The sequence below is a fragment of the Schistosoma haematobium genome, chromosome 2, assembly GCF_000699445.3.
Source record: "Schistosoma haematobium chromosome 2, whole genome shotgun sequence".
NCBI classification, from domain to species: Eukaryota; Metazoa; Platyhelminthes; class Trematoda; order Strigeidida; family Schistosomatidae; genus Schistosoma; species Schistosoma haematobium.
This window is the reverse complement of record NC_067197.1, coordinates 46,320,441-46,392,529: the sequence shown is the minus strand read 5'-3', so window position 1 is coordinate 46,392,529 and position 72,089 is coordinate 46,320,441. Positions and strand designations below refer to the sequence as shown.

Sequence of the window (72,089 nt, the reverse complement as noted above, 5' to 3'; positions counted from 1 at the left end):
GCTCTATGGACACGCAAATTGGTGTGGAGCAAACTCAAGTGAGTTCGAAAGCAGGTGACTCACACCGGCCAAAGGAGGAAAAACAGTCTTCAAAGAGGTATTTCTTAACCAAAAACTCAAGAAAAAGAGTCTCTTCTGTCCCCTGTCTTCTAAATGGTATCCAGCAGGAAACGCCTGGAGGCTGCAATCGCAAGGCTCGACCGGTCTCTAGCGGGGAACATAACCTGATCTCCCAAATCGTCGACAACCCTCCGGAATCCCAGAGTAACTTTGACGCAACTGTGGTTGTTTCTCATAACAACGTTGACGAATGGGTACAAGTTGTAAGGAAGAAACAGCATAACGATATAAAAGGGAATCCTGCCCCCATCATAGTAGTCGAGAAATCAAAGGCTGATCACAGTGACAGATCAGTTATTTTTCATAGCTCTGAACCAAAAGCCCGTTTTGAGCATGACATTGTGCCGATAGAACAGCTACTTAATCAACTCATTCCTCAAAATATCCTCGGGGTCACCTTGCTTAAGGTGTACAGACTAGGTAGTCCAGCGAACTTGGAGCCTAATCAATCCAGACTGCTTAAATTAGTATCCAGGTCTTCGAATAAACGCGACTTAACTTGACAGAATGGACATAAATTAAGGGGTTCAGAAGTTTTTATCCGTAAGGACTTGCCGTTGGCAGACCGCGTAAAAAGACGGGAAGCCGAAAAAGACTTACAACTTGGGTTAGACGCTGGCAGAAAGGACATAAAAATTGTAAATTTTTGGGTTCTAAGGCTTCGATAGAGAATAATGCCGAAGCCACTTAAATAGGCTTTGGATCTGTTACACTAATGACTGAATCTTATTCGATAAGCGACCGGAACTAGGTGTACAGGCTGACTCTACAAAGCCAGACATGATCGCAGTCACAGAAACTTGGCTGACACAGTCTATAGATAGCATGCTTTACCTTCTATTCAAAAAGATTTAGGAGGAGGAACAAGTGCCGATGGACTGGAAAGAACGACACCTCGTCAAGATTCCAAAGAAAGGAGATCTGAGCAAATGTGAAAACTACAGAGGTATTACACTACTGTCAATACCAGGGAAAGTCTTCAACAGAGTGTTGCTGAACCGGATGAAGGATGCAGTAGACGCCCAACTTCAAGATCAACAAGCTGGATTCCGTAGGGATCGGTCGTGCACAGACCAAATTGCAACACTACGGATCATCGTCGAACAATCAGTTGAGTGGAACTCATCACTATACATCAACTTCATTGATTATGAAGAGGCATTTGACAGTGTGGATAGGAAAACATTATGGAAACTTCTTCGACACTACAGAGTTCCTGAGAAGATTGTCAATATTATCCGGAACTCATACGACGGACTACAGTGCAAAGTAGTGCATGGAGGACAGCTGACAGATGCATTTCAAGTAAGGACCGGAGTCAGACAAGGCTGTTTACACTCTCCCTTCCTCTTTCTTCTGCTGGTCGACTGGATTATGAAGACCTCGACATCTGAAGGAAACCACGGAATACAATGGACAGCTCAGAATCAATTAGACGATTTGGACTTCGCAGATGACCTAGCCCTCCTATCACGTACACACGAACAGATGCAGATGAAGACAGCTAGTAATAATAATAATAATAATAGTAATAATTTGTTCTCAAATAACAGTTTGTTACATGAGGCATGCCAGTTTACAGGCAAGATCAAATTGATACAAATGATACAATATTCGCTGTAGTAAATTACATAGCTGGGTTGATAATTTATGAGATATGAATGTAGGTGGTTTTAAGCAGTTCTACAGTTAGCGCGCTTCATGAAAGTTGCGTTGCGAATGTGCGACTGATGGTCAAGGATAGGTCCATTGAAGGTATGAGCTTCTAGAAATCGCAACCTTATGTCCCTTTGGAATATCCAAGGCTTTAACGATGGTGCAGGATGAAGTCACCTGTTCCTTATCTCAAGAGGGCTGAAAGAGGGAGCAAGTAAAAGAAAACACGAGAGGCAGAGTAGCCAATATTCTTGAAGGAATGCTTAAGGTATGATTACTCAGTCTAATTTTCTTTTATTAAGGTATTTGTTAAGAAAGAGCATTTTGGTAGGTCAAAGAAAATAAGTGTTAACAAGGTGTGAGTGGACATACAACTGACAAATGGAGGCGATTCGGAAAGGAGCTGAGAGTATGGGTTTGTGTGATTATAAAATAAAATATAGTGCTAGAAACAGTATTGTGATATACAATTGGCTATCTTTCTTTTATTATCGAAGCTATTAGAGCCCCTTTCGTTTTTTTGTATTATTATTTTTTTTCAGGTATTATAGGGTCTTGAGTAGGCTTCGTATATTAACGAATTGTCTAGTGTAGCTAGTGTAGCAGCAGTCTCTGCATCAGTAGGCCTCAACGTGCGCAACGGGAGAACCATGGTCCTCAAATACAACACGGAGAACAACAATACAATCACACTTGATGGCAAAACTCTGAAAGATCCTTCAAATAACTGGGAAGCATCATCGATGAACAAGGAGGTTCAGATGCAGACGTAAAGGCGAGGATCGGCAAAGCAAGGGTCGCATTCCTACAATTGAAGAACATGTGGAACTCAAAACAACTTTCAACCAATATCAAAGTGAGAATCTTCAATACGAACGTCAAGGCAGTTCTACTGTATGGAGCTGAAACTTGGAGAACTACAACAACCACAATCAAGAAAGTACAAGTATTTATAAATAGCTGTCTACGCAAGATACTCAACATCCATTGGCCGGATACCATCAGCAATAGCCTTCTGTGGGAGAGAACAAACCAACTTCCAGCTGAAGAAGAAATTAGGAAAAGACGTTGGAAATGGATAGGACATACATTACGCAAATCGTCAAACTGCATCACGAGACAAGCCCTAACTTGGAATCCTGAAGGGAAGCGAAAAAGAGGAAGGCCAATGAACACATTGCGTCGGATAATAGAAGCAGATATGAAAACGATGAATTACAACTGGACGGAGCTAGAAAGGATTGCCCAGGACAGGGTTAGATGGAGAATGCTGGTGAGCGGCCTATGCTCCTTCACGAGGAGTAACAGGTGTGAGTGAGCAAGTAACGTTAGTAAGGGCTAACGAAACACAATCATCCTCTCCAACTTGAAACTGCTTTACTGGGACATAATTGTATGCCAGCACTCCACAATAATTTTGTGCTCGAGTCATCTCTACGTTTCTCATAATGCAGCGAGGTTGAATAAACTGTTGCCATATTACTGGGTACATAACTGGTGATTTATCATCAAAGAACCTAGTAAATAAGAATAAAGGGGATCGGGGTGAAAATATAAGTTCAAGATAAATGAGCTCATATATGAATCAATAAGTAAATAAATGAATGTATATAAACAACAAATAGACGAAGATGATAAAAGATGAAGTGTTCATAATGCTAGAAATGATAATAATAACCCTATAACATGATGAGTGCAGAGGTATCTTCTCCTGTTAAAACATGTACTCAAAGATGAAAGATGATAATCTACGATTGTGTATGTGGTCATGTAGCCTCCCCTTCAAAGTTCCTTATGAGAGGATCTGAGGCCATTAAATCTGGAGACGCATTCTTGTCAGAGCAGACTTGTAACGAAAAGCTTGACCTTTATGACTGTTCAAACTTTAATGATAATTCATCGTGTGCTACCCCGAAGACTACAGTAGTGAGACTTTGATAGAATTGTTTTTCAGATGTTATGAAATCCCAAGTTTCCGATAATGCATCGAGACCTGGATTAAGAAGAATGAAGTAATGTCCCTCAGTTAGATGTCAAATTCCGAATAGCAACTTGAAAAGCTGCACAAAACAATGTATATGAGTCCTACTAAATGGAGAAGTGTAGTCAACTAAATAAGCTTTATATATTTTTAGAAGATATGTTTCCTGTAATAACAACAAACTTGTAAAATTAATGACGAAACAGTAAGCCAGTAATACAGAGAGTATGTAATACTTATCGGGCGACCAGCAAAAAAATTCCTAACAACCCTGGGACAGTATGTTCAAAAAACAAAATCGCCATCAATGAAATGGATCTGAATCGGCAATCAACCGTTCAGAATAATAAACTTTGCTGATAACTAGAAAATCAAATATGTAAGGAGGCTTTCAGGACTTTAAAACCTATGAGTAGAACAGGAGTGAAACAGTTGTCGAAGCCATAATAGCATCCAAGAGTTAAAAATAGTTTTAAAACCGTAGATAACACGTCAGTAACCATTGCAAAAAAATCAAAAGGGAAGTAAAATATTCGTAGACACAGTCAACAACAAAAGAAATGAAATGTTTGAAAATGGGACAGGGGATTGGTCAACTGGAAATACATGTGCAGATAAATTTTCCTATGTGTTTTTATGGCACATGCAATCAGACATTGCGGGTGTGATCGAATGCTATCGATCATGTTGCAATGTGGCCACCAGTCTAAGTGACTCGACACTGCGGGCACTATGTATTGATATTTAGATTGCAGTTGGAGGTAGTCAACAGGAAACCCTGGACCCAGGTTTCGTGCTACTTGGCACTCGTCAGCAACGTGTACCTGTAATCTTGAGGGAACTGGTGCTCTCTGGCGGTTTCGATCTCGTGTCACCCAGCTTCACAGTCAGAGACGTTACCACTGAGCTATCCGAGCCGTGACCAACCTCCTGTAGGACTGAGATGTAATCACAATTGATTGATCACATTGTCACGTTGCAACATGATAGATAGCATTCGATCTGCACTGATAAGGACTAGACAAGCATGACATTGATCACCACCCAGTGATCAATCAATTGTGATTACATCTCAGTCCTACAGGAGGTTAGTCACGGCTCGGATAGCTCAGTGGTAACGTCTCTGACTGTGAAGCTGGGTGACACGAGATCGAATCCGCCAGGGAGCACCAGTTCCCTCAAGATTACAGGTACACGTTGCTGACGAGTGCCAAGTAGTACGAAACCCGGGCCCAGGGTTTCCTGTTGACTACCTCCGACCACCATCTAAGCATCAGACTCTTCTTGTCCCTCGACGATGCCGTCCAGTTATCTGAACATTATCACGTCATCCAGGGTATCTCTATCAAATGTGATTGGGCTGGTGTTCTCCGTGCTGTATTTGAGGATCTTGCTTTTGCCCTTTTATATGTTGACGTCTACTTCTTCAGAGGCTGCTACAACGTTGACTGTTTTGATACACATTTGTGGCTGTGTAAGGGACGAAAGAGCCAGGTCATCTGCAAAATCCAAACTGTTTGGTTGCACTCATGCTGTCTACTGAATTCCATGCTTTTCTCCAGACTTGACGGTCTTCATAATCCAGTCAACAGTCGGAATAGAAAAAGGAAATTTAGGTAGCCTTTTCTGACATTGGTTTCGCGTGGAGTGCACCTTTGAGTTGCCCTCCATGAATGGTTTTATAGTGTAGTCTGTTGTAAGAATCCTGTTCGATAAGATAGATCTTTCCAGGTACGTCTTTACGTCGAAGATGGTCCCATAATATTAGTATTATTGTTAGTTCCAACCATATGAGCCTCGAATGTGTACATGAAAAGAATGAGAGAAATCATATTCAACATTTAAGACGGAGAGAAAGTCAGCAAGAGTGATTGCATTGACAATGAATCGAAATGGCATGGTTCGGTCATGCTCGTGTGGTCACCCTTCATAACTTCCTGGTTTTTCCATCACATATATTGCTCTCTTCCAAGCTCATATGTTTTTTTTCGGAAATTATAGACGTCGTACTGCTGACGATCACGACCAGACGAGTCAGTTTAGACAATGATGGGATGTCCACATAAGATCTTATAGATTAAAAATCACATCATAACAAATCTACAATTTCCGAATTATGTCTTTTATTATAGTAGTACTAATATCAAACTAGACCATGATTCTACAATTTCTTATACGTATTTTAGCTTGCTAGCTCTAATGCACTTCTCCACTATCTTGTCTACATCTGTGACTACCCGTGTACCTTAGCTTTCTGTGCTCTTCTTCAACTAATGTTAATCGCTGTCTTGAATATTACATAGGACATTAATAGAGCTCTATTCTTTGCGCTGGTGCTTCTTGGGGCCTGACGCGCCTTGAAACATCGAAGTCATTGCTTATTTGATCTCTTCCTAGTTGTCCTTCATAATAATTTTTTCTTCCCATGTTTATTCACAAACAGCTCACTGTTAAACAGGTGTCTTAAAGAAATCATTTCAGGTTCCGTCTTCTCGTAGATGTTTCGTGCCTTAAAGTAACCCTCATGTTATTGATAGAAGAAACCAGACAAGTATTGAATAGGTCTTTATTTCGATCTTAGCGCGGTCACAGTGGAGCGTGGGATTATCTGTTCAGACAAACAAAGGCTCTCAACATTCAATATAAGATAATAGGGAATATAACGCTTATACAAAACAAGGAAGTGAATGAATACTTGAACAATACTGTTTTGGCATATACTTGGTTGTTTGGGGTCAACTCTTAACCAACCAACCTAAGCTGTTACATTAGCTTCCCCCTAGAATCGACTTCCGTAGGAACGTCAGTTCGATTAACCTAACTATTGAAAACACCTTAGTTCTATTTCTCATCCCAAGGGAAAATTATCAACTCCCTCACTGTTTGACTTACAATCAGTGACGACTGACGCTGTCAACGAGAGTCTATGGATGTCTCTTCTTTACTAGCTTGTCATCTTATTTTGTAGCATGTGATTTCTTCTACAACTATCGACGACGGTTTGCTGCGTGCTTTCAAGAGAAAGTGTGAGAATGTGGAACAAGAATATCTGAGGAAGTGCCGCGAGCGGGCTACCCAACACCATGTTGGTGAGGTACGATTTTTCCGTGCTCAGACCGGCTATCAGGTGTTTACTCACCTGCCTCTTGAGTCGCCCTCAAGTAAAAAGTAAAGAAGAATCTACTTCAAAGGTTATGGTGAAAATCAAGCAAACCTGAAGAACTGCTCCACTGCCTGCATAAAATAATAAGATACAAAATGGAAATACATAAATGTAATTGATAATTGTTCGGTTCCATGCAAGTGCTTGGTCTCCAGAACGGATTGGTATTCTGGAAGAGAATAGACATAGTGTAGATATCTTGTGCACGAAAAACCATGAAAACAAAAAAATACTCTTTTGTAATGCATATATGTAAAAGGGTGAGCTTACTAGAAGTTGGACTCTTTAACAAAATCGATCAAACGCGTGACCTTGAGCCTGTGATGACCACGTTTTACAACTAGGTGCGTAACCAAGGGTGCATCAGAATACTCCACGAAACGGAAAAGAATATACGGTTAAGAAGCAAAAAATTGTGTACAGTATGCGGATCAAGTACAGTTGTGTCAAATACCCTTTTCTTGTTTGATTTAGGTATGCATGATATATTGCAGCAATATATCGTCAATTCATCCAAGTAACGAATTGGTTTGCACTTCAGAAGTGTGTAAGTCCTATTACTCATTAGTATTATGAGTGATTAATTGGTGTAAGGAAATATTGAAGTCACTTCCTCCGTGGTCTGATGTGGCTTAACGGCTAAGCACGTGGTCTAGCATTCAGGAGGGCAGAGGTTCGAGTGCCTGTGGGGCCTGCGTTTTTGTTCACCAGACCCACCTTCAATAGGATGTTTGTTGCCCGTAAGTCACGCACATATGAGAGGAAAAATGACAAGAGGACAGATTGATATATCAAAGTGCCATATTGGAAAAGTATAAGTTCTTTGTTTACATGAATATTATCACTATAGAAAAAAAACTACAAGTTTAGTAAATTTCCATTTTACGTTATATTTAAACCAACGAATATATATATATATATATATATCAGTTATTGACATAAAATGTCTTTTTTATAACGCTAATGTTAAGTTCCAGGACTTTGTTTGGGCCACTAATAATAATTGGTTTAACGTTAGCATAGTCGTGATATTCATATTGTCAGTTCAATGTTATGATTACTAAACAGTTCCCTTATAAGTTGTGTTTAAAATTAGGTATGTGGAATGAATGCGGCTGACATAGTAACCTTACAGTAACGCACTGTACTATATCTTCACGGTTATTGATTCTTAAATGTCAGAAATTTAAAAAAATCTGAATATTGCCAATAAAGATGGGTTATATGATCACACTAAAAAGCATGCTGCAGGGAAACTGGTTAAGTCATTACGTAAGTTTCCTAAACATGAAAAAAAATGATGAGAACTTTAATAAGTACTTGACCACGGTTTAATCCAAAATGTTTTGTCTAGAAAACTACTTATTAATGGTAGTATTAATCGTATCAAGCTACTAAACATATCCTCAAACGAAAACTTTTAGAAGTAGTTCATATGGTATATATGTATAGCCAGTCTACGTGAAAAATGTATATAAATATATAAGAAGTACAGCCAACATAGTTAATCAACCAGAAAAAGAAATTATAAAACTCGCCTGGGTTGCTTTTTGAATTCGTTGTATTTGCCAGTGTTAGTTGTATGAGTGTGATTAAAATCCTCAGCGATCGTTTCGGAATACCTAGCTTATGTGTCCAGTATTTTAAAAAAATATTTAACATAACACGTATATATCAAAGGTAAAAGGTCTGGGGAGTTGTCGGTGAGACGGAATGAGGAAAAAAAATATTTTTAAGTAGATGCAGGGTGTGATTAGCTGCGTGGTTAGATTTTATCCTGCAGCCGAAACTGTCAACATCCTTGACTGACTAATTGGATGTGCCCAGCGAACCGTTTTAGTCATTTGTAAAGATTTATTATCTTTACATTTCGATTCCGTGATGGATTTGTCAGTTAAACGATCTAACAACACGTATGGTGGTTCATGATCTAGATAAGCCGGCTTTAGCCTATCAATACTTACTGTGTCGATGTTTCCATGTTTTTCTATCACGAAATATTTAGATTTTCTTGAGACGACTTTGAAAGGACCTTCAAATGGAGGACTGAGTGGTGCTTTTAATTTGTCACATCTTATCCAGACGTGCGTGCAATTGCTTAGGTCTTTAGGTATATATACGGCGCGCGATTGTTCACGAGTATTAATCGGCTTAATTTTAGATATGTGGTCCCGTAGTTGATCTACATAATTTTTTGAATTAAGATTTGACTGTTAGTATTAGGGTTAATAAATTCACCTGGTAGTCTCAGAGTTGTTCCGAAAACCAGTTCCGCAGCTGAACACTGTGCGTCAGTTTTGACAGATGTTCGTATTCCCAACATAACTAACGGTAGGAATTCTGTCCACTGATTGGGGTTTGAGTGAGATATAAGGGCGGTTTTTAGCTGACGGTGAAAACGTTCTACCATCCAATTAGCCTGCGGGTAATATGCAGTGCAGCGTATCCTATTGGAGCCTAGAAGTTTAGCCAAGTTATTAAATAGTTCGGATTTGAATTGCACTCCTCTATCCGTCGTTATTGTTATGGGTGTACCAAAAATGGTTACCCAGTTCTGCATGAAAACTTTGGCTACTGTTTCCGCTGTGATGTCCGCTATCGGAATGGCTATAGGGAATCTGGTAAATCGATCTATGCATGTAAAAAGATAATTGAAACCGTTTGAACGTGGTAAAGGACCTACCAAGTCGATATGCACACGGGCAAAACGTGCATCTGGTTGCGAGAAAACACCTATGGGTGAATTTGTGTGACGATTAATCTTTGATTGTTGACATGCTGAACACTCTAACCCATTTGTGTACATCCTTCTGTAAATTCGGCCATATATATCTGGCATTGATTAGTTTTGTTGAAGCTTTTGCGCCAAGATGAGACGAAGAATGAAAGTTATTATATATCAACTTTCGCATATTTTTGGGAACGAAAGGTCGCGGCATTGCCTTGGTCGTGTCACAATAAATTAGAATACCATCGATAGGTGATGGGAATTGTTTTAAATTAAGACTTAAATTGTTTGTTTTAAGTAGGTTTTGTAATTCTAGGTCCTGCTCTTGTTCGTGTCTCAACGTTTCGAAGTTTACTGTAGACTGCTGTAGCACGTTCATTTCTAGTCTGGATAAAGCATCTGCCGCCTGATTGTCCTGACCTTTGACATATCGGATATCGCTTGTGAACTGTGATATGTAGTCAAGGTGTCGGACTTCTCAAGGTGAGTATTTATCGGCCCTCGCTTTTAATGCATTCGTCAGAGGTTTGTGATCCGTAAAGACTATAAATTCCCTACCTTCTTACATGTGTCGGAAGTGTTTAATGGTCAGGTAGATTGCAAGAAGTTTTCGCCCGAAGGTAGAATACCTTGTTTCGGCTGGAGCGAGTCTTTTCGAGAAGAAAGCAATTGGTTTCCAGGCGTTTTTAACCAGTTGGTTAAGGGTACCGCCTACTGCTTTATCTGGAGCATCCACCATCAAAGCAAGTGGGGAAAGAGAATTCGGATATATCAACGTAGTTGCGTGAGCCAGTTTATCTTTAAGCTGTTTAATAGCTTCGATGGCGTCAGAAGACAGTTTGAATTCTTTTGGTTTTCCTTTAAGTGAATCTGTCAAAGGTTGCATTAATTGTGCACAACCTGGTATGAATCTGCGATAAAAGTTAATTAGACCTAGAAAACTTCTCAGTTGTGTTAGAGAACTAGGCACGGGGTATTGTTTGATGGTATCCATTTCTTTTTTGATAGGTTTAATCCCTTCTGGGCTTATTGTGTGACCGAGAAATTCTAAAGTTTGAACACCGAAAACACACTTACTTTGATGTATGTTTATTCCATGTTCATCCAGTCTTTTCAACACCGCTTGTACATGCTGTTCGTGTGATTGCAAATCGGGGCTGGCAATTAACAAGTCGTCTATATACCCCTGCGCAAATGGCATATCTCGAAGTAGGTTATCTATGAATCTTTGAAATGTCTGTGCCGCATTTCTCAGGCCGAATGGCATGCGTACAAACTCGAATAAGCCAAAGGGTGTAGTAATAGCTGTCTTGGGAATATCTTCATCAGCCACCGGGATATTGTGATATGCCCTGACTAAATCAATTTTAGTGAATATGTTCATACCCTGTAAACCGTTTGTGAAATCTTGGATATGAGGTATTGGGTACCTATCTGGTACGGTTTGACGGTTTAGGGCTCTGTAATCCCCGCACGGTCGCCAGTCACCTTCATTCTTCTTTGGGACCATATGCAAAGGGGATGCCCATTGACTATCAGAGGGACGGATAATACCCAATTGTAGCATATAATCAAACTCGGCCCTAACGATTTTGAGCTTATCTGGTGCTAGTCTCCTGGGTTTTGCAAACACCGGTGCACCTTCGGTTTTGATAGTGTGACTCACTTTTAGTTTGTCTTTAGAAGGCTGTGGGTTTGGTTTAGTTAAGTTTGAAAATTCCGCGAGTATATCTTGGAATTTCGCCGTTGTTACTGGGGGAGTTTGAATCAAGTTAAGAGAGTTGATGTGACTTTCTTTGCCTTTTGTGTAATACGAAGTTTCTTTTAGTGTTAATCGCCGTTTCTTGGTGTCAACTAGAAATTCGTATCTCTCTAGAAAGTCCATCCCCAGTATTGCCAGATCTAAGTCGGCTACCGTGAAAACCCAAGGGAATTGCCTCCTGAACCCCAAATCTAGGGTTAAAGTTTTCTGCCCAAATGTCGCGATTTTAGTTTTATTTGCAGCTTGAAGTGTAATTGATGATGTTTCTCGACTAATCTCAGTTTTATTTTGAGGGATAATGCTAAGAGCAGCGCCAGTATCCACCAAGAAATTCAAACCAGAGTTTCTGTCTCTAACATAAAACAAGCGACTGTTTGGGCGTCCCTCCTCAGTCGCGGCGACTTGGGGAGGGGTTCCTCGTTTCCCGCTGTCTTAGAATTATGCTTAGGCCAGGCGAATGGTTGCATGCACTTGGTTGAGTTGACACCAAACTTCCAGTGGTACCAGCAAAACTGCCCAGATTGTTTGGACATTTGTGACCTGTTTTGTGACTTGGCTCGTGGTCGTTGTGGTGACCTGCTCCTGTTTCTATGACCCATTTGCATTCTGATGACAGCCTCAGTGAGACTCTTAACACTCTCAATGAGTCCTTCTATTACGGGGTCTTTTGCTGATTCTACTTTTTGTGTGTGATTTATTGTGCCTGATTCAGTTGGAGGACCTCTTTCCATTATTCTGTCGGCTATACGCGCTAAATGAGATAATGAGGTTTCAGGATATTGTGCATCCAAACAGTGTTGGACGTAGCATGGGAGAGCTTGTATCCATCCTTGTTTTGGGACTGCTTCACCCACTGTGTTATCACCCACTAAGACTTGGAGGTGACGTAAAAACTGTGACGGCGACCGATCACCTAGTGTTTCACCTTGAAAAAGTCTTTGGATTCTTTGACTATCTGATAATGATAAACGGTTCATTATCTCTCGTCTTAAGATGGTGTATGGTTGTGGTGATGGTAGACTTAAAATCAAGTCACGGACTTCTTTGGTGACTGAAGGAGGAAGGATAGAACACAAGTCTCTATAGCGAATCCCTTCAGATTTGATATTGTGTCTCGTGAAATAATGCTCTAGTTGAGCAAACCACAACTCAGGATCACTACGATCAAATTCTGGAAGTCGGGATTTCGTAGTCATAACAGTGTCTATCTCCACTGGTGACAAATCCTCCAGATTATGGGTTTCAATTGAGTCTGACATGCGGTATGTGACAAATGTAGCAATAAAGTTGGCACAAAAAGTGGCTACTATAACACGAATAACTTAAGATAATATGGAATAAACTAGTTATATACCCAAATTAGTTTACGGATAATCAGGTCTACTTTTACGATTAAGTAAAAAAAAATGTTAATAACAGAAATGAGGTTAAATTTGTGTTCAAAAAGGGCTCACCAATTTCGTGCCTTAAAGTAACCCTCGTGTTATTGATAGAAGAAACCAGGCAAGTATTGAATAGGTCTTTATTTCGATCTTAGCGCGGTCACAGTGGAGCGTGGGATTATCTGTTCAGACAAACAAAGGCTCTCAACATTCAATATAAGATAATAGGGAATATAACGCTTATACAAAACAAGGAAGTGAATGAATACTTGAACAATACTGTTTTGGCATATACTTGGTTGTTTGGGGTCAACTCTTAACCAACCAACCTAAGCTGTTACAGATGTTGTGACTCATGGAACTCGTTTTTGAGAGTTTTGTGAATCGCGAGTTGGCTACTCTAAATACTAACGATTGACAAGCTTCAGATATCCGAGTTCGACTCCAATACTGTTCCCAATCTCCAATATATCAGAACACGAACCGTAGATGAAAAATCGTTTATGGGGTCAGGAGCAGCAGAATAATGATTCACAAACAAATGCATATTTATGCAGTTAGGGTTACTATAAATGTTGACCAACAGAAAGATGACACGTTAAATAATATTGACCAATAGGAAAATGACACGCGAAATAAATATTGATCCGTAGGGAAACGACCAATAGGGAAATGACACCATTTAACGTTCAAGGGTAGCGTTAGACTAAACCGGATAACTGTTTTTGGGATATTTTTCTGAGTATCCCAACAGAGAGCTATCTTGAATTCGTTGCGTTTGTCAGTATCTCGATGGAAGGTTGTATTGAATTTTTATAATGCTGTTTCCCCAGTTTTCCTATGTTTCCTTAGTTTCAGTTTCATCTTGGCAACCATAATATCTGAAGCTATGTCAGTTTCTCTCCTGGTTTTCAAGTCTTCCGCTGACCTTTTGAATTTATATTGATGCGGATATGGTAGGTCTGGTTCACTTTACTGTGATCCGGTGAGACCCATGTAGTTTTTGCCATCAATAACCATTTTATTGAATACTCATAAACCTGCGAATGTCTCACCATTATTGTCCCTTTCTCCTAGTCCATGTCTCATGGTATCTTCATACCCAAAGATGTCAATACGACCTGAGCGATTAGGTCTCCTATCACAATGGTCAGATCTTTTCCTACGCACTTCTCTACAGTCGACTGCAGCCTGTCATAACGCTGAGCTTTATTGTCCTCATTGTTTTCATTGGTGAGGGCATAACACTGGATAACATTGAGTGTAATCTCCCCTTCCATATTTTGAAGGATGCTTTGAAGATACTGGAAACGTGAGATCCTTATATATAAATATTTTTCGAGCTTATTTGGGCAGCATTAGCGTGGCTCCTTGCGTATGAGAAGCAGCTCATTATTTATGTTCACAGTACAACGATATCCCTCTCTAATCTAATCCCTTCTGTTCATCTTGAGTTAAATGGGTTCCACTTATTCCGTCAATTTTGATCGCTTTATTTCAACAGCTGTTTGATTAGTCCTCCCACTCTATCACATTTTCTGGACATTCTATGTACCTAAATTAATTCTTGCCCTTGGTTGTTAGAAGTGGCATCGGTATCGTAATTTCTGAAAAGCCTCGGGCTTACCACGAGGTGTCGCAACTCTCCTAAATAATGGTTCATCAACTTCCAGAGTAGAGTTTAAAAGGTTCAATTTCTTTTGTTAGCATTTTTTCTAGCAAGATCGCTCTCCACTCAATTCTACTCTTTAACCCGGGCGTGGTTAAGCAGTTTCCCCAGAACAACTACAGGTAGGACATGTTTCAACCAAACAGCCCAGTATATGAAGACAAGTTATCCTTCCTGAGGACACTATGGAGATCGAAACCGCAACCACATGATATCTCATCATAGACCTGGTACTCCCTCAAAATTTCACGTCCTTACATTCTAAACCTGTGTTTTTTGTAGTTCTTTCTCAGCCGGTGTAACTATATCCACTTCAAGGGATAACCTAATTACTGAGTGCTAATCCACGAATTACATTCAGCTAGGGACAATGGATAATTGCACAAGACGATGTGAAGTTCACTAGTTTCACTCTCGTCACAGTACCATAATGATTATCGATCCCACTTATCTATTTTTCTAGACCATTTTTTTCTCATTTCTGTCTCTCGTCGTTGCTGATCTAATTGCGTGGTGGTATCTACAATATTGGAGGCTTCAGTTGATAGCTTCAGGAGAAAATTCGGAGAAACAGTACTCAATTGTGAACTACCGTCTCCCGCTTGGATTAGATGTGACTGATGCATGTCTCAGAGTCTACCCACTGTTGTCAGTATCCCATACGACTAACTTATTCCAATACCGCTTACTATCATCTCGGTTCCTGCCTGATTCTTACACTTCCGTGTTTTCACACTGTATGCAATCGAGTGACCAGACATTATCGAATACACGGATCGGTGTCGAAACAATAAAAAATAAGATCAAAGAAATCAATCAGTTTGTGCTGTAGCGGTATATAAATCCCCAAAATAAATAGCTCTGTAAGTTTTCGACATTGGATGCTGACCACATCAGTTTTATTGGACTCATCTAGCTGAAGACGCTCGGTCATGCATCCGCACCAGATCACGAGTGGGAACGCCGTGCTCAACAACCCCTGCAATCGCTAGCCAGATTAGATCAGACGATCCTCGATATATTGATAGGCTATCAAATGTATCCCCTAACCTCCTCGTTTTTTTTCTTTTGATTTCACTTGCTGGGTACGCTTCATATTAGGTGTTACTGGTTAAAGCGTTGTCAAACTCCGAATACCTGTGGCATCTTAAACACAAACTCATGACAGTGTAGATAATTGGCATACGTTAACAACTGATCAATTCGTTTATTTAATTTTTGAGGCAATCGTCCTTTTTCGGCAGAAAGAAGGGTCAAAGAAATTAGTTGGTTTATCCAAACTCATAACAAAATTATTGGACGTTTGAAACCTTCCAGGTCGTTGGCCTTTATCGAATCTCGCGGTACGGTATGCCAAGAGACAAAGCAGTGTGCGATATTTTAGATGCTTCATTTTATAAATCACCGTACCGTGACAGAAGGAATGATGTAAGTGCTGGGATGCCAAATTTTTCTTCATACCAGCCGATTGTAACAAAGTATTTAGTATTGTTTCCGTACTTGCAATCTTTCGAAGGCACAAAATATCTGTTCTTTAAAAATATCTTCTTGCTGAAATCACGTTTATCAGTTGTAAAATTACTGTCACAGCTGTGGTCAGATGCAATACATCATATGTTACCAATTAGTTCCTAGGCATCGCGTCTCAAAAATCCGCAGTATTTTGAACACCATTGCTATGCCAGAACTATAAGCTCAGATTTTTTTGTTACACAACTGTTTATTACCCAAATCCCACATAAGAACTTAAAATAACGTTCTCTTGGTAAATTATATCGAAATAAGGGTAGTCACTCGTAAGTGGAAACAGTTTTTGTGGTTATTGTGTGTGACATTTAGGGAGAAATAAGCGGATTCACAATATAATTTACATACTCTGAAATAAGTCTTGAATAAAATAATAGCACTGAAGTACTCATAGATTCAAGAAACTCATTGGAAAATATTAACAGATCGTTCCTACATGGATATAGAACTAGTGTTGACCAGATTATTCATATAACTTACTCTATTTCCTTAAAGCCATGAAAACGTGTTTATTTAACGTGGTTAAACTTGGTTCGTCGGCTTAAATTTTGTTTTAATTTAAACTATTCAGTATACATACCACGAACTCTCCATTTTGATATATATATATATATATATATATATATATATATATATATTCATGTAGGTAGATTTTAGAGCTATCTCTATAAACGTCAGACGATCTGTAATAAAAGTTTTGTCGGTATATCACCTTCAAGTCAACAATTTCTGCGTTGATGTGTCTCAATGGACTGCACCACTACTCAGCTAAAATACGAGGTATTTAGGATCTAATCATCCCCACGACTAGATGAAACCATTTTGTTAGCATTGCAACGGTTAGCTGTAGGATGGCAGTGAAAGTCACTGAGAAGAATAAATAAAAGGCTAATAGCTAAAAAGCTAAGTCATGTGCTGCCGTGATTTTAACAATGTGATTCGTGCACCAATCATAGGTTTCTTAAAATTGCCTTTAAATTACTTTTTATGAGAGGTAATCACACTGCTCTCCAAACTGGAGCAGTTTGAATGAAATTCTAACCCATGCCTTAATAATCGATGGCATGATATTCTTATAATTTACTCACTATTATCTCATGGTTACATGTCTAAGCTGTCGTGCTGTTGTACTAAAAAGAATGACTATATTATAACCCTCACTACAATTTAATTTCAGTTTACTCCACGGGAATTATCTCAGTGTCTAAAAGAAACGACCACTTTATACATCGGGAATTTGTCTTTCTATACTCGTGAAGAACAAATCTGGGAACTATTTAGCCGAGCCGGCGAAATCAAGCGCGTTATTATGGGCTTACACAGATTTGATAAAACTCCATGTGGGTTTTGTTTTGTGGAATATTGTACACGGGACGGTGCAGAAATGGCCATGAGATACATTAACAAAACCCGATTAGATGATCGAATAATTCGCACAGACTGGGATGCGGGTTTTGAGGAAGGAAGACAGTATGGCCGGGGAAGAAGTGGTGGACAGGTAAAAGGCTTGATTTCTCGTTATTATACGTAATCGTACTAACTACATACTTTTAGGCCTTGTAAGCTAGTTAGGTACTACTAGACGTTAAAACCTTAGATCCTCAAGAAAATGTACATCTCCCATTTGCTAAATTTCACATTATGATAGGAAATGAAGAAATAATTACATCAATAACATCATAAGCAACTCAAGCCTCAAAAAGAGTAAAGCTCTCAAAAGTTCTGCACAAATTGAAGATCAGTTTATTTTGATGATCTTCATTTATGCTAACCATTTTATAAAGTTGACTTATGAACATATGTTTGACCTTTTCCTGTTGGTTTATATCTTAACTTTGTCAACATGACGGTTGACTTCAGATTGACACGGATGCCGTGCGTCTGTAGGTTGTCTAAGATTCTTATAGTTTCTTCAGCCTCAGATTTGTCTTCAGACGTTTATATTCATTTATCTAATGGATGATATATTGCAGTACGTAACTGTGCGAATTTCGTCATTGTCATGTAAAATTAAATGGTAAGTGTTTTACTCACAGTAATTTAGTGTAAATTTCTTCACACTTGTGTTCTTTTATCGTACCTTTCGCATGCATAATACTTGTGTTAGAATGTGAGGGACGCGAAGAAAGTTTGGAAATTCAAGGGACGAAATATTTTCGTGGATAGAAAGTTAACCTGTGTTCTAGTTCCTGAAAACGATTTAGTGATTTTAAATTGGCTGAAAAGAAATATCTTTCGAAAATATAGGAGATCCAATTTTTATTATTAGTTTATCTCAATTTACTTTTTCAGTGAAGTTTCAAAACTAACTGACCGATTAACCGGTCTTTTTTAATTTTTTTAATGTCTGGCTTTAAGATTTATGCATTTGATGTGCTTACTAATCAGTCTGATCCATAATTGGAGATAGACTTATCAATAGGATCCTATAATAAAAACACGAGCTAAACTTTCTTACTATAAATATCGTTTGTAGGCATCAATACCATAGTCGAACTTGATAGTTTCAAATAAATTTGGCATAGTTCGAAAGATTTCATGACTGAACTAATGCCTAATGGACATCTGCTAGATATTGTCATACCCAAGTAAGCCATTAATAAGGTCCAGACATTTATCAATTGGAATACTAGTGTATAATGATACAACCTCATAGCTTGCCATTGTTTCGTTCTCGTTGATAGATAATTTCGTGATCTTTGTTTTAAATAAAGATAAATCCTTTAAGACATTATATAGGTGGCTTCAGTATACTGCTCAGATATTTAGATAAAGCACATGTGGGGGTATTAGTGAAACCTACTATGGGTCTTAAGGGAATGTCAGGTTTGTGAATCTTCGGTATTCCATAAAATCATGATGTGATGTTGGATTTGTGATATGAAATAAGCCATAAGGAAACGCCAATAAAAGGCTTTATTTCTTTTAGATGTTCACTTTCCTCTGGCCTAACTTTATTTTTAAACATCTGAAGATTTTCTGAATCGACTTTTATAAATGATCCCATAGATAGATGTTTTAGGGCTTTTTCTTCATAGTCTGTTTTGTTCATGACCTTTGTTGTTAAGACTTTGGTTGGTGATGACAACCGTTCTATTATTTTGTAAGGAGCGGCAAACGTGAAGATAAAAAAAACCCAAAGAAATTACAGCAAATAAAAAGCCTATTTTTATTCAACTTCAATTCAAAAGTGACGATGTCACAGGATCAATCAATATCAGACTAAAAACTGCACTGACAAGAACTTATCTTGCAGCAAAATTGATTGTCCTGTCCAAAACATTATGTTCTTTGACACAATCAAAGGTCGACAGGTATCCCTTTCATGTTACCACCAACTGTGTATACAAATTTACATTGGTAGAACAGAAAGGTGAGCCTATGTCCGATTCAAAGAACATGTTCCGAAAAGTTTAAGATTAAATGGATTAAAAACATCCAGCAGTGCCATCGCAAGACATCTTGACACAGGACATGAAGTTGATATACTGAAGTCCTTCAAGGTCATTAACAAACAATCAAACTCCAACCTCTTGTAATTTGCCGAAGCAATAGCAATCAAACGTCTGAAACCAGATCTATGTATACAAAAAGAGACAGTAATAAATCTTTCTTTACCCTGGTAACAATAACCCCCCTTTTTTATTATTATATCAATAAAATTCTCCGAGTAATGTATCATGCTTCGGTTAGTTGAAAAGAATAGCTTTAATAGCGATCTGATATCAGTTGGAGTATGACTCTTGGACATCATGAGATTACCAAACTTTTTCGGTAGTTTGAAACTTATTGTTTAACCGTGTTCCTAAATAGTATTAAACTCCTTTAAAGTCGAAACTACTTTTTTTATGTAATTTTTGTGCCTAAAAGCAATCTGCTAGTGATTTTTCTTGATTACAATCAAATCTTAATGTTTAGTTCATGTGGGCGGTATTGTACATCAGTTTTATGTCGAAATTCATACCAATTGTCAGTCTTGATAAGAGAAAACGATGTATGCTAATGTGCTGTTTTTTACTAACTATAGGTACGGGATGAATTCCGCAAAGATTATGACGCCGAACGAGGTGGTTATGGGAAGTTGGCTCAACGAGAAGGAGAATAGTTATTATTTTCATATTTTGTATTTTAATATTATAAAAACAAATAATACTAATGTACATACAGTTTGGCTTTCTTTCGTAAGCTGATATATACATAGCTCCGATAAGCACCAGTATGAATTTAAAACTGTTAGTTGAGGACTTGCAATACTAATACCTTTTCTAACTTGAACTAAATAGTACGAGAAAGGCAAATGTTTGAATGGGTAGCGTATTTAACTGACGAGTTATCATGTAGTGTAAAAGTCGATGTTTTTGTGAGTTACGATAACATTTAATGGTCATATACAAAACTTGGCTCGATTCCGGACTGTTCTAGAACTAGTGATCATAACTATACTCGTGTTACAGAGTTTAGGAAATTGGAACATCAAACAACGTCAAATTCTAAACCACGCCCTCAAATATTCGCGTTAGATGTTACTAGGCACTAGTTTTTTTAAACGGTTCATATGTTATATCAGAATATCCAGTCTTTTAGGAATCCTACTAAATGGTCACTACCTTCCAGCTGTATCGTTAGAGGTAGAAAGGTGACGAAATCGCCTATCTGAATATCGGATTTTATGATCTTGTCCATGTGCTAAACCAATGACACATCAACCAGCACTAACAGCTTTGAATCAACTCTTTATTGGTCCTCGACATTGTAGTAGTTTCTGGCCTAGCCCTGTCCGTTGAGTCCAGAACATAATATTCGCCGCCACTATATGAATAACATATTTCTGACGTACCTACTTTATATACAAACAGACCAGACCGCATCACACCATAAAATGAAAAAAATTATTATACAAAAGAAAACTGAAAGTGGCTTTGAATATAGGTAACTGTAACTGATAGATTGATGATAAATCGAAAATGGCAAATTGTATAGTAGTGGCCAGTAAGTCAAATGAAAGTCTACGATGAAAGATATAGATATATGTAGTCTAGTTGCTTAATAATTATAAATAAGAATATATATATATGTAATAAGAGTCCGTAAATAACTTAAGAGTTACTAATAATTTAATCTGCTTTGGATACAACAAAAGCTTCTGAGAGCTTAAATTCTACAGCAATAACTATCGAACGTCTAAACTATTCCATGAAAATTTACCATCCATCCGCACGACTTTCTCTATTTCTTCATGATAGAGGGGTATACAGTAACCTGATATTAACCGTTAAAAAACTGTCTAGCATCCGATTGGTTCATCTGACAAGTACTTACTGTTGTAAAGCACCAATCTATCGTTATCCAGTTTATCTAAATGAGATGATAACAGTCAAACTAATCTACTGATCATATGATTGAACCACTGTTGTGGAGTGGTACATACCGAACTGTAAAGACCTACTGTTCCGCGAGTATTAACGAATAATCCGGACGTCGACGTTTATTTGTCGGATATTAATATACTAGTTCCTACATACTGCTGAGTTGTGTGACTTATTTCAAATGACGCAATCTTACTAGATTGTAACGCTTCCCACCAATAAACGTGCTTAAGAAGTTTTATATAATGATGGGGCAAGAAAAATGGAAAAATAACTCACATATAGTATGTGACAACAATCCGAATAAAGTTGGTACGACTATTAGTGAGTGACGTCAATATGATCATAAGGCCGACTGGGGTATATTATACTTATCGTCATGCTAGAGGCGTTTGATCTATTTATCATTTTTAGCTCTAGTTGGAGTAATTATTCGTAGAGGTTGGTACTTTACTATCTATTACCCTGTGTTCAGATTTTCTTTATCACGAGTCTGTACTTATTTTTGACGTGATTTGTTCGTACACTGAGTAGAACCCGTGTTCTCATATTCCATGAAGAAGTTTAAATAACTGCCTGTTCTGTTCCTGTCTACTCAGGGTATTCACTAATAAGTCGAGAGTTAGAATGAGTGGGACCTTACTTGGGGAGTCTTGCTTGGACACTGACCAAAGGAAGTTAGAAGGAACTCAGAGGTTGTTATTTTGCTTGAGAATCTACGTCTCGTTAAAGATCGTCTATATGGTGGTCAGGATGGGTGAAGCTCATTGTCGAAATCTAGGTGAAGCATCATCAACCTGTACAATTACAGAATATAATGGGAAGCTAATTCGTGCTGCATATCTAAACGTCAATTACTAGGGAGAGGGTATAATGGTACTATCTTAGATTACAAAGTGAGTCTTGCGCTCTCAATATCTGTGCCAGGATAGTCAGGGATCCATTTGTTAGAATGGATAAAGATATGTGTGTACTAACTAGGATCTTCATCCTTTATCCTCTCACTCAAGAAAGTATAAACCAAACTAATTGTACTGTTTTTCCGAAAGTATTAGGACTAATGCAGATTGATTTTGCCTAGTACCAGATCTTGGGGATATTGTACGTCTTACACTAATCAACGATAAGGTAGTAAGTAGCATTTTTAATAAACACTAGATGTTATAGTGATTTCAACAAGGTCCTAATTTATTCCCAAATCATTGTTAACGGATTTCGAGGTAGCGGATAATGCTTATGTGAAAACCACCCAGTATATAAATATTTATATCCAACAACTCCCTGACTAAATACATGGAAGACAATCAAGATTGGGGATATAAGTTGTGTACAAACTCCCAAACAGGCATGTTGGGAACTACATTAATCACCTCTACTGTGATAAATGCTTATAAAACATCGACATACTAAGAAGCAAAAGCCAGGTTGCATCAAGATTCCTAAGTTTAGTGATCTCATACATATCCTAAAAGCTTGAACTAATTATTAGGGTACTCACTTAGTCCATGACTGTTATCTGAAGTACCTAAGCAAACGTTACTTATTCGTTTCCCAACAGTGACTGTTCTCGTATGTGCCAGCTGGAGATCATGGGGTCGCACTGATATACTACTTGAAGTAGCAACAGTAGTCATACAGGACTTTTTAAGAACTTACATTGTAATATATGGGATCAATCATAAAAGCGTGGATAGTCTAAAAACAGACGAAATGGACCATAATTCGATATCGATGGACGCCGTTTAACATATTTATTTCTACAAGGTGAATATCGCAGCGCAACCCGTATTTGTGTACTATCATAGATAATAAACGTAATAACATTTCACGACATTTTTCTATCCAAATACAATAAAGCGAATAGAACAATTACACAGTAGTTATTGAAATTTATTTGAAAGAATGTATGAAAGTATTTTGGATGGGCATGGAGTTTATCAAATCTAATATGACGGAACAAAAGCAGAAGAACCGGAGAGTTTAAATGCTTTAAAGTGAAACAAGCATGCCTTTTGTTAGCGTTTGGGCTTTCGACTTGCCACATAGTAATTCAACTAGCTTCATTGCAAAAGCCAGCGCAGTTCCTGGACCTCGACTTGTAACAAGTTTATCATCAACAACAACTTTGTCTTCACAATATGTATAACTCGGAAGTTTATCCTCGAAGCCCGGATAAGATGTCAGCTTTTTTCCTATGGCGATTTTGTGAGATTCCAGGGCGATCGGTGCAGCACAAATTGCTGCAATGTATTTGCCGTGTTTTTCATGCTCTTTAAGTATTTGACCAACTAATTTCGATGACGCCATAGCATTGGAACCACCCATACCACCTGGCATTACTACCAAATCAAAAAGTTGTGATGAAACGCTGGAAAGTGAAACATTTGGCTTTATGCAAACACCATTGCTTCCCTTAACCACTCCATCGCCCTGGAGTCCACCGACAGTAACGTTTACTCCTGCTCTAGCCAGTACATCAGCAACAGTCACCGCCTCTATCTCTTCAGCTCCCTCAGACAGAATCAGCAAAGCTGTTGCACTCATTTCTGATCTTGATGATCAAAGTCAAGGTCGATATGGACTCAACGTCCAATATATTGTTTATGTTCTTGTGCAGTTTTCAGTTTTCAATTTTGTTGACCTATGTCAATTCTTCCAATATGTCTTCAAATAAATATACAGCTTCAACCGGTATGTATCATTTGACCTTTTTGTTTTTAAATGTTGTACTGACGAATGGTTCCTAGTGTTTTATAACACTAATAAAGGTATTTCAGCTCCTCAGTACCACCAATCTAGTAGAATTCAGCAATATTTGGAGTTCTGATCATTCGTTAGTATAAAAGAATGCGTTTTTATCATGGTAGTATGATTATTGGGCTTTCCAGATCCCGCGTTACTTGGTAATCACCTAACTAGTTCCCATAAAACCATGTTAAAGAAAAGTGAGAGAAGACATGGATTTAAGGTCATTAAATCAGCTGAACATATAATTTCATGTGTGAAGACGGAAAAAGAATAGACATATTAATGGCCAGTGTATGTGATTTGGAGTAGCATAAGTTAGTAATAATTATGGTAAGGATAGTTTTAACAACAATCGATAGATCATAGGATATGATGTGAATAGGACCTGTGGATGTCAGAACTTATTTCCTGCTCAGTGTATGTGATCAACCGTTATTCGATGTTTAATTCGACAATTCATGATTACCATCATGGTTACCTAGCTTGTTTCAGAAGCTTTCTAGTGTGAGAGCTAGAGCCACATTAGCTGGAACGGTGCTGCAAATATGAATAACTGGGTGCTGGGAAAAATCGATTTTCACCTGCGAGTTGTCAGTGTGTATTGGGCTGTGATTATTTCATGAGCGTGACTTCCACATCTCAACCTTTTGTCTGTTATTGACTTTCTGGAAATTGAGTTCCATGAAGCATTTTGGAATTATTATCTTATAGTCGTGTAATTTACTCAGTAAGATTTTGTCTCCGCTACATGGCGACATCACGTTGATGACCTTTTTTAAATTCTTTCACGTTTCTAGGGTGAATTTATCCCCAACGCAACCATGTGAACTTATTGTATCGCCCAGTGTAATAACGCTCATATGTGCGTTCAAGTAACCACAGATTTTGTCATTTCATAATGTATTTTTAATTAAATAACTAGAATATATTGTTAAATTTGCTCTGTTTTTAATTTTGATTCGCTACGTCCGACTGCGTTACACTGTGCATTCATTGAACGCTGAGATGATATCCCAAGACATAGTGAGTTTAATCTCATAGTTGCTTGTTTCCAGATAGACCGTCAGTGTATAATGTTACTGAAGGAAGGTTTGTTGTACTGTAAACCATTTTTTTATGAACAACTGACCGTTGTCTTCAGCCTGAAAGCAATATATATATCCTTTATCTTCTGTTAGGTAAGTTCAACTGGCCTATATTTCGTGTTTTGGTTTTATCAGCTTAATAATGTCCATGTAACTACTTTGAGCAGCATGTCTGTGCAAATGAAACAATAATTATGACAATTGCTTAGTTTGATTTTCTTAGTTGTCGTACAGTTCAGTTTAGTCGGAAGAATTATGGTATACTTAAGTATAGTGCTTGAAGCCTGTTACGAAACAGATCAGTTTAGTTGATAGAGTTGCCCGTTTCCAATTTGTACGCGGATTCAGATCAGTCTGATTAAAAATAGGAAAAAACGTGCCTTTGATGCTGTTGCTGTCATACATTATAAGATAGCGATAAGTATGTTTGGTGTTTATTTCTAAACTTTACATCTATCACTGACCATATTTCATGACCACTGTCATTAAACAATTTCCCCAGCAGTAACGTCGGTAGCAGGATAGCTAAGTGTTTGAACTTTTAGTTGCCCGCAAAACAGCAGTATACAGTCTTAGAAGATGAGTGTTCTGTGTCTCAAGTAAATGTAGCTGGCTGTGGGTAAATGTTAGGAATCTTTTTGACAACTAGGACTTTTAGTTTATCAGACACTAACTCTACTTGTATGTCTTCCTGTTAAACTAGACACAGACGCATGGGAATACTTAAATGGGAGCAAAATAATGAAAGCACTGCAATACGGCACTAAGCCCATGTTATGCTTTGGACAAGTAATAGTAACTGACCTGATCTAATAATAATGAACTCAAGGTAAATCACAACTGCATAAATTATTTGCTAAAAAACATGTAATTTGGTTATTTATCTATTCCACATTCCTGACTGAATTCATTACTATTTCATCATTTAGAATGCAACAGGAGTGAGCCTTCACAGATCCTAAGAACTGTTTCGCCCATAGAACTATGGCCCTATGAAACTTTACGGGAGACCCAACTAACATCAGACTATAAAAAGAATGCTGGATATCCATTTTAGTCTCACAACCACTTCCAGTACTTTTTGAGTTACTTCTTTTACATTTTCGTTTGGAAAAAAACAACAAAGACTGCAGCTTAACATTACCAATGCAACTTTTAAACGGGAACTTCGTTTAAACCTTTGTTTGATATTCGACTTTTAATGAAAGTTCCTGAATAAATTTTTAAATCTAATGCTACTTTGTTTTATCTGCTTAATCGTTGCAAGAAACTTGCGATACACGAGCCTCTCAGCACTTAGTTCGTATGTAGTAAATCTAAGTGACTTAGTAAATATTTTCGTCATTTTCTTGGGAAACCTACAGACTCGGGTCCTCTCATAATTAATTCTAACCACCACGAGTTGTCACGGCAGATGACGGATGGAGACGCGTTACACATCCTAATCGTGCTTGCGTCTAGTCTCATAGCTTCTTATTCAAATGCCATATGATAAGCAAGCAATGCCTCTACCCACACTAATGGAACACTAGTAATTCAAATGCACCCCGTATGATACCTTACACTGGTCTACGCACTCGCTTAGCTTTTGAGTGAGAATATTACACGGTCCTGCTAAAAATCCCATGAATCCCTTTATCTCCATCAAAACAAATAAGTCTGTATTTGCTGCATATAGCAATTTTATTTTTCAGAAGATATAACAGTCAGAATTAGAGTAAAATGGAAGTATAGAGCATATGCATGTCGAACATGTCTTCACCGATTAACTGAAATAGAGAATACCGATAATAGCATAACAGGCTTATTTAAAAAGACTAGAGTCTAATTTGAGCTTACTGCATGGAAGTTATACTGGAACTACGAATAATGTAGGAATCCAGTCTCTCAGGGCGTACGAAGCACTCAAACTGGAAGACAGTTGTCCAAAAATAATTCGAATATGAAGGTGAAAATTTGCAGGTACTTTTCATCATAAGGGTGAACATATTAGGTACCGGTTGACATCATACCGTAAAAAAACACAAATTCGCGAGTGCTGAAATATGATTTATAAAAAAGTCAGCTTAATAACAGTTAATTACCTTTTTACTCCCTGATCATGACCCTTTGGCTTCCTTTTATAGCCAAAACAGCAAACATACACTACACACTGGTGGCAGATTTCTGGCTTTTCAATGTTAAGCTTGCTTTAACGCACTACGTAATGAGAACAACTCGTCTATTACTGCTATATGGCATAGTTTTATAACAAACCCTCTGCAATAGATTGGTAGCATCTGTGACTTCATCTATAGTTGCCGGAAGTCTGGGTCCTTTCGAAATCAATACTGATATGCCCTACTGCTGGGCACTCAGTATTAGATTGACTCGTTGGTGGGATAGTGTTGTCCATAATTGTTATATCCGAGTGGAGATTAAATTACAGGTAACTTCCGAGGACTATTCATGGACTAATATTCTATAAATATTCTTATTGTATAACTACTCAACAATTACACTATGGATATTTATATTCCTTTTATGATAAGCTTTGTTTTGACCTATAATTTATTATTGTACGATTTACGGTTCTTAAGTTATGTTCAGTTTATTAACTACTGCCTCCCTCATTCACAGCCACTTTTTGGGCTTATTTGTGTACAAATATTATTTCCTATTTTATGGTACGTTGCGGTCTGTGTGATTGATATATAAACTAAGTATACCTGAAATAAACGATCTGCTCTGATTCGGAAGCTGGTATCTTGTTCTGGACTCAAGTGGAAGGGCTCGTAGGACATAGGACCAATAAGGACACTAAACTGCCCACACCGGTTGAACGTCATTGGTTGGCCTAGTGTGAAGATTCGTATAAGTCGTATTCGGATTGGTAGATAAGTCGTGTGATCGAAAAGTCAGACATCCAAGGTCATAACAATTGGCGACGGGGATTTTGGCAAAAACAAAATAATTGGGAGACGCAAGGTCATAACAATAATATTGAGGAAAATTAAAAACCGCATGTTGTTTTCTTTCATTTTGCCGATAACTTCATAAAGGACAGTTAGGAACGAACAAGCGACCAGTTAGAGTCACAGGCGGCAGCAATAATTATTTTAGCTAAATAAAAACGAACTTGGGCTTTGGATATCTGGAAAACAAGGTAAAACATAACCGATTATCATTTTAAAACATAAGGTCTTATGTTAGTACTAGCGAGCTTAGCTGAAGAAATACATTGACTTCATTAGTAGTAGAAAAGCCCAGAAAACAAAGCAAAATCAGGAAAAATTTTGCTCCAGCGTTTAGAGTATTACATTAACTTCTGCATTTTAGCACACTGAAACATTAAATTATGTAGCTACACAAAAGAAATAGCGGAAAAAACACAGAACGAATAAAGCCGGCCGACATTTTATAACACAAGACTAGCCAGATTGCCTGAAGAAATACATTGACTTGCCGCACGCTTTTCGAACGGGAAGTTTAGTCCCAACGTGATTTGCATTTATCAAACTTTTGCTGTGTTCTTACGCAATAAATTACCATTTCAGTTCTAAAGAATCTATCCTGAGCTATACGTTCGGTAGATTACTTTTTTTTGGAGTTTCACCCTATTTAATAGTTACCCGTGGTTTTGCCTCAGCTTACTATTCGTTTTTTTTTTGTTTTTCACGTATAGACTAGTTTCAGTTTATATCACTCGTTTTATCCATTTTTGTCCGTTTTCAGTGTGCTTCTTAGTGTTTTTTTAAAGGTCTTAGGCTTTTGCAAGCATCTATAACATAGTTTGCTTCAACGCAGTCATGAAAAACTCATGCAAACGTCCGGGATGCCGTTTTGCTGTTACAACTGGCATGCAGTGCGACAACTGCAAAGGTTGGTTCCACGAAACATGCACAGATCTGACAGCAACTGCTTACAACAGACTCAGCAAGTCAGAGCAAAAGTGGGTGCGTGTCACGTGCAGCACGGACGCTGTGGTCTTGCTGAGTAACATCATTGTCCTACTGATAGGTCCTCGGAACAAGTTGTCAGTTAACTTGGATAACGATAGTAAAGAAACCGGTAGACAAACAAGAGCGTGCGACAGATACAAAAATAGGGATGTCGACAGGTATACCACCGATGGAGCATCCGTCAACACTAATGATGACGTGTCGAGGCTCAGCACCATCATTACGTCGACGGTACTAGACTCCCTAAGCGAACTCGGGTCTCCCAGCTTAGGGTCCCTGAACACAACAGTGGTTCCCAAAAACCCTGCAGGTGATTCGACTCACGTTAAGAGAGCCCAAAAGAACCAGGCATCACCGCCTAAGCCGAGCAACCCAAGTGTTGCTGTACGGAAAATAACTGGTGATTTGGTCGCACAGTCTACCCCCAAGACCGTTTGTCCGGTCAACAAAGAGCCCAAGACTCAAAAACGCACACTGACCTCCAAACAACAAGTTATTAAACCTGAACCCATCGTGAAACCTGGTAAATTAACAACAGTTCATGACGATTCTCTCATTATCATGAACCTCGTTGACAATCCTGACCTTCCTCTCAGTCTGCAGGACAAAAACGGCAGGATGCTCTGGGGTGAATTGAACAAGAAGCTCGAACGTCCTAGAATAGAGCCCTTGACGGTCACCCGGCTCACTCGAGGAAAGGATTCGAAGCATCTAAATCACCCGAAGCTTCTCCGAGTAACACTTTAGAATGCTGCCGACGTAGAGGACGTCTTGCTGGCAAGTCACTTGCTGAAATCCGATGGTAACGTAAGAATATTGCCCGACATACCGTACTCTGAGCGCAATATCATACGGAGCATCCCCAAATAATCTCGCGAGAAGTTTTTCCGCGGAAGAAACATAATTGTGCAAGGTATACCGGAAAATGCAGACCCTACTCAATCGAATTCTGACATCAGGGAATGGAAATTCATCAAACAGTCTTTGAGGCTGAAACACATACTGACTCAGCATGTGACGAGACTAGCCAAGAAGGACGGTGATCCTAGACCTCGTCTAATGAAGATAACCTTCCCATCTTCCCACATGGCAGCTGCAGTCCTGGAAGCATTTCGTGCCAGCAGACGTCGATTGCCACCTGGAATCCACATGCACCCGGATAGGCCATATGAAGCTAGGACCAAACACAAAAGCAAATTGGAGCTGACCATTCCACTTGCGGACTGTCTAAATGATAAAAAAACGTGTAAAGGACAGGGCCTACCACCTCGGCAAACCTCATATAGGTGGGCTACCTGTCCATTCACATAAGGTTCATACAGAAAAACAGGACGAAGCTCACGCGTTCCAAATCGAAAGCATAAACTGCTTATATATGAACGCCGCGAGTCTACTAAACAAACTGGATGAATTATGTGAACTTAGCAACGCTAATAAGGCCCATCTGTAAGGAATATCTGAAACCTGGATATCTTTTCAGTTCTCGGACCATGAGTTAGCATTACCTGGGATGACTTTGTTCCGCAACGACAGAAAAACAGGAATTGGGGGCGGAGTAGCCATATACATAAGCTCTTGCTTGGAGGTGCACCAGGTTCACAACCTCGAGTTTAACAATCTTGAGGAATCCATATGGTGCTCTGTAAGATTGTCTAGTACTTCCAGGTGTCTAGTCGGAGTCATTTACAGGAAGCCAACTGCCGACACCGAGTACGATAGTCGTATGCTGGAAGGACTATCCCGCTCTATCCGTCTCGGTTTCACACACATCCTGATTCTAGGGGACTTTAATCTCCCTAGAGTCAACTTCGCGGAACACACGTACACTGGAGGCGACAACTCAACTGAAGCTCGGTTCTCCAACCTCATCGATGACTTGGGCTTGTATGAAAATTTGAGGTCGGCAACTCGTTGGAGAAACAGTCAGACACCATCGCGCTTAGACTGTGTATTCACAAACGAAGAACTCCTAGTTGACAACCTCTCAATCCTGGCTCCTCTGGGAAAGAGCGATCATGCCTTCATAGCCTTCAGTTTTGTCATCAAAACTAAGCTAAGGTATCCCAACAATAATTTGCGTTGGAATTTTAAACGGCTGTATGTGCCAGCTCTACATGACTATCTACAACAGGTGGTTTGGGATGTTCACCCTCAACTCGACGTGGACGGTCATTGGGACTTCTTACTGCATACGCTCCTATGTGCTACAAACCATTCATTTCCTCAAACGGTTCCCAAAAGCTGCAAGCCACCTACAGTAATCAAGAACCGTACCCTTCGCCTGCTAAGCCGCAAAAGGCACTGTTGGGCAGAATACAAACGAACTGATAACGACGGAGCGTATAGGCAATATAAACATAAGGAACATATGCACGAAGGCTATAAGAGAAGACAGGATTCAGTACCAGACAAAGCTTATGGACAAATTCGCCTCTAACCCTAGAAGTCTATTCCGTTACGCAGCCTCTCTTCGTAAAGCAAAAATAGGAGTTTCTCAACTGGTAGGTCTTAACGGTCCGACCAACAACGATGGCGACGCCGTTGACCTTCTGGCGGCACATTACTCTCAAACATTTCAACCGGCTGACATCAACTTTACTGACGACAGTTTTATCTGCAGTTCCACAGGACTTTCCGAGGTGGACCTAAGCGCTGACTTGGTGTTCCGGAAATGGCAGCACTTAAGACTAGATACTTCTCCTGGCCTGGATATGGTTTATTCTGCCATACTGAGGGAAGCAGCCTCAATCCTGGCAAAGCCGCTTAGCGTGATGCTCTCACACTCGCTAAGCCGAGGAAAACTACCGGAAAATTGGAAGTTGGCTCACATCACACCAATTTTCAAAGGAGGTCGACGCAATGAACCTTCAAGTTATCGGCCGGTGGCTCTTCTGTCATTACCTTCAAAACTCATGGAGTCCCTGATATGCGACGGTTTAAACGGCTATCTACTGTCCTTAAATTTCTTCTCACCCCAAGAGCATGGTTTCAGGAAGGGTTAATCTTGTACAACCAACCTGCTGACTGCGGTGGACAGATGGACAAGCATCCTCGATCGCAAGGGAAAGGTTGATATCATTTACCTTGATTTCTCAAAAGCTTTTGATAAGGTTAACCACTTGTGTCTTATCAATAAGCTCAAACGACTAGGTATCAAACCACCTCTAATCGACTGGCTTACTTCATACCTAAAAAATCGACACTTTAAGGTTAGGGTTAATTTCACTTTATCTCGGGCTATGGAATGTCCTAGTGGGGTCTCCCAGGGCTCAGTACTAGGGCCTCTTCTCTTCTTGATCTACATAAATGTTCTTCCTCAACAGGTAACGTCAGACTTATTACTTTTTGCCGACGACGTGAAACTTTGGAGAGAGATACGCAACCAAGACGATATACAGGCACCTCAGGAGGATCTGACTTGATTTCAAAGTTGGGCAGACGATAACGGACTTACCTTTAACACTTCAAAGTGTAAAGTAGTCCATCTGCGACATGTCGCAAACTACAGTTACAACTTAGGAAACTCCTCTCTAGTAGTATCCCAAGTCGAAAAAGATTTAGGAGTCCTGGTGCCCCATGATTTAAAGTCTTACGCTAACTGTGACAAAAATGCCTTCCGAGCAAACATTGCACTGGTAACGTTGAAGCGCATTTTTGGACAGTTTGACGGACGAACTTTCCATACAATCTTCAATAGTTTTATCCGTCCCCATTTAGAGTACGGAAACATAGTACTCCCTCCCTCACTCCAAAAGGACAAGGTCACCTTGGAGCGTATCCGACGGCGAGCCACGAAATCAGTTCGAGGACTCAAATCTATGATTTACCAATTTCTTTTCCTCTTTTATTGTTAACATACCTAGGTTCCTGCCTGGAGGATTTGGTGATCCCCTGCTACTAGACACGGAAGCCTGTTAAGCGATAGCTTCTTCTATTCCGTCCACAACCATTTGAACCATTTGAAGTAGCAAAAACCCAGAAAACGTCGCTGATTCGAAATAAATTTCACACCTACATGTAGAACATTACACTAGCTGCGGCATCTTAGCACACTGAAACAATAAATCACACAAAAGAAATAGCTGAAAAAAGCACAGAACGAAGAAAACCGACCGCCGTCGCTTAGAAAGATGGTGGGTATAATGATTCTCGCCTCATTGTGATTGTTTGCTAAGCTGAAGAGCACATTTACGAAATTGAGTTGCGTTTAATTGTAGCCCGTTTGTATGCATAATTGTGCATGGGAACATTCCCTCCAACGTACACACCATATGACATTAGCTTCATTGTCCCTTTGATTACCAAGTTAACCTTCTCATCCATTCGCTTTAGTGTACTATGTTCAACTGCTGATCCATCAAGGGTATTATCCATAAGCACTTAGAAATATGTCTCTTCAACAGTATCACACCCATTGCGATTGTTCGTCTTTGGCAAGAAACTTGTACTCTTTAACGGTTGACTGAACAAAAATTAAGAGAAGGGCTTTATACCTGCACCAGTATACTGTTCAGGTACCCCCTTTATCCGTGTACCTCATGCTAACATTCTCCTTAAATGATATTATGGTAATAACTGAATTGATGATATGTGATGCACTGGCGATTTTCGGGACGAAGTCTACAAAGCGTAGATGTAGCGACCAACAAGTCCAGTATTTGGTCCGAATAAAGACCTAAAGAACATGATTTTGTTTCTTCATATCAAACTGCGTTATTCTGTATAGCGTACGAATTGTTTTTGGGTGACTGGTACCAAGTCAAATAAAAACATAAAGTCTGCACTCCATTCGAACGGTTCTGATTTAAAAAAGAAAATACCATATAGAGAGAACAAAATACCTTAAACTGTACACGTTATAAAATATATGGCCAAGGTTATATCGAACGCAAAATGACGTGCTAAACAGCCATAAGAATGGTTTATAAATAAATTTTCAGTGCCTGAGAATATGTAAGTGGATGTGATCAAATATCCATTGCAGGAATTTTAGTAACCTTTTCCAACATGCACTCAATGTTAACAACCAAAGGATGAACCTTGGCTTTAACCGAAAACGGTGTTATTGTCACTGAAACAGCAATATGCATCAGTAAAATTACATAGTAAAGATAAATCTCTGTCTAATCAACAATGAAAGTCAAGACAGATATGGCTGAAGAATACAAAACGCAGTCATATGAGTTCCATATAAAATTTACAACGCAAGATAAGGAAAAAGAAAAAAGCAAATAACATTGCTGTCAAGTGAAACACTTTAGACGGAACTTCGGAGTATTCCATCCATTACACTGGTCACCAGCTACGTAAAGACATTTCCAAACCCATTCAGTCATGGCTATCCTAGAGAACTTTTATACGTCTATGAGTAGTGCAGAACTGACAAGAGTGCACTTGTATATTCATAAACGACCTTAAACATGCAGTTATTTGGCCCCCTTCAGAAGACAAAGCTATCGCACACCTCTTCTTACAACCTCTTCCTTCATACAGACTATCAGTGTCCTTACTAGAACATCCTTATCTACTTCCAATTACCAATCAGTTACACTGGCCATGTGCTGCGAGTAGTAAAGTCGTTAGCCATCACCACCTCTACATTGACATCCCACAAGTTTATATGTTTGCGACGCTATTTCTGTCTCGATTGTAGTAACGGAAAGTATTCATTCATTCACTAACGCCAGAAAACGAGGTGGTAAATCCTTTTCTTACAATCACATTGGGTTTGATTGTTACTTAAGCGTCGCTATCCATGAGGGACCACATTAACCCTCCATCTTCGATGCCAATATCATCATTTTTGTGGCTCTAATAGCAGCTATTGTTGGTAGTTCATGGTTGGATTTCAGAGATAGGGAAAATATCCAAACACAATTGTACCAGTAACTGAAACTTAGCCCCCAGAGTCGATTGTTTTGCTTTTAATAACTTTAAATAGTCATAACTATGTTAAGTGTCTCTGGACGTTTAAGAGAATATGATTATTTAATTTTGGCAGAAGTGGACTCCTAGTTTCTGACGTCATTGCGACAAATAGAGAATGATGAACCTTGTGTTTTGGGAAGATCATGGAAAATGAAAGTGAAAACTGTTTCTTGCCCGGTATCAAAAGTCAGATCTCTTCTGTTCACAAAAGTTTAGTTTAATATAATTGGTATTAATTGTCGCCCAATTATTTCCAAACAAAGAGAAGACAGGATCAATGAAACAAATCCTTTCTAAAAATGTCGTATGTGATAAAGTGTCGAGCATTTTAGTGGAGTCAGAGGATAGTCCAGTTGTTCCAGAATAAAACAAGGGTTAGGTAAGATAACCAGCCATTCATATAGATCTGTTGATCCTCCCGGAATGTTCTGGCTTTCTCATCCTGCTGCTTCATCTGATCAGTGATAAACGTTCTATTATCTTTACAGTAAAAATATTAACAGTACTTGTCTGTATCAAGTAGGATTCGTTATGAATAGGAAATGGTTTGTTTTCAATTTCGAAGACGGTTGAGGTGCTATTGAACCCGAAAATAGACTGCAAATTAGTTTACAGATAATAATTGTACGCTTCTCAATTATGAATAGGCTAACGAGCAGGTTCTAAATGGAGAGAACAATATGATCAATGGACAAGCTATACAGACTTGTTTATATTTATGACCATAGCAACTCCACTTTTGCGCATACAAAATCATGAAAATTAAAGAAGGGGAATTCACGGCTGCTATATATGGTGCGATTAAAGATCAGAAATATAAAGAAGCGGTAAACATGCTAAATCAACAACTCCTCGTCCATCCAAGCAGTCGAGCTGCACTTTCATTACTCGGTTATTGCTTTTATCAGCTACAAGATTTTGTTAGTGCTTCTGATTGTTACGAACAACTGACTCAACATTTCCCTGATATAGAAGAATATAAATTTTATTTCGCTCAATCGCTGTATAAAGCAGACTTGTTTCAAGCGGCGACTAAAGTAAGCACTTCTATGTGACAATTGATTATCATATCTCTATAGAGTTATTCGAATACTTTTAATTATAATTAAAAGTAATCAAATTAATGTGCAAACTAAGAACTCGCGAGCTATTGCGATTTTGGCAGGCAGAGCTAGATGTGCACAAAAAATAACGTATTATATTTGTAACTCGTAATCACCGAGCCATCAAGTGCAACGAATCATTATTTCTTACAAATACTACACTATATTAGATCTACAATAGAATACGTTAAGATAACATAGCTTCATGCTCCACAGTTTCATTGAACGTAAAGTCATGAGTCGTCACTGTTGTACTGAGTTTTCATATCTCAGCGGAGATTAGAAGTTTAACAATAAAATGGGTACGATCTAATTTTGGTTAGCCGTTGACTCAGTTATATGTAAACAGAACGATACTGAAAGGGACCTAAATAAATTTTTATTGTATGTCAAACTATTTTACGAATCCTTGCGTGGCAGATTTGTATGTAAATTCCGAAGTTATTGAAAACTGGAGAATCCTAACTACACTTAAAACCTGCCCATAAATGTGACTTGTATTTATGAAACCATATCAGAAGAGGTAACGCATATAGCAGCATACGTTTTAATGTTTCCGTATTTGTATTTAAATTTTGACCCATCAGAGAACTGAGTTTAAACAATATCATAACCATCAACTGCCATATAATTTTTTAGATCATTTTATAAATATGTTTAGTTGACTTTTTGTTCAGTCTCAAAATGAAAATATTTACACATCATCACTCTGCATACACTAGTGAGAATTAATGGGGGTATTCTTCAATACTCAATTAAAATATCAAATAAGCCTATAACTCACGACTTATAAAATATTTAGCAGATAAGTTAAATAGTCTTTTAAAATGCATATTTTAGCAAGATCTTATTTTCTTAAACACACGATGTGACTAAAATGAAAGTGACTGAGATTTACATGTAAATGAGCTTCGTTCATGCCCTTTCATTAAACTTTTCAGGATTATTTTATCGAGATGATGAACATAAAAGTTGTTATGAACAACTGTTAAAAATTTATACATTTTCCAGATCTCATTAAAAATTCTTGTTTTTATATAGATTGAAAGATTAATTGTTTGTGGGTTTGGTTTACAATTACTAGATTGCAAGTATAAACATGATATTTTTACTCCAACTACGGCACCTGGGTAGTATCACTGAGTTTAACATAAGTGAATTGAATCAAACCTGGCTTTGTAACACATATTCTTGGTGAACGGTTTGTCATAAATAAGGTGTATAAGATGTATGGCCCATACCTGTATTCCTTTCAATCCATTTGATATTTCAAAACGCAGCAGTAAATCTTGGAGGGCTTTATTTTGGACCAGTTTTTATTTCTAAAATGCTGGCACGCAAAATCTACTTAAAGATGGCTTTTACACATTGTTTATTACAACACGAATATGTTCAAAAATCATCATAGAATGTTTGAGAACGAAGAGAATTGAAGGAAAAGAGCAAACATCATAATGAATATAGAAGGGATATAGTTAGCAATAAGAATAGAGCAACTCTAATACAGGCTGCTGTAAATAAAAGACTTATGTGTATATTTTTGTATTTACAAATTTGGTTTTTTTGAATCGACACTAATTGCTCCAGCTACATAACGTGAGAATAATCGTTAGTTTTTCGGTTGAGTACTAGGATTTCGATGTATAATTGCGAAGGCATTTTTGATGTTAATGTTATATCCATAGTCAATTAATTAGAAAAGGGTGGCATTGTTAATAGACTTCACGAAGTGTTTTCGCAACTGTGTCGGTGCATTTCCACGATCACCTAAAGATAAGGATCATTGAGTACGGCTAATATAATTGGCCCCACTGGAGCAGCCAAATTAATAAACACATACAAGTAAACCCAATATAGGCAACTTATCCTTAATTTTCTGCGTCAGCAATGGATTTATTGAGAAAGTTACATATATCTTGAGAGTTGTTTTAGTGAAACTGCTTATTCAACAGATTAGGATATTACTCGTTTATTACTTAAAATCAGGCCTTAGACATAGAGTTCACTTTTTGGCTGTGAAAGTTCGTTTTTTGCTTTTAGGTTTAGTTATTCATTTCATTATGAAATCATCAGGGTATCCATTTTTTGGTAGCATTACCCTTAGATTGCTTAACTCTTCCTATATGATATCCTGATGATGTAGTCCTCGGATTTTGTGACTCAGAGATTCAACTAGACAAATTTTATATTGGAGATATATGAAGCTATGGTAGCGAATATATTGCACTGTTCGAGTTATCATTCCAAATTTATTACTTTTTACCAAATTGTTCGACCTTTTCAAAAAATAACGTCGACAAGTGCTAAACGGTTATCACGTTTTATCTCGACAAACAAGTATAATCGACAGATATGTATTAATAAGTGTTTTTAAGAGTTCTTATATTTTGCTCGTTTTGTTGCAGATAACTGCTTTATCATCCATGTAACGGGAGCAGTATTCCAGTTTGTTAAGAGTGTCATATATCCGTCCATTCTCCAAGTTACCAACAAAATATGCAGGTAAAAACTGGGCCTAGGATAGTTCCAAATTCTAATTGCCAGTAGAGTTCGTCGTTCAACGTAAACTAGGTATCCATTGTGTGTTTTAGCAGATACTCCTTCACTTTATCCATTGGCATCAGTAACAACATCCTCCTTTCTACATGTTGTTTATATAGATAGTCGATAGTTTCAGTCAGTAAATATACTTAAAAACACAAGAATATATTTCTTCCCGGCAAATTTTTGTTCAATTTACATCGTATAAATCGCTGCTCTTATTTTTCAGAGTTATAGAATAACCTCAAGACTGAGGCTGAAGTAGTTAAAGTAGACATTATTGATGCATAGAAATGGTCTTTGCCACAATATGATCTTGACGTACAAAGAAGATTCAGTCAACGTGGTCGAGATGGTGTATAAGGTTAATCTGTATGGCCAACCTTTCATGCCAATAGGGTTTGTGAATTTAATCTATCAGATATCAGATTCTAATATTTCGGCCAGTCAGTAAAACGCGAAGTAGAACCTAGCATGTGTATACATCGATTCACGTTGCCGCACTCTGTTGGCGCAGCGAGATGAAATTGTCATTTTAATTGACTTATAATCAATCTCAATGGAGAAATTGAATAAAATCCTAATCCATCAATCGAAATTATTGTTCCATCCAGATTCTGTTACTAATTTTCTCAATTGCGATCATGAACTGATCAATATTAGACCACCACTGGAGACCTGTAAGCACTGGACAGCCTTTTCTTCTTGATGCGGGACTCCTCAGTAGTGTGCATTCACGATCCCGCATACGGGACTCGAACCCAGGGCCTTCGGTCTTTCTCGAACGTTTAACTTCTAGACCACTAAGCCGGTATCGACTGGTGTTAATGTCTAACTTCAATAACTCCACAATATTGCGCGACCATCTTCGATTGTCTTTGACGGGTAACTGCCTGACAACTGACACGGTTGAACTCCACTAGTCACGGCCTCTCACTAGGAATGCAAAGATTACCTCTCGAAGCTGGTCACTAGTGATCAGTGGAGTTCAACCATATAGCGTGTGAGATAGTTATCCACCACAAGCAATGGATGAAAGGTTGCTCAAGAGTGTGTGTCGATTAAGATCAAACATTAGCACCGCCGGATACCGACTCAGTGGTCTAGAAGTTAGGCGTTCGAGAGATACTGAAGGTCCTGGGTTCGAGTCCCGTATGCGGGATCGTGGATGCACACTATCGAGGAGTCCCGCATCAAGAAGAAAAGGCTGTCCAGTGCTTCCAGGTTTGCAACGGTTGTCTAATATAGATCAGTTCATGGTTTTAATTAAAAAAAAACTCAACACTCTCTACAAACCTATATCAATTTATTGTCATTTTGAAAGACTAGTTTAATTTATCCCAATTTTCAAGATTGTGGTTTTTAAATTTAATGAGTTACATATGTTAAAGTCATATCGCTATACATCTCCTAGAACTAAATGGTATAACTTACAGATTAAGTACTTTATTGTTGATTTGGATGAATTCGAAGACTCAGAGCTTGTTAGAAGAAAGGTAGATACTTGGAGAAACACATGTCTTACATCTTACATTTATAAAACAGTAGCTTTCACCATGAAATTATTTCATGCGGAGACTAATTAAAAAAGAGTGAAATTAAGTTTATTGTGGTTGAATATTCTGAGTCCAAGTGTCCACGCATCCAGAACTGTAAACAGGTTTGAATCTAAGACCTCCATACACTGCATCAAGTATGATGTCAACAGTTATTGTATAAATCTCTTGATTATCTCGGATCAATATGTTTACCACTTATTTACTATAAACTGTGTTCTTCTCTCTTTTTCCTTTTTACAAAAAAGGCTGCAGCTCAAATTGAAGATCCAAATTTTAAGGAAAAACTTAACAAACTCAATGCTGCTATACATTATGGTGAAGGAGATTTATCTGGTTCACGTAGTATAGTCGAACAAAATCATTCTGGTGATATTGATTCAATTATTAATCTTGGATGTTTATTCTATCGCGAGGGAGATTATCAAAAAGCTTGCCAACACTTTCAACAAGCTATACAAGTTAGTTATTTTTTAAAATTACTTCTTCATTATTCGAAATATATGTTTAGAGTTGGTCAATAACAACGTAGAACGTCGTACATGCGTACCTACATCAGTTCAAGTTGCCATACCACATTAGCACAGAGATACATTAGTCGATTCAAATCTCACAATTGTAAAGGTAGTAACAGTATATGCACTAATAGGAAAGATTAGGGTCTGAAGATGTTATTCAAGCAGTATAATCTAGTGAAATAAATTTGGAAAGAGACAAAAAAGGACATGAAGAGTTCAGAAGACTAGAATTTGGGAGAACACAAAGAGTCGATGCACCTGCGCCGTTGCTAACGTCTTTGAACCATGTCATTCAAGGTCTCTAACCATCGACTGCTGTCGTCTCGCGGATCCCAACCAAGTAGTCTACATCTACCAACGTGGCACAGTCCACTCGTTAGTGACCATGGATTTGTGTCATGTTTTGGTCTGGCCGCTTCTAGCTTTCTTCCAACCTACTCTTACACCATAAAACATTGTACGTCGGGGCAGTCGGTGGTTGGGCATACGTAACACGTGTCCCAGCCATCTCAACTGATGAAGTTTCACCACTTATCAATTGATTTGCCATCCTTACTTAGTACCCGTTTCCTGACAACTGCGTTACTTACTCGATGGTCCCAGGATATACGAGCAATATTTCGAAGACACCTATGATCAAATACTAGTAACCTATGGATATCCTCTACTCTTACCGGCCATGTTTCACTGCCATAAAGTAGGACGGAACGAACTGCTGCGCAGTAAACCCTTCCTTTGGTTGGTAGACGGATATCTCGCCTACGCCATAAGTCATGCAAGTTGGCAAAAGCTAGTCGAGCCTTCTGTATCCGTGCTGAGACTTCGTCACACACCAGACCACAAGAGCTGATGTGACTCTCAAGATAAGTGAAGCGGTCGACACACTCAACTACTTCATTCCATATCATATATATATATATATATATATATATATATATATATTGCACTAACTACCCTTAACTTTAAACCTTAATTTGTTAGGCATAGCTAGAGACGGCCATATCAAAAGATATCATCAGTTCGTAAAATAATTAACTGTAAGACTGAACTATGTTAGCAGACCTGGACTACCTGATTAGCGTTCACTCGGCTGTCGCAACTGAGAGTTAAAGACAATAGATGACATGACGTAAAATCAACTGCAGTTGCACAGATAAATTTATTCGTTATCACCCTCTTTATTTTCAGTTTCAAAATGGTTTTAAACGTTTTATTCTGTGAACTAGTTCTTTCTTCTCGAATCATATTCTCCAAAACTAATATGCTTTACCGTTGGTAATACTACTACTACTACTACTACTACTACTACTACTACTAATAATAATAATAATAATAATAATAATAATAATAATTGTTATTGAACCATTACTCTGATTTTACAATTTTAACTTTTATCTTGTAATGATGTGGCAAGGCAACTTGGGTCTACAAATATGTGCCCCCAAATGCCCCGGTACGGTCGAGAAAGTTGAGAGTTAGCTCTCCTTCTCGAAATGCTGTCACATGGTGTTATAACTTGTGGCCTGTGTGCCCTGCTAATGTATTCGTAATGATACCTCCAATTAGAGAGCAGTGAATTATCGATCGGACCAAGGTCGCATAAAACACATGAGAGCAGTCTAGAGTCCTGATTGGTCCTGCTTTCCGCCTAGCCCACCCAGTCAAGTCCAGAACACCAATTTCAGCCTCTGTGATATGAGTCGTTTATTTCAAGCATACTGGGTTTATATACCAACCAGACAGACCACACCGTACCATAAAATATGAAACAACATTTGTACAAGAATTAGCCAAATGTGGCTGTGCATAAGGGCGGTAGTAATTAATAGACAGGGCATAATTCAAGAATGGTAAATCATATAATAACAGTTCATAGGTCAAAATAAAGCTCATGATAAGAGAGACATGAATGTAAGATAAAATATACGATAAAAATATAAGTATAGTATTGGTCCATAAATGGATCCGAAAAGTTACCATTCATTATGCTTATCGGGACATAACACATGGCCACGTACATACAGCCACTGACAGGGAAATCTTGCTCACTACATTCTCGTGACGGGAGTTTTGTTTACGAAATTGAAAGGACCAGAAAAGAATGTTCGGTGCTTTGACCGGGTTGGCGGATATGGTGGGTCCACATAGGGCAGTTGGAAAACCCTGATTCCAAACTAATGGTGCACATGAGCTCCAGTATCCTGAAGGAACAAATGGTATATCAACCAATCGTTAGTCACCGGCTACCATATGACTGAATCTCCTGACGCCACCTTACTGTCTTATGGATCAGACCTTTGGGTCGAACGCTCCTGGTGTAACCCCCTAAGAAAACCACCTGCTTCAGTCTGGCCACCCGGGCAGTACCACAGCCCACACACAAATCAAGTGACTTGTATGGTGCATATCTATTCAGTGTGTATTAGTACCAATATTTACGTGTTCAAATAAATAAATAAATAAATAAAACCTACTCTACTAAAACAGGATTTTAAATCCTAATTTTCTTTAGCAACTCAATCAATTTAATATTGTACCAATCAGAGAAGGAGAGAAAGAGATCTGTATTATCTATCAATTCTAGTGGTTATATCAGAGTAGATAATCACTATTAAAAATAATTAATCAACTTGATTGATTCATTTCCCTAATGATAATCATTACATTGCTGGTTAGTGAAGTAATTAATTACCATTCGAATTATGTAGATGATATGAGCAATTTGTGAATACAATCATATGTTAATAGTTGAGATCATGAGTTAATTAAAGCTAGACCATCATAGCAAACCTGGAAGCACTGGATGACTGTTTCGTCCCATTGTGAAACTCTTCAACAGTGTGCATCCACGGTCCCGCCTCGTGAGATTCGAACTCAAGACCTATCGGTCTCGCACGTGAACGCTTAACCTCCGGACGACAGAACCAACCATATTCACTCATATTTAATGGATTTAACTAACTAATATAAATGAATAACGAAGATGATCTTTGTCTTTACTAAATAAATATTTTAACGAAAAGCAAAATACTATCAAGATTGAACAAAATATATATATTAGTGAACAACTGTTCTGTGATGAAAATCTAATTGAATGATTTATTTTGATTATATCAGAAGGGTTTTTGTGGATAATTTCAATGGTCGAGATCATGAGTCAATTGAAGCTTGACCATAATGGAAAGCCCGAAAGCACTGAACTGCCGTTCCGTCCTAGTATGAGACTCCTCAGCAGTGCACATCCACGATCCCGCCCCCCTTCGCGTGATTCGAACCCAGGACTTATCATTCTCACGCGTGAGTGCTTAACCACCAGACTACTGAGCCAGCATCCAGATAGTTTAACAAAAGGATTAACTAAGTTGACTATGTAGTGGTATAAATCATAATAGAGAGCGAAGTAACTTTCATTCTAACGATAAAAAAGTGTTTTAAAGTTAGTTTCAGTTAACTGGCTGAATATAATTCATTAAGAGAACCAGTTAAATGTTCTAATACTAAAATCATACTATTCAGGAATAGATAAATACAACTATAGAATAACTTAGAAAGTAGTGTACTTTGAAGAAATTGTAATAATGTATTGAACAGGAATACCAGTAGGGACAACCGAATGCATTTGGATACGAAATTACAGAGTATCTTAGTAAAGTCTGAGAAATGTACAGTAAATACTTCTATCTGAAGTTTGTGCTGATGATGTCGTTCAGAAGAACGATGAAAGCTCCACGACCAAACCATCCAGCTCAGAGAACAAAACTCCACCAAAATACTTCATTTGCAAAATGTCAGTCAATCGTCTAAGACCTCATTGTTCTCGTTCTCCTTTCTTGAATCTTCTTAAACTTGTGTCGCCAGGCAATTTACATCCGACTGATGATACATGCTACTTATATCTATCTTCATCAGTAGCACATATCACAACCGTCCCTGTTTCTATTAGTCAGTCCTAGGGGAGGGTCCTGTTGAGTGTGGTGTGTGCTACTGGTGTCAACAAACATTACAGAGTTACTTGATAAAATCGAAAAAACCATACTTTAATACTTCATTTGCAAAATGTGCATTAATTGTCTCAAACCTCATTATTCCTGCATTTCCATACCAATCGCTTTCTGTTCCCGTTCTTCCCTTCTCGATCTTCTTAATCTTCTGCTGCCAGACATACTATTCCAGACTCGCGTTGTATACTACTTATGTCGATATAAGTAGCACACACTACATAAGTAGTATGTATCATCAATCGAAAATGAAATGTCTGGTTTCAAGTTAAATACGAATACGGAACTCAACGTGAGCGAAAGATTATTGAAAGAACTACGAATGATATTATTTGTTATACAAAGCAATATTCAGGTTATAATTACAGCAATCTGTTACGTATCCATTACATTTTAGTACATATAGTACTTTATAGTCCGGTATTTCATTTATATAATCGTATGAGTTGTGAATCAGAATAATAAAGATTCTTGCGACCATTCATCTGATTTGTTGCCATACTATTTAAAGTTTTTAGTAAGATGTGCTCACTAGTGACTAGCTTCGTGAGGGGATTCTCGGAGTCCTAGTGAGAAGCTATGATTAGTGGAGCTAATCCGTGTTGGGTAGAGGCAGCTACCTAACTCAGTACAATGGGAGATGGTCGTGTAATTTCGTAGATTGGTTGAAGCTAGACATTAACACCATTGAATGCCGGCTCAGTGGTCCAGTAGGTTAAACGTTCGCGCGTGAGACTAAAGGCCCTGGGTTAGAATCCGGCGAACAGGATAGGGGGTGCTCACTGCTGAGGAATTCCACAATAGGACGAAAGGGCCATCCAGCGCTTTCAAGTTTTCATTGGTGGTCTAACATCAATCGGTTCATGATCTCAATCAAAAGCTTAATAATCTCCACTGAATCTTAACCTGCTCAGATCAAGCTTAAATTTGAATATTTTGACAGTTCCATTTCCAAAAATTCGGAGCCAATGAACAGATTAAGATTGGATCAGAAGATTCGTCTGTAAATTTTATGTAAACCTGTTTTGTTATTACTACTGCGATTCCTAATGTCTTGGTTATTTGGAATAAATCTTGTTCTCCGATTATGCTTTCTGAGTTGTGATGAAAAAGGAATGCTGGAGCAGTAAGGAATTAACCAGCGAGAATCTAGATAGCATGAATAAAATCAAATTAGAAAATTGGTGATTTTATTGTAATTTTTTTGGGGTTTCTGAAGAAATCAGTAGCTGATGTTAATTAAAAAAGTATTAAGAACTAGGATAACTGAACGGATATTTTATCCTCGTATAGGACGTCTTGTTGTGCACCGACCAAATCACGACACTACGGATCATCGTTGAACAATCAGTTGGGTGGAACTTCATTGACCATGAGCAATCGTTTGACGACGTACAGATGGCAGAACATTATGAAAGCTTCTCCGACACCATTCTCTACCTGAGAAGTTCGTCAATATCATCCAGAATTCATACGACGGACTACACTGCAAAGGATTGTATGGAGATCAGCTGACAGATACATTCCAAGTGAGGACCGGAGTCAGACAAAGCTGTCTAACCTCCTCCTTTCTCTTTCTTCTGGTGGTTGACTGGATTGTAAAAACCTCGACATATGAGGAAAAGCACAGAATACAATGGAAAACTCAGAATCAACTAGACGATTTGGACCTCGCACACGACCTGCAACTTCTGTCTCTTTCACACGAACAAGTGCAGATGAAGACAACAAGTGTAGTAGCAGCCTCTGCATCAGTGGCCATCGACATACACATAGGAAAAAGCAAGATCCTTAAATACAGCACTCACAGCACCAACACAATCACACTTGATGGAGAAACTGTGGATGATGTGTAATCTTTCACGTACCTGGGCAGCATTATCGATGAACAAAGAGGATGTGATGCAGACATAAAAGCACGGATTGGCAAAATAAGGGTCACATTCCTACAGTTGAAGTACATATGGAACTAAAAACAACTGTCTTCAAGCCAATATCAAAGTGAGAATCTTCAATACGAACTTCTAGACAATTCTAGCATACGCAGTTGAAATTTGTAGAATTACCACAACCATAATCGAAACGTTACAAGTATTTATAAACAATTGTTTACGCATAATAATCAATATCCGTTGACCGGATACCATCAACAATAGTCTATTGTGGGAGAGAACAATCCGGATTTCATCTGAGAATGAAATTAAGAAAATATGTTGCAGGTGGATAGGACCCATATAGCAGAAATCGTTAAACTGTATCACGAGGCAAGCGCTTACTTGGTATCTTGAATGGTAATGGAAAAGAGGAAGGCTGAAGAACACACTGCGTCAGGAATTAGAAGCAGAAATGAAAAGACCGAATAGCAACTGGAAAGAACTGGAAAGAATTGTCTAAGATAGAGTTAGATGAAGTGCGATGGTGAGTGACCTATGTTCCTCGACGAAGGGTAACAAGCTTAAGTAAGTAAGTATAGGACGTCTTAGTAATGCACATTCTTGATCCAACCGACAATCGAACCCAGTAGCGTCAAGTTAATGAGACAAAGGACAAAACAATCAGCTATTATCTTCAGTGAGCTGATATCTCACAACAGACCTGGTTGAACTCCACTGGTCACGGCTTCTCGCTAGAACTCCAGGAGTGTCGGTGGCACAATTTCGTAGATTGGTTAAAGTTAGACACTAACACCATTGTATACCGGCTCAGTGGTCTAATGGTTAAGCGCTCGCGCGTGAGACCAACAATTATCTCTTATAATATTTTACAAATAATTCAAATGAACTATTGGAAATAAGAAAAACAAAACTCATATTTCTCTTTTCTTTTTCTTTTTAACAAGATGACTGGTTTCCAACCACAATTATCTTATAATATTGCATTATGTTATTATCATATGAAACAATATGCTCAATCATTAAAATATATTGCTGATGTTATAGAACATGGAATAAGAGATCATCCAGAACTTGGTGTTGGTATGACTACAGAAGGTTTAGAAGTACGAAGTGTTGGAAATACATTAACATTACATGAAACTGCTTTAATTGAAACGTTTAATTTAAAAGTGAGTTTAAATTATTGAATATACATATATAAACAGGGAGAATTGAACAGTGTTTTGTATTCACGTTTATGGGACTCCTCAGTATATTATATCCTATAATCTACTAAGAAACGAACCCATTTATGTACACTTTTTTATGAGATAGTGAAGAAGATTTGTATTTTAGGTGAACGATTTTGTTAAAGTTTTGTTCTTTGAGCTGGATTGCTTGGTCGTGAAAATTTCATCGTTTTTCTAGACGACATCATCAGCACAAACTTCAGGTACTAATGAAGCTCCACAGTTAAACCATCCAGCTCAGAAGACAGAATTCCATCAAAACACTTATTTATAAATGATGTGATATAATAGTTACTTTAAAAATAGAAATTATATTTAAAAGACCAAGGTTATCAAGAAGTTAATGTCGTTGAAACTATCCGTACATCGTGAATCCTATATATTTGTGAAGTAATCAATTATCAGAAAGGGTTTGGTGGAGATTTTAGTAATTTTAATAGTTGAAATAATGAGTCAATTGAAGCTAGACCACCATGGAAAACCTGGAAGCACTGGACTGCCGTTTCGCCCCATTGTGGGACTCCTCAGCAGTGCGCATCCACGATTCCACCCTACGCGAGATTCGAACACAGGACCTATCAGTCTAATCAATTATTTATGTACAAAACGTTACATCAAAATATTAGGACTACATTTTACCTATTTATGCTAGTGTTATGTTCTCTAAACTAGTCGTTGTAATGGTAAAGCTTTCATTATCGGCCTGCACATCATCATTAGCAACTACTTCAGATGAAAGTGAACTCATTGAAATTACTACATTCGTTCGTGACTGCTGGCCTTATGGAATTTGTTAACTTCATATGTTTTCATACTCCAACTTAATGTTTTGTTCAGTTAATCTTTAACCATATAACAGTTTAATCTTCACCATAAGGATATGTGTCTTTGTGAGTTGAATAATTCTTTGACATTCTTAGAGTTTTCTCAATCCTAAACTGAGATATTCACATAGTTGCATTTGTGTCCACTGTCATGTTGGAATTTAAGTGGTAAAATATTGTACAGCTTCATCATCAATCTACTTTTATGCGTACTAAGGCGAAAAAAGTCTCTGCTTTGTGACTGCTGCAAGTAACTTAATCTATTTTCTAGATTTTGTTACATTAGTCTTCCTTTGATCTTATATCTCCCGTATGCATTATATAAGATAAACTTAAGCTGTTGACTTGAAAACCACACTTAATGCAAAAGAATTTCATAATACTTATGTTAATTCCTGAATTATCTGCCCTGGTACGGCCGACAGTAGGGAGAGTTCGCTCACCCTCCCGAAATGCTCCCACATAGCTACGCCTATAAAGGCACTTCCATGAAAGTCCTACTCACTGCCTTCTCGCGGCATTACTGTTGTTTACGAAGTCGAGAAGATGAAAAGCGAATACCCAGTGCTTTAACCGGGTTGACAGATATGGAACGTCCACCCAGGTGAGCTGGAGAACCCTCATTCCAAACCAGTGGTGGACATGGGCTCCAGAATCCTGCAGGAACAAATGGTGTATGGACCAACTACTGGTCATCGGCTACCATAGAACTGCATCTCCTGACGTTGCTCCACTGCCTTATGGATTAGACCTTTAGGTCAAAGACTTCGGGCGTGACCCTTTAAGAACTTCACCTGTTTTGGTTTTCGCACCCTGGTAATATTCCAGCCGTCACACAAATCGAATAACGAAGTGTGATACATATATATTTGGTACCTCCTTGTACCAATGTTTATATGTTTAAATAAATAAACACGGTAAAACTATTTGCTCATTATTTTCTAAGGACGCTCTTGTGGCGATATATCACTGTTTTGGGCACTTTTCAACGTCATTCCCAGAGTGCCCACTTTTAGCTAACACAGGAATATTACGTGCTAAAATTGAAACGCTTGCACATGATACTTGTTTTCTGATGGAGATTGGATCCATGCAACTCAATAAGTCAATTTTACAAAAATAACGTTACGTTGTCAATTTTTTCCATTTGAGTGATTTTGCGGGGGGGGGTGAGTGTCAGTTTGATTTGTAATATGTTCTACCACCATTTAAGGTATCATGTAGAATCAAGAATCACTGGACAGATACTTCGTCTTAGTATGAAACAGTTCCTTCATTTGTAAACACTGAAACGAAATGAAAAAGTTGAATCCTGTGAATAAAAGTATCATCTTTAAGATCCTTTAGAGGGTTTTAATCTAGAAATGGAGCTATGTGTGTAATCTGGATGTCAAAAGACAGAATTTGTTTGGAAAATGACACTAGAAAGAAGATGTACACAACACGAACTACTCAATCAATATTAAGTGGTGTAATTAATACACGAGATTTGTTTACCATTTTCAGTATAGATTTTAGCATGAAGTGACTCATTGTAGAAAAATACTGAAAACTGTGATGCAAAAGATAGCTGTTCCTTCGTAAATTGAGACTCTCCAGAAATGGATTGAACATGAACTCGACATTAGTCGTACCGAAGAGGCCAGTAGGTTTAAACCACTCATTCAATATGCAGTATTTCCGATTTCCGTATAGAATTTCATTTGGATTTTATTCGAACATTTACTACAAACCTCCTGTTTCAATAATTACGTGTTCATTAGGGATGATTGGGATTCTTGGATAACTAGTGAAAAGCTGTAATCCGTGAGATTTAGAAATTAAATATATGGTATCCTAATAACATCTAATTTGTTACAATACAACTTTGGAATACTTTCGCAAATATTAGATCTTGATCAATTAGGATGCAGCTAGACGATCTAGACTCCGCAGATGATCTGGCTCTTCTGTCGCACACGCAACGGCAAATGCAGGAGAAGACAACCAGCGTAGTAGCAGCACCAGCAGCAGTAGGTCTCAACATACACAAAAGGAAAAGCAAGTTTCTCCGATACAACACAGCATGCAACAATCGAATCACACTTGACGGAGAAACTTTGGAAGATTCAAAAACCTTTACATATCTGGGCAGCATTCTTGATAAACACGGTGGATCTGACACAGATGTGAAGGCGCGGATCGGCAAAGCAAGAGCATCATATTTACAACTAAGGAACATCTGGGACTCAAAACAATTGTCAATCAACACCAAGATCACAATTTTCAATACAAATGTCAAGACAGTTCTACTGTATGGGGGGGACTTGGAGGACTACCAAATCCATCATCCAGAAGATACGAATGTTCATTATTAGTTGTTTATGCAAAATACTTCGGATCCGTTGGCCAGACACTATCAGCAACAACTTACTGTGGGAGGGAACAAACCAGATCCCAGCGGAGGAAGAAATCAGGAAGAAGCACTGCAAGTGGATAGGACACACATTGAGGATAGCACCCAACTGCGCCACAAGGAAACCCTCATTTAGAATCCTCAGAACCAAAAGAGAAGAGGAAGACCAAAGAACACATTACGCCCAGAAATGGACACAGGCATGAGAAGAATGAACAAAAATTGGATAGAACAAGAAAGGAAGGTCCAGGACAGAGTGGGTTGGAGAATTTTAGTCGTCGGCCTATGCTCCATTGGGAGTAACAGGTGTAAGTAAGTAAGTAAGTAACAGATTGACAGGAATCTGACAGTAGTAAAATCAATGAGTGACATCGGTCTCTAAAATCGTTCACCCATGTTGGTTATCTAATTAGGGTACCCGCTATTATCAATGGCTATAGACATTGAACGATATCGTTCAGATTCATTGTCACAATCATTTATATGTATTCATTCTTTATTTCCCACTTAATAACTATTGTCTTTATTCAATGATATTCTCATTTAAGGCAGCTATTGAATTCAATTTAAAAAATTATACTTCAGCATCTGAAGCATTAACAGATATGCCACCAAGAAATGAAGATGAACTTGATCATATCACATTACATAATCAAGCTGTAATGAATATGAATAAAGAACCTGGGATTGGTTTTCAAAAACTTCAATTTTTATTACAACAAGAAACATTTCCATCGGAAACATTTGCTAATCTTTTATTACTTTATATTAAATATGAATATTATGATTTAGCTGCTGATGTATTAGCTGAAAATGCAACATTAGCCTATGAATATTTATCAACGGATTTATTTGATTTTATTGAAGCTATAATTCTTAGACAAACTGCTCCACAAGATGCTTATAAGTAAGTTTACTTATTGAAATAAAAGATTAATTTGGTTTTTAAACTAGTAGTAAACTAAATTGTCTAGTATGAACAATGGATGATCTAACTAATATGGTGGAGAAGATTTGTAACTCCAGTGAATGATTTTGATAGAGTTTTGTTCTTTAAGCTGGATGGTTTGATTGTGGAGGTTTCGTCGTTCTTTTGAATGACATCATCAACACAAACTTTGGATAGAAGTGAAGTGTACGAATTTCTTCACATATGGTTTACAGGTTTAAGGTCAACAAGAACCAATCAACATCGAGATCTACAAGACAAGCTGTGAACTACATACGGAGAAATTCAAACACTTCACTTTTATCGGAAGTTTGTGCTGATGATGTCGTTCAGAAGAACGATGAGAGCTCTACGACAAAACCATCCAGCTCAGAGAACAAAACTCCATCAAGATCTAACCATATATGTATGATTACTTTCTCTATATTATAGATACTAAGCCAACAACCATTCTATCATATTTCAATACAACCAAAATTCAAGTATAAGCAGTTCATTTCGAATTGTACATTCATTATTCAATGACCAAGTGTAGGAAAATATATATGACACATCAGATACCTGTTAAACGGTCGGTGAGACTATAATTTATGAACGACCTTTGAGCGATGCTAGATCGACCTTGAGAGTATCCACCTAATAACCAGGATCAAATGAGGGTTATAAAGCTATGTGAGGAATTAGAATTATGATTTACAGTTGATGATTAAAATTAGGAATTAGATTTAGAGTTTTTATCACAAAATGACATCAGCTATAATACCAAATGGATGAGTGAATTTCGCGCCAAAATTCGAGACCTTTTATCTTATACGTGATTGGTTCGTCCATAAATTGTAGTCTTGTCAACTATCTATCAGTCTATCTGAAAAAAAACTAATCACTGTCTACTTTCTCCCAGGTGACACCCATCAGTAGTTTATTCATTTGCATCGGCTGATCAATGTCATGTTTGTCTGTACTTAATGTTGAACAATTTCTACCAGTTAGTTTGTAATATAGTTACCAAATTAAATGATTCAATATTCTTCACACTGTTTTGATGGCTTAACCTAAGTTTTGTGTTAATTGGTACTCATCAGTATGATGTACTTGTGATCTGCAGGAAAGTGATGTTCGGTGTGAGATTTGAAGATCTATTCAAAGCCGAACTTGACTCCTAATTAATTTAAATGCCACAATCACGTAGGAGGTTTAGTGTGGCTCAAATTCATCGATAATACTGTCTCCTGCTCGTAGTACGGATTAGAATCATTCATTATAAATAAGTGGGTTGGTTGAGATTAGACATTAAAACCGTTGGATGCCGGCTCAGTAGTCTGAAGGTTAGGCGTTCGCGCGCGAGACTGAAGGCCCTGGGTTAGAATCCCGCAAGCAGGATCTGGGATGCGCACTGATGAAGAGTCCCACAATAGGACAAAACTGCCGTCCAGTGCTTTCAGGTTTCCAATGATGACCTAACATCAATCGGTTCATGATCTCAATCATAAACGAGTCTCTTGAAGATTATAGACATTCTTTACTGACGAATGTTGATCGACAGAGAAACTGAATACAACAATATTTGGTTACTTATTTTCAACTAAACTTCATCTTCATTGTGAATATTATGTCATATGACAACCTTAACACTAAACCACTTAATTTGTACAATATTATTCATTGATTGTTTGATTAAAAAATAACTGTGAGGTGTTGTAATTTATCTAAGAGATTAGGCTATACTGTCAATAAGTTTGACAGCTTAAAGGAACGATTCCGTGTCAGGTCTTAGAACATGGGGTTTCATATTACAAGTAGTAACTTTGATAGAATTCTTCACTTTATTTGTTCTTCAAATAACGTCAGCTCCTAATGGAAACTGGTTTGATAGTATACATTAAGTGACCTTGAGTACTGTTCGAGTTATGAGGGCGGTTATCGCTTCCCGGTTGCCTACATCGTAGAGAGGTTCTTCGGGAGGTACCTGAAGAGAAAATTGGGTTAAAGGTGGTCTTAGTGACCCGAGAGTGTGACCGCAGTGCCCAAGAGACAACTGCTTGAGGTCGGTCACAAACGACCTTTTTGTGAGTAATTTTCGTGTTAGCTCCGTACTTGTTGAGGCCTTACCGCCGGAGACGGATATCCATGGGATAAGACGTGGTGTGCATTTTTATTGTCGACCTTTTCTAACTCCACTCCTCCTTGTGGGAAGATAGCATTGTTGTAATGCTGGTTGTCTGAAGGAAACACCTTACTGCCGTCACACTTCTGTACAGTCAGCAGTACGACTTCACCTTCAGATCTTGGGTTTGCTGCTTTTAGTCTTACCGCTCTTCAACCGACCTATCTGGCATGGTAGGACCTTAAGGGACGATTGTTCCAGATGATTGGACGTTATCAGTAAGTAGCCATATGCAACGATAAACATCTATGAAACTTCACAGGATCTAGTCAAAGATCTTCAGATTTCGTGACAATACTGCCTAATCACTGTGGTAGTGTTTGGTAACCTGCATTTTCAATGTTTCACATAAATATTCACACAATCTTTTATGTGAACGCTGATGATGTTCATATTATCGACGAAATTGAAGATGAATTTTTGATGACTTGATGAAAAGTCTTGTGTTTAACAAAGTCAATGAGGCTGAGTTAAAGATACTCACCTATAGATGATATCGACTGTGAATTATACTGTTATCGCAATATAGTTCATGTTGATAATATTAATTACTGACTTTTAGCTTGACACTGGTTATCATTCAATAGGCAGTCATGGCGAACCTTTAAATCCTTTAGGAGGGTAGTCATTGTTCAGATAACTCAGTGACGATGTCTTTGATTGCAAAACTGGATAATATCGATTTGTATATCACGTGAAACGTAAGCTTGAGATGATAGAGAAGAATTGTAGCTCAGGTGTGTCATTTTGATGGAGTTTTGTTCTCTGAGCTGGATGGTTTTGTCGTAGAGCTCTCATCGTTCTTCTGAACGACATCATCAGCACAAACTTCCGATAAAAGTGAAGTGTTTGAATTTCTCCGTATGTAGTTCACAGCTTGTCTTGTAGATCTCGATGTTGATTGGTTCTTGTTGACCTTAAACGTAAACTTCCTCAAAATTTCAGGTATGTCTCATTGATATGTCCCAGTTAATATGAATCCTAGGTCCAGGGTTTCCTGTAGATTGCCGTCATCAATCAGACTACGTCATCTAACTTAGATTATTAAATTCATTGCAACTTAACTAATGTCATTTGACTAGCACTAAGTATTAAAGAAGTATTCCATTGTTGGTTCAATGCAGGTATAAATAGGTACAATGTGTTGAGGCATTAGTTGGTTTAGTCAGGATGGCCGAGAGGTTCAAAGCGCTGCGTTCAAGTCGCAGTCTACCCTGCGGGCATAGGTTAAAATCCCAGTCTTGACACAATGTGATGAAGAACATGTGGAAACTTAGTTGATACTTGAGTAGTCGAAGGTCCTATAATTTAGGTGTCAGTTTGAATATCATCTTCTAAACTTGTTTTATAATGGATGAAGTATTCAGAAATTATGATTTTCTTTGAAATCTTTTACTCTAGTCGTCTTGATCAAATGGCTATTAAACATACGGAACAATTAAGACGATTAACAAAAATAATTCAAGAAGCTAGACAAAATCAAAATGATGAATTAGTTAGAACTACTGTACATGAATATGATATGGCATTAGAAAATTATATTCCAGTATTGATGCAACAAGCTAAAATCTATTGGGATATGGAAAATTATCAACAGGTAAACATTAAAGATTTACAGAGATTGTTGTTGTTTATACATATATATATCAGAAGGGGTTTTGTGGAGATTTTAGCAATTTCAACAGTTGAAATCATGAGTCACTTGAAGCTAGACCACCATGGAAAACCTGGAAGCACTGGACGGCCACAACTTTGTGGATTGGTTGAAATTAGACATTAACACTGTCGAATGCCGACCAGCTCAGTGGTCTCATGGTTGAGCGCTCGGGCGCGCGAGATTGGTAGGTCCTGTGTTCGGATCTCGCGGGACGGGATCGTGGATGCGCACTCTTGCGGAGTTCCATACTAGGACGAAATGGCCGTCTAGTGCCTCCAGGTTTCTCATGGTGGTATAGCTTCAATTGACTCATGATTTCAACTATTGAGTTTATTTATATGTATATCTATATACTGAAAGTATGTCACTGTGTAAGTACTAGACACATCTATGGAGTATGAACACGTCGAAGATTGTCAAAAGATCATTTTCCGTCACAAGACTACATAAAAAGTGAGAGATAAGTCTATGAGTGCATCTTTCAGAGTTTCTCCATCAAGTGACATTGGGGTGGTTTACTCTATGTTGTGTTTGAGGATCTTGCTTTTTCCCTTATGTATGTTGAAGCCTACTGATGCACATGTTGCTGCTACACTGTTTGTCTTGACCTTCATTTCTTGATGTGTATGATATAGAAGGGCCAGGTCATCGGCAAAGTATAAATCATCTAATTGTATGCAACCTGTCTACGTATTCCGTGTTTCCCCTCAGATGTCGATGTCTTCATAATCCGATTAACTACCGGAAGAAAGAGAAAAGAGGAGAGAAGGTAGCTTTGTCTGACTCCGCTCCTCATTCGGAATACGTCTCTCAGCGGTCCTCCACATTTTGTAAACACATCGTATTTATTTCAGTCTAGGCAATCTAGTAGTATTAACAGATTTAATATGGCTTAGTTTCTTACAGATAGTCGGCTGAAAAGCCGAGCTGACAAATGATAGCTTATGATTTCAAAAGATAAAATCATTGGCCAACTGACTGTGTAAATAAATATTAGAAAATTAAATCTGTTATTTATATGTGCAATATGCATCGGGAATACCATAACCATATGTTCGTTTTTAGTGAACAATTGAATGATCAAGGATGAAAATAATTATTGTAAGAAAGACAATAGGTTTTATGTTTAGTCAGTCTTCACTATTGGTCATGATATAAACGTGTGTGACTGAAATTTTAGTGATTACTGTCCACAATCTAACTGACGGCTCAGAAAAAAAAATGCAATTTACCCAAATCTTATTGAGATGATTTCAGAACTGGAAATGTTTTTTTTTTTGAAACACACGATCGCCAAGAATTCTAGGCACTATAACCATATAGATGTCTGCCTATTTAATAGTTATTGAAGACCAATACTAGATAATTAATGAATAACGTTTAGCGGAACTCCCTTAATCTTTAAAAATGGAGTTTGTTTTATTGAGTATTAATTAGAGAATGATTCACTGAATGATTATTTTGTTTTGTTTTGTTGCCCCCAAATGCCATGGTACGGCCGATAGTAGGGATAGTCAGCTATTGCTCTTAAAATGCTCTCAGATGATCGAGTGCATGCAACCACTGCCGCAGATGTCCTGTTCTTTGCTTTGTCACGGCATAACTGTTGTTCAGGAAGTTGAGAGGATGAAAAGCAAAATGTCCAATGCGGTAACCGGGTTGGTAGATATGCAAGATCCATCTAGAGCGATTAGAAAACCCTGATTCCAAATCAATGGTATTCGTGAGCTCTAGTATTCCGAGGGAAAGATTGGCTTATGAACCAATCGTTAGTCACCGACTACCAATTGACTTCATATCCTTACGTTACTCCACTCCCTTGTGGATTAGACCTCTTATTTATTTGTTTAAACACATAAGCATCGTTACAAGAAAGCATCAAACAGATATGCGCCATATAAATCATTCGATTTGTGTAAGGGCTGGTATATTTCCAAGGTGCATAAACCGAAGCAGATGGTTTTCTTAAAGGGTTACACCTGAAACCTTTGACCTAAAGGTCTAACATACAAGATAATGGAACAAGCTAAATAGATGCAGTCTCGTGGTCGTCATGGTGACCAAAAGTAGTTCCAGACATCATTTATTCCTCCATGATTCTGGAACCCATGTACACCATTAGTTTGGGGTCTAGATTTTCCAACTCACGAAAAAATTCCGATAAAGACAGCCAGTGAAGCAGCAGTCTCTGCTTCACTAGGCCTCAACGTGCACAACGGGAAAACCAAGGTCCTCAAATACAACACGGAGAACAACAATACAATAACACTTGATGGCGAAACTCTGAAAGATGTAGAATCCTTCACATAACTGGCAAGCATCATCGATGAACAAAGAGAATCAGATGCAGACGTAAAGGTGAGGATTGGCAAACCAAGGGCCGAATTCCGACAATTGAGGAACACACGGAACTCAAAACATCTGTTTGCAAGCCAACATCAAAGTGAGAATCTTCAATACGAACGTCAAGGCAGTTCTACTGTACGGATCTGAAACTAGGACAACTATACTACAACCATCATCAAGAAGGTAGAAGTATTTATAAATAGCTTTCTACGCAAGATATTCAACATCCATTGACCGGATACCATGAGCAACAGCCTTCTGTGAGAGAGAACAAACCAACTTCCGGCTGAAGAAGAAATTAGGAGAAGACGACGGGAATGGATAGGATATATATAACACGCAAATCATCAAACTGCATCACGAGGCGAATGCTAACTTGTAATCCTGAAAGGAAGCGGAAAGGTGGAAGGCCAAAGAACACGTTGCGTCGGGAAATAGGATCAGATATGAGAAGGCTGAATAGGAACTGTAAAGGACTGGAAAGGATTGCTCAGGACAAAATTGAATGGAGAATGCTGGTGAGTGGCATATGGTATTTCACAAAGAGTAACAGGCGTAAGTAAGTAAGTAATTAAGTAGGCTAAATGAATCCTCTATATCCACTAGTTCAAAGACTGTAAGATATGACCTCCATAAGTAAACTAGCTACTTCAGTTTAGATACTCCTGGGGTTAGTATTTCAACTCCTCCACACATATATCGAATGTCATATCTATTTAATACCTCTCTTTTCTTTCTTTAGGTTGAGAAAATCTTTCGTAAATCAGTTGAATTTTGTAATGATCATCCAATATGGAAATTAAATGTTGCCCATGTATTATTTATGCAAGAGAATAAATATAAAGAAGCATGTAATTTTTATGAACCCATTATAAAACGTCAATATACAAATTTATTAAATATTAATGCAATTATTATAGCTAATTTATGTGTTACCTATATAATGACTAGTCAAAATGAATATGCTGAAGAATTAATGCGTAAAATAGAAAAAGAAGAAGAAGAACTAGAACAACAACAACAACAACATCAAGAAGTAGTTCTTGAAGGAGTTGAAATAGATCCATTGAATCATCATTATTCTAATAAAAAATGTTATCATTTATGTATTATTAATTTAGTAATCGGTACATTATATTGTACTAAAGGGAATTATGATTTTGGTATTAGTCGTATTATGAAAAGTTTAGAACCATATCAAAAGAAATTAGGACCAGATACATGGTAAGTAGATCATTGTATATATGTGTGTGTGATTCAGATTCTTAATGTTTTTATATATGAGTGTAACTGGTTACTTGAGTGAAAAGATTGAGAAAGAGAAATAAAAATTATCATCTGATACATGGAGGATAGCTAACAGATACATTCCAGGTGAGGACTGAAATCAGATAAGGCTGTACACTCTCCTCCTTTCTCTTCCCTCTAGTGGTCGATTAGATGATGAAAACATCGATATATGAGAGAAATCTAGACGATTTGAACTTTGTACACGACTTACAATTTCTGTCGCTTTCACACAAACAAATGCAGATGAAGACAATGAGTGTAGTAGCAGCCTCTGCATCAGTGGCTCTCAACATACACAAAGGAAAAAGCAAGATCCCTAAATACAACACGAAGAACAGCAATACAATCATACTTGATGGAGAAACTCTGGAAGATGTATAATCTTTCACGTATATGAGCAGCATCATTGATGAATAAGCAGGATCCGACGCAGACGTAAAGGTGAGGATTGGCAAATCAAAGACAGTATTCTTATAGTTGAGGAACCTATGGGACTAAAAGCAACTGTCAATCAATATCAAAGTGAGAATCTTCAATACGAACGTCAAGGCAGATCTACTGTACAGAGCTGAAACTAGGACAACTATACTAAAACCATCATCAAGACGGTACAAGTATTTATAAACTATTGTCTACGCATGATACTCAATATCCGTTGTCCAGATGCCGTCAGCAACAGCCCATTGTGGAACAGAACAAACTAACCTTCGGATGAAGTGGATATTAGGAAGTGGATAGGATATACATTGTGTAGACTGAATCATGGGGCAAGTGCTAACTTGGAATCCTAAAGAGGAACGGAAATAGGAAAGGCCAAAGAATAAACTGCGTCGAAAATTGAAATCAGACATGTAAATGATGAATAGCAACTGAAAAGAACAAAAAAGAAGTGCCCAGGACAGAGTTGGATGGAGAATGGTGGTATGTGGCCTATGCGTCTCCACGAGGTGTAACAGTAGTAAGTAAGTAAGTAAATATGTCTTATCCCTTAGAATTCACAACCATTTTTTGACCAATCTGGTTGATATCTGATTATGCCCAATGTATCATTATTCTTTCTACCTCTGTACCTGCGTATTTTCCTTTAAAAAAATATTTTCAAGGTAGAAACAATGTAAAGTTCACTAAGTGTTAATCGGCATTATTTTTTTTCTCATTTCTTACTTAGTTGGTGCTGTATCTATATATCAAATGAAAATGTGAACTAATCAATATTTATTGATTTTTTCGGGGATATTAACTAGACAAACACAAATAAACACTGATAATAACAAGTTGACCGATCATTCATAAACTATGTAGAACCTTAGACATTAGTGTATCAGTTCAAGCTGTCCCATCTCATATCATAACATTAAAAGATGACATTAACAAGATGATGGTGCCGATGATGATGTTGATGATGATGTTGATGCCGGTGATAATGAGGATGATTCGGATGATGATGATTTGGATGATGATGATGATTATAAGATGAATAATACTATTAATTGAAGTGAAAATCTTATTTGTTGCTTGTTATCACATTAGTTAGTATTACATCCCCTTATGGGTAAAACATGTCTAGATCACTGAAGATCTACCGTATCATCAATCAATTTATAATCAAATCCTAAAACTATTGTTTTTTTTAAAGAAAATGATGTACAATAGAAAAAGTGAATAACAAAAGTTGGTTGGATAGATACATAATTATTTTGACTAGTAAATTATTAGGGATTTAGACAGATTTCTCTTAATAGGACACTTTGAACATCTCAGATTGACGATCTACATTAATTTCAAAACATTGTCAACGTTTATTTAAATGATCTTTTCGGTATACAGTGAACAAAAGAACTATGTATTTACTCACATATATATATAAGCGTTCGCACTCGAGACCTATAGGTCCTTGGTTCGAATCACGCTAGGTGCGGTCGTGGATGCGCGCTGCTGAGGAGTCTCACAATAGGACAAAACGGCCTTTCAGTGCTTCGAGGTCCTCCATAGTGGTCTAGCTTCAATGGACTCATGATTTCAACTATTTAAATTACTACAAACTTTACAAAATCCATTCTGATAATAATTTTAATGTTTGGTTTTAATTCTTTGCAAAAGCTTAGATCAGATTGTTGAACGAAACGTTGAGATTTTACCCAACTTTTGTATAGAATAAAAAAAGTTCTAATGATACATGTACATAGTAATTTATTATTTGTGGTCCCTTTTTTACTTTCCAAATTTATTTCACTGAATTATACTCCTCGAATAACATCTTCAAACCCTAATGTTTCCGATTACTGCTTATACTTTTAATACCTCTAGCACTACGGGATTCGAATCGACAATTGTATCTCTGTGCTAATGTGGTATGACAAATCGTAAGTAAGTAGGTACTAGTATAAAGAGTATTTTTGTCGGATCTTAGCTAAGCGACTATTGGAAACGTAAACGAATTCGATGATTTTTTCATCATTAGCAATACACTTTAACAACCTCATATCACGGAATCAAGGTTAGCGTCCTACGATGTTAGATATTAAGACCTCTAGATGCCAGCTCGTTAGCATAGAGGTTCATGGACTGAAGTCCTTGGTTCAGTTCTCGACTGGGATTTTGTGAATGTGTAACCCTGAAGAGTCACTTACCAGGTTGAAACACCTTTCAAAGCTTCCAAGTTTTAGACAGTTGTTGCTCGCATTTGCTGGAATCACGCGCAGGGTATTATTAAATGATCGTAAATCCGTCAATAAAGTTGTGAATCTTCATCGACTGAAATGGTTGTGTCAAGTGTTACGTATGCCTGAACACCGATTACCACAACGCGCAATGCTGACTAGTTTTGGAGACGGACGGGAGAAAGATCGGTCTGGTCAAACCAAAACGTAGTATTGGTGCTTGAAGTCACTTACTTCTGGCCTTATCCATGTTGGTAGATGCAGAATCGATCACAGTGGCGTCGGTGTATACACTCCCTGTATTCCCTCAAACTATGAGATTAAAATCGCTTCATATCTTCCATTCTACGAACTAATCCTTACATAAAATCTTTCCTTTATTTATTACACCATTGAGTTAACTGCTTCTATGAATCCGGTATTCATCTTGTTGTGCCAATGAGGTATGGCAACTTGAACCGATGCATATATGTGCCTGGTCTAACGTTGTAGATGACAGACTGACTGAGATGGTTGTCTAGTTAAGATCAGTTGGTAAGTTAAATTACGTAAATAATAATATTATCATTATTTCCCTTCACTTTCTCTCTCTCTCTCTCAGGTATTATGCTAAACGTTGTTTCCTATCACTGATTGAAAATATGTCAAAACATATGATTTTATTAAGAGATGCTGTACTCATGGAGTGCATACAATTTTTAGAACATTGTGAATGTAAGTCATATGATATTCAATGTTTAAAATCTGTCATTGACTTATTTATTTTGTGATTGATATCGGACCCCAGATTTCTTTCTAGTTAACATTTCTAGTATAGGGGTTGTGGAGATTATTAAGTTTTTGATTGAGATCATGAACCGATTGATGTTAGACCACCACAATTGAAAACCTGGAAGCACTGGACGGCCGTTTCGTCCTATTGTGGAACTCCTCAGCAGTGCGCATCCACGATCCCGCGAGCGGGATCGTGGATAGTTAACATTTGTTGGCAAAAATATTTCTGTTATCTTCAGATAGCTGATATTTTCTATAGGGTTCAAAAGATTGAACCAACACTAGGTTTTTTATTACTTACTGATCAATCAATATAAATGTCTTGATCCTATGAAAAGTGATTCATGATCTGAACAGACAAGTTTACAACTAAAGTATATCATTTGATGACAATATTTATTATGAGAAGGGAGTTTGTAGTAGGGAGATTGTAGCAATTTAATTGTTGAATTCATAAGTCAGGTAAAGCTAGACCACCATTGTTATATCCGGTGAAGATTAAACTACAGGTAAATTCCAAAGGACTATTCATGGACTAATATTCTATAAATATTCTTATTGTATAACTACTCAACAATTACACTATGGATATTTATATTCCTTTTATAATAAGCTTTATTTTGATCTATAATTTATTATTGTACGATTTACGGTCCTTAAGTTATGTTCAGTTTATTAACTACTGCCTCCCTCATTCACAGCCACTTTTTGGGCTTATTTGTGTACAAATATTATTTCCTATTTTATGGTACGTTGCGGTCTGTGTGATTGATATATAAACTAAGTATACCTGAAATAAACGATCTGCTCTGATTCGGAAGCTGGTATCTTGTTCTGGACTCAAGTGGAAGGGCTCGTAGGACATAGGACCAATAAGGACACTAAACTGCCCACACCGGTTGAACGTCATTGGTTGGCCTAGTGTGAAGATTCGTATAAGTCGTATTCGGATTGGTAGATAAGTCGTGTGATCGAAAAGTCAGACATCCAAGGTCATAACAATTGGCGACGGGGATTTTGGCAAAAACAAAATAATTGGGAGACGCAAGGTCATAACAACCATGGAAAATCAGGAAGCACTGGACGGTTGTACAGTCCCAGTATGGGACTCCTCGACATTGCATATCCATAATCTCGCCTGCGGGATTCGAACCAAGGGATTGTGGATGCGCACTGCTGAGGAATCCGATACTGGGACGAAACGGACTATATATTAGCAGTAAGCTAAGGAAACAACTCATAAAATTCAGTGTTGCATTAGAAGTATTTTGAAAGATTCCTTAAGTTTTTCCTAACATATGTTTTTGATTTGTCAACAACAAATCTGGTTAGAATTATTGACTGATAGAATTAATTTAGTCAAGACAGAGATGGTACCATACAGTGTCACAATTTGAAAGATGTTAGAAGTGTCGTGTAGAACAGATAAAGATTGTAAACTGTTTGTACGGGTTTCATGCCCCATTTGTCCTGTCGATAAGCCACTGTTCTCTAATTGTCAGTATCTTTGCGTTATATAATAATAGGGCACAATGCCACAAGTTATAACATGTGCCCACTAGGAAACCTTGAACGTTACGTGTGAACACTATGATGAATGTACGAACTTCAATAAAACAGCTGTTTATAGCTTTTCTGGATTCTAACAGTTTATCAGTTACGTTAATCTTATGTCTTGTGACCGTTATCTAATATCAAGTGTCCAGTTATCAATCAGAATCCTGATTCTAATTCAACCTACTATATATACTCCATAGTGTAGTGTCTCTGATTTGTTTAATTACACACTCGTTTATCACTACTGTCCATAGGCCGGCAACTAGGTTCCTATTTGTCCACCTTTGAGTCCAGAATTAGTAACCAACCTTTACGATATATTTATATTTCAAATGATTATTGTTTAATATACAAACATACCAGACCATATTACTCATAAAATTATAGAGGAGATAGTTATGAATGAAGGGGTGGGGAGATCGTAAATAATAGACTGACAACAAAATTATAACTGTATATCATATAACCATAGTTAATAAGTCAACTGAAATTGTGTGATAAATAGGATATCCATATATGTACATAGTAATCTAGTTACTTAATAAATGTACAACAATGTCATCATTGATACTAATTCTAAAAACTAGTTCCAACATTTACAATATCTGTTCCATTATGAACAATCAACAAGTTATATTCAACTTACTTTGACCTCGATAGTTTCTCTCTTTCTCTATAGAATGAATGTTCTAATCTTTGTATACATGAGTTTATTATTTATAATTGTTAATTTCATTTTGGTATTGTTGTTTACTTGAATGTTCACATTGATGTTTAAAACTTATTGGTATATACGCATATATGTCAATAAGAGACTGATCAATTGCAGCTCTTAACATCAATGAGAAGATACAAGTAACCAATATCAAGTGAATTTAAATTTCATCCCATTACATAAGCGTGTTACTATCATGGCTCAGTAGCTAAGTAGATAATACGATGGTGTTTAAAGTGAATGGTATTGGATTTGAGTCCGAGAGTGAAGATCAACTATGAGATCCAGGTATATTCAGCTGACGAGTCTCAAATAGGACGAAACATGTATCAAATTGGATTCCACTAATAGCCATTATCCATCCAAGTTTATAATGCTTGTGAATTAAGGCAATATCGAAGAAATCTACACAGGGTACACATGTGTCAACAAGAGACATATGTAGTGCAGTTCTAAACATCAATGAGAAGATACAAGCAAACAGTACCAACTGAATTAAAACTCCACCCTATTGCACAAGCAAGTAGCTATCAATATTCAGTAGCTTAGTGGATAACACAATGTCATTTGAAGTGAATGGTACTGGATTTGAGTCCCAGAGTGAATATAAACTCTGAGATGTGGTTACATCAAGCTGACAAGTCCCAAATAGCATGAAACATGTATCAAACTGGATTTCATTACTAGTCATTATCCATTTTTGCTTATAAATGTTAATTGTTTCTACAATAACAAATCACTGATTCTATCTTAATACATTTATGAAAGGCACTATCTATTATTATCATTATTTATCTCAACTGTTGAAATTACTTCGATCCCTATAAAACCCCTTCTGATATTAATCAATATATGCTTACTACTGACTGGTTTCAAGAGGTATATCCTGGAGTTCTAGTGAGATTCAATGACCAGTGGAGTTCAACCGTATCAGTTGTGAGATAGTAACTCGCTGATGATAATGGTGGATGTGTTGCTCAATTTTGTAGATTAGTTGAAGTTAGACATTAACACCGTTAGATGCCGGCTCAGTGATCTAGTTGGTTAAGCGCCTGGCGCAAGACTGATAGGTCCTGGGTTGGAATCCTGAGAGGCGGAGTCGTGGATGCGCACTGCTGAGGAGTCCTACAATAGGATGAAACGACCGTCCAGTGCTTCCAGGTTTTCCATGGTGGTCTAGTTTCAACGGACTCATGATCTCAACCGTTGAAATCACTATTTATTCATTATTTGCATTGAAGAATTCACTTAATATTGTCATTTCATTGATTATATTTTAGTATATGGACGTAATATAAAAGTGATTATTGAACAACCAATTGAACCACAGAAAATTCATCCAGGACAAAATACTATTACATATGAAGCACGTTTATTAAAATCACTTCTATTAGAACTTATTCAAGGTTAAAATACAAAGTCAACTATTTAATGTTTGATCTGAATAACAAATTCTTTGTTATTGCTGTCCTCTTTAAAATGATTCCTTTGAATAAATGTTTATATGATTTGAAGATGATGATGATGATGATGAAGATTTTATAGTTCAGTTGGATGATCTTGGATAAAGTTTTATTCTTGATCAAATCATTCAACTCAGTGAACAAAGCTTATAAAGTTGTTTGTTTCCTTGATTGAGTCTATGTGTGTGTGTGTGTGAGTATCCGTGCCAAACATTTAATTAACAGTAGTTCATGTATATAAATCATCAAAAATAACTCTATTTTGTTTATATTTCTTTTCATAATTATTAGTGATATCATATACATATTCATGCATTTTTAATAAAAAATACTATTACTGAAATACTCTTACTTACTTACTTACGCCTGTTACTCCTCGTGAAGGAGCATAGGCTGCTCACCAGCATTCTCCATTCAACCCTGTCCTGGGCAATCCTTTCCAGCTCTTTCCAATTGTTATTCATCTTTTTCATATCTGATTGTATTTCCCAACGTAATATGTTCTTTGACCTTCCTCTTTTCCTCTTCCCTTCAGGATTCCAAGTCAGGGCTTGCCTCGTGATACAGTTTGATGATTTGCGTAATGTATGTCCTATCCATTTCCATCGTCTTTTCCTACTGAAATACTCATGATATTTTTAATACTGTTTAAGTGAAATAGTTTTCACTAAAAGATATGATGTTAATTCATGAAGTCATTGAGTATTCGAATAACGAGTAATGATAGGTGTGGGATGCTTGTTTATCACGATTTATTAATATTTGAAGATGTTGAATTAAAAAGGTTCTCCTACTAGGTCCTGAACTTTCGTTGTCGTCTCCCATCTAATTTATTCTTCTTATACTAAATTCTCTATATTAATCTATCCTTTGCAAATGATGTTATTTTTCTACTTATATTGATGTCGTTTTGTTCTGTCAGCTGGATGGTTTGATCGTGAAGCTTTCATTGTTCATCTGAACGACATTATCAGTACAAACTTCAGAGGAAGTGTTCGAATTTCTCGGCATATGGTTCACAGCTTGTCTCGTAGACCCCAGTCAGCAGTCAATCATCTACAACGTAGGACCAGGCACATATATATATCTGTCCAAGTTTCCATACCTCATTAGTACAACAAGATGAATACTAGATTCATAGAAGCAGTTAACTCAATTGTGTAATAAATAAAGGAAAGATTTTATGTAAGAATATAATACAGAAAGAAATAATTAGTTCGTAGAATGAAAGATATGAAGCAATTTTGATCTCACAGTTTGAGGGAAGATAGGGAATGTATACACCGACGCCATTGTGATCGATTCTGAGCCATGTCACCAAGAGTCTCCAATCATTGGTTACGATAGGCACGCGGACCCCAACCAAGTAGTCTGAATCTACCAAAATGGCTCAAACCAGAAGTTAGTGACTTCAAGCATTTATGTCACATTTTGGTTTGGCCAACCCTAATTTCTTCCAACCATCTCCTACTCTAGTCAACATTACGTGTCGTGGTAATCGGTGTTCAGGCATACGTAACAGTTGACTCAACCATTTCAGTCGATGAAGATTCACAACTTTATTGACGGATTTACGATCATTTAATAATACCCTGCGCGTGATTCCAGCAAATGCGAGCAACAACTGTCTAAAACTTGGAAGCTTTGAAAGGTGTTTCAACCTGGTAAGTGACTCTTCAGGGTTACACATTCACAAAATCCCAGTCGAGAACTGAACCAAGGACTTAAGTCCATGAACCTCTATGCTAACGAGCTGCCATCTAGAGGTCTTAATATTTTGATGGAGTTTTGTTCTCTGAGCTGGATGGTTTGGTCGTGGAGCTTTCATCGTTCTTCTGAACGACATCATCAGCACAAACTTCAGATAGAAGTGAAGTGTTCGAATTTTGTGCTGATGATGTCGTTCAGAAGAACGATGAAAGCTCCACGACCAAACCATCCAGCTCAGAGAACAAAACTCCATCAAAATCATCCACCTGAGCTACAAATCTTCTCTACCATCTCAGAGGTCTTAATACTCTAGTCAACATTACGTGTCGTGGTAATCGGTGTTCAGGCATACGTAACACGTGTTGATTGGTTATTGTTAATCTTAAACTTGTCATAGTCTACGTCTTCGTTTTGGTTGTTATGTTACTCACCATACTACATTTCTCCCCTGTCTGTTGTTATGCGTGATGACTTGAACGATCATGTGAATTACTTCTAGAACCTACATTGTTGTTTATGATTGGTCGTTAGTTGAAAAATGATCAGAAATGATCAGACTTCACTGTTCTTTTGTTTCCACACCAATCATTCTTTATTCTCGTTCTATTTCCTTTGATCTTCTCAATCTTCTGTCGCTAGGTATTTCACTTTCAATTGATGATACATACTATTACTTATATCTGTCGACGTCGGTAACACACACCACAATTCAACTGAGTAGAAGATGAATGTTAACATTGGATATAGTATAGTATGTTCCTCAATTACAATTTAGAATATATCAGTAATTTACAGTAATTAATTATCTCTGACTGTGAAGCTGGGTGACACGAGATCGAATCCGCCAGGGAGCACCAGTTCCCTCAAGATTACAGGTACACCTTGCTGACGAGTGCCAAGTAGCACGAAACCCGGGTCCAGGGTTTCCTGTTGACTACCTCCAACCACCATCTAAAGTAATTAATTATCATATTGGAAATGTGTCATTTCCCTTTGATAACAATAATGAAGTAATTAAAAACACAGGTGGATGGTGACTGGCAGTAGAATCCAGGATGCACATTTCGTCCCATTTTGGACTCGTCAGCTCTATTTACCTGCATCTCCAAGTTGATCTTCACACTCGGACTCAAATCCAGGATCATCCACTTAGCTTTGAGTCCTAATAGCAATACGCTTGTGCAATAGGGTGAAGTTTTAATTCACTTGGTATTGTTTATTATTTGAATCTTCCCATTGATGTTTAGATCTGCAATTGATCAGTTTCTTGTTGAGATATGTGCACCATGCGCAAATTGCTTCGATGATGCCTTAATTCACAAGCATTATAAACTTGGATGAATAATGGCTATTTGTGGAATCCAATTCGATGCGCGTTTCGCCCTGTTTAAGACTCGTCAGCTGGATCAACTGCAGTCCTAAACAACAATGGGAAAATTCAAGCAATTAATACCATGTGACATTCTCTTCAGGTTCTATAATTACATATTCAAATTAATAAACCCAAATATGGCCATGTTTAGGTCAAACTGCGTCATTTGAAGATTGTGAAACAAAAAAGATGATTAATATACCATGTTAACTTGGATAAACTTATACGTTAAATGAGAGATATATTCCAAATTTTTCGTTGTACTAACAAGAATCGAATTGTAGAAGCTTGTTAAATGCTAAATTCATAAAGGTTTTATATAAATAGACCTTTCTAAAGTATCAATTTAACATTAAGAATAGGGATGCTTAGTCTATTATCAACTTCAATAATAAATCACTAGCAGAGAGCTCTCCCTCAAATACTCTGATACGGAAGAGCGTTGGGAGATTCGGTTCTCCCTCTCGAAATGCTCTCACATGGCCACACGTATACAGCCACTACCAGGGAAGTCCTACTCATTGTCTACTCGTCGTGAAGTTGTTGATTACCAAATTAAGAGGACGAAAAGCGAATGTCCGGCCCGTCAACCGGGTTAGTGGATACAGAGAGTTCACTTAAGGGAGTTGGAAAACCCCGATTACAAACCAATGGTGTACATAGGCTTCAGGATCCCGAAGAAAACAAATGGCGTATGAACGTGTTGTTGGTCACCGGCTACCACGTGAGCGCATCTCCTGATGTTGCTCCACTGTCTTGTGGATTAGACCTTTAATTCAAAGGCTCAATGTGTGGCATCCTAAGACAATCACCTGCTTCAGTCTGAACATTCGGGCAATATGACAGCTCACACACAAATCAAATGACTTGTGTGGGGCATATATATTTGATGCCCCATTTGTACTAATATTCAAATAAATTAATGTATTAATAGAGAAAAGTTCATAATCAACATGCTTTTAAATAATATATTCAGTTTTCTAGAAAAACTTATAATAACTATCCTTCTAACTGTATTTCATACAGTTTCATAAACATATCCACCGAAACACTTTTGTACAGATTGTAATAATATTTAATAGTTGAATTTATGAGTTGATCAAATCTAGACTATTATGGAAAACCTGGAATCATTAGATAGCCGTTTCATCTTAACATATATGACTTCTTAGCGGTGAGCATTCAAGATCATGTTCACAGAATTCAAACTCAGAACCTATCAGTCTTAAACTATAATCTGTTGAACTGAAGATATTTTCAAAGTAAAATGTAATATTCACTTGATTAGAAAATTTTGAAACTAAATATCATCTAGGGTATGTGAATCTATTGTATCTGGTTGTTAAATTATAAATTGATCTAATATCGAAGCAGCACGTTATGGAGATATTTCGATACACATGCATATTCTGAAGATTAAGCGTCCTTATGAGATAACCCAAAATCCTAGGTTCGAGTCTCGTGTACAGAATCATGAATGCTCATTGTTAAGGAGTCTCATACTAAGACGAAATAACCATCCATTACTTCCAAGTTTTCCATAATCGTCTAGCTTTAATCGATTAGTGAATTGAACAATTAAAAAATATCTAATTAAATCAAGTCAGAAGAGGCTTTGTAAAGATTTTAGTCATTTCACTAGTTGAAATCATTAGTCAATTAAAGCTAGACCACCATGGAAAACCTGGAAACACTGGACGGCTATTTCATCCTATTGTGAGATTCCTCAAAAGTGCTCATCCACAATTCCGCCCCCCTCCGCAAGATTTGATGGTGGCATAATTTCGTAGATTGGTTGAATTTAAACATTAACACCGTTAGATGCCGACCAATTCAGTGGTCTAATGGTTAAACGCTCGCGCGCGTGAGATTGATAGGTCCTGGGTTCGAATCTCATGGGGAGGGGGTAAGATCATAAATCAAATCAATTAAAATTGTCGGAATAACACATTTTTAAAAAATCTTCCTATTCATATAGAATAAAATGTAATACTTTTGTAGTGAAGGAGAAAACAGATGAGGACAACCGAATTATATTTAGCATAACATTACAGAGTTACTTGTCAATATAGAAAAACCATAATATAATACTAAATTTGCAAAATGTTCAGTAATTGTCTCGAATTTCGTTGTTCTTGCATTTACATACTAATTGCTTTCTATTCCCGTTCTTCCTTTCTTGATCTTCTGCCATCTTCTGCTGCCATACATTACATTCCTGATTCGCGTTATATACTACTTATATCAATATAAGTAGCACGCACCACACTATTAGTTACTATGTAAAAATAACAAAAATAAAAATAATTTCATATTC

General features: G+C 37.6%; 3 protein-coding genes across 3 annotated transcripts; 2 read left to right on the top strand and 1 right to left on the bottom strand.

The window, feature by feature from the left end:
* Positions 1-15,539: 15,539 nt before the first annotated feature.
* On the top strand, positions 15,540-20,093 carry NCBP2 (Nuclear cap-binding protein subunit 2; the record flags this gene model as incomplete). The annotated part of the gene is made up of 3 exons (XM_012942835.3): positions 15,540-15,889; positions 17,166-17,486; positions 20,016-20,093. The coding sequence occupies exons 1-3, from the start codon at positions 15,812-15,814 to the stop codon at positions 20,091-20,093; spliced, it is 477 nt and encodes a 158-aa protein (XP_012798289.1). The 5' UTR covers positions 15,540-15,811.
* Positions 20,094-23,230: 3,137 nt separating this feature from the next.
* On the bottom strand, positions 23,231-23,898 carry PARK7 (Protein deglycase DJ-1zDJ-1; the record flags this gene model as incomplete). The annotated part of the gene is made up of 1 exon (XM_012942834.2): positions 23,231-23,898. One exon carries the CDS (start codon positions 23,896-23,898, stop codon positions 23,344-23,346), a length of 555 nt encoding a protein of 184 aa, XP_012798288.1. The 3' UTR covers positions 23,231-23,343.
* Positions 23,899-35,803: 11,905 nt separating this feature from the next.
* Positions 35,804-67,030, top strand: TTC30A (Tetratricopeptide repeat protein 30A). Its single transcript, XM_012942833.3, has 8 exons — positions 35,804-36,093; positions 40,505-40,717; positions 47,612-47,836; positions 51,664-52,022; positions 55,630-55,825; positions 58,974-59,455; positions 62,783-62,895; positions 66,508-67,030. The coding sequence occupies exons 1-8, from the start codon at positions 35,812-35,814 to the stop codon at positions 66,636-66,638; spliced, it is 2,001 nt and encodes a 666-aa protein (XP_012798287.3). The 5' UTR covers positions 35,804-35,811; the 3' UTR covers positions 66,639-67,030.
* Positions 67,031-72,089: the final 5,059 nt, after the last annotated feature.

Bases quoted from the DNA above. Each gene is read 5' to 3' on its own strand.
- TTC30A (XM_012942833.3), top strand. From the start codon at position 35,812: ATGAAAATTAAAGAAGGGGAATTCACGGCTGCTATATATGGTGCGATT. The intron at 47,837-51,663 runs GTGAGTTTAAAT...TTCTCATTTAAG, and splicing joins TTGAAACGTTTAATTTAAAA to GCAGCTATTGAATTCAATTT. The intron at 55,826-58,973 runs GTAAACATTAAA...TTCTTTCTTTAG, and splicing joins ATATGGAAAATTATCAACAG to GTTGAGAAAATCTTTCGTAA.